At 40.0% G+C, this 72089-nt stretch overlaps 2 protein-coding genes across 2 annotated transcripts; both read left to right on the forward strand.

The window, feature by feature from the left end:
- Window positions 1-44223: 44223 nt before the first annotated feature.
- On the forward strand, window positions 44224-45306 carry LOC110888128. The gene is made up of 2 exons (XM_022135668.1): window positions 44224-45010; window positions 45116-45306. The coding sequence occupies exons 1-2, from the start codon at window positions 44224-44226 to the stop codon at window positions 45304-45306; spliced, it is 978 nt and encodes a 325-aa protein (XP_021991360.1).
- Window positions 45307-47255: 1949 nt separating this feature from the next.
- On the forward strand, window positions 47256-48146 carry LOC110888127. Its single transcript, XM_022135666.1, has one exon. The coding sequence runs from the start codon at window positions 47256-47258 to the stop codon at window positions 48144-48146; it is 891 nt and encodes a 296-aa protein (XP_021991358.1).
- The last annotated feature ends 23943 nt before the right edge of the window (window positions 48147-72089 follow it).

Here is a 72089-nt window from a genome sequence, read left to right on the forward strand (position 1 = left end):
AGAGAGGACGGATGTGAACTAATGACCCAGTCGGGCCCAGTACTGGATAGGAGTACGTGGGAAAGGGCAGTCATGTACATCAGGAGCCGTCTTGTTCGGAATTAAGATATTAACAATATTACTTGCATTGTCAGTGAACTGTTTTACATACAACCAGTAACAAACGTTTTCTAAAACTGTGAACTCGCCAGCTTTGTCTGATACACTTGTTACATGCTCGCAGGTTGTTAGGTATCTTGGATTTGGGGAACTTGCTGTCTGGAGTAGCTGGAGTGGTCATGGGTCGACTGGAAGGATTATGTGATTGATTTCATGAGACCATACTTTGGTTATGAAACAATTTAACTTGGTTTACTATTTGCTTCCGCTGAACTTATTGATTTTCATTTTAACTTGTTGAGTATATTTTTATTAATAATGGGGATTTTATTTATAACTTGTATGGGTTCAATGTAATTGGTGGCTCGTTATTGGTACGTCACACGCCTATCAGGGACACTCCCTAGGTGGTATTTTGAGGGTGTGACAGTTTGGTATCAGAGCCATTGGTTATAGTGAACTTGGTTTTGAAAAGGGAAAAACGTTTTTTTTTTATAAAACCAGACTATAACCGAACAGTTCTGAAAACGTGAATACGACCATGACACTCAGCTCCAGATTGCAAGGTTCGTCTCTCGTATACTCATTGTATTGCTTAACTAGTTAACACTTACATATGATATTGCATGGGATTGCACGTTAGCACAACAGTATGAATTCATGTATTACTCGCATGTGTTATGTGACCGATATGGTGGTATTTCCCTAAACCTTCATGACTTACGCTTCGTGATGCTCATTGTTTGCTACTCGAGATTGAGGAACCATTTGACATGAGTTAAGAGGAGGTGAGGTGAACATGCAAATCACAATATTATTGTGGGTGCACACATAATAATAATGTGGGGTGCATGCGAGTCCCAGTGATGCCTAACAAGTGAAAAAGGGGTTCTGCTCGCTAATTGATCAATGTGAAACAAACGAACCTATAGGGGCCGTAGCAGCAATTGTCCCCTACTCAAACTCAAACGTGAATTTCTCATTTATCATTGGATTCTTTCGAAACTCGATGCTGTCGAGTGTTACCTGAACACCCATCAGAACACCTAGCGAACTGTGTAGAATGTTAGGTTCTTTTACGAACGTCCCTGAGTTGGATGTCCCAGCGTCGAATGATTGATCGATACCTTTCTTACTCCTCCTCGTTTGCTGAAACCCACGTATTGACGCCTTAGATCCCGAAGTGCGATCACTTCTACAACACCCTCGTAACATATCGCGTATTACTAAGCCAACTTGCAAGAACGATGGACTTCAGCAATTGAACGACCCTAGTTACCAACGGTGAGCACCAGCGAATTGGCTTCAATCGAGTCCTTAATCCTTGTCAGCGACCCATGGGAGCCAACTCTTACGAATCAATCGAGGCATAAGTGGTGATAATCGACCTTAGTGTGGTATGCGTAACTGCTAGTACAGTGAGTAGCGCTTTAGGACACGGCTCAGAATTTGAAAAGATGGAATATGATGGTGAAGAATCATAGGGCTTTGTTTCGAGCAACGACATTGGGGATAGCAGTCACAACGACAACAGGGTGCTCGCAACCCTAGCCTACAGTAAGGATATAAAGGTGCCTACAACATGGATTGGCTGTGGTTAGTTCAAGAGGACAACGATCAAGAGAACAACGACAGTACTTGGAATCCTAGTAATGGAAACAGCAACACCAGAAATGATGCTCTTGGAAGGGGCACTTAGAATTGGCGTGGGTGACGTCAGGACCTTAACGACATGGTAGCTAGTATGAGTAGCAATATGTTTCGTCTCTGTTCCGTTTACCCTGATGCCCTTAAGGGTTTGAACCTGTTGTGAAATCGGCCGGTGGCTAGACATTGGAGACCTCATATGATCGTTGGGATGCAAACATGACCTTGTGGGACAAGTGTTCGGCATCGACCTTTCTTCTGTTAATCTTGATAGATGTACCTTGTGAGGAGACGATTCTGCATATCCCTCTCCTCTGTGGAGGATGGTTATCTGTTCTAACGCGCCAGAGTGGCACAACGGTTAGCGTCATTTCTGCAAGAAAAGCCAGGAGTGGCTACGGAAGGATTACCCCGCAATGTTAACGTTCGATACTGGTGTCAAGACTAAGGAAAGGATGATCGAGGATCCACCAGTTATTCGTGATTTCTCCCTAAGTGTTACCAGAAGAACTGTCAGGTTTATCTACACATCGTCAGGTGGGATATCAGATCCGTACTATGCCAGACGTAGCCTTGTTGCTAGTACATCTTATTATCTTACACCAGGAAGGTTGCAGGAACTGCCTAATCAACTTCAGGAATTATTGGACTTGAGTTTCACTGGATCTAGTTTTCGCTATAAGGAGCCCTCGCGATACCCATGAAGAGAAGCCTCTCCGTATGAGTACTGATTATTGGGAACTCAACAAGGTGGCAATCGGGAACCGTTCGCATCGACCACGTATAGACAACCCGTCGACTGGCTGCAAGAAACAAGCTTCCATTCGAAGATTCGCTAGCAAACGAATAATTGCCAGGAGGAAATCCAAGGGGTGAATGCTCTTAAGAACAACATGTCGAATGTAATGCAGCCATTTCAACGTTATACACCTTGACCATTGAGTTAACCAACACACCAGCACTTCAGGGAATCACATGAATCGACCGCATTTGTTGACAACATTCTGAATCCTGACCCGGAGAAAGGAACGCCATGGGTAGCATTGGTGTCTTATTTTAGGGCTTCTGAGGGAGGAGCCACTCTACTCTGGATTAGAGAAGTACCTTTTGGTTATATAATCAGCAAAGTGGAAATGCACGTGGATCTCGCTGAGATCCGTCTTGGTTAGAACTAACCGACACCAAAAAGTCCTTTGTGGATACAGCAACTCCTTAGTCTTACTTGATGCTATCACGGATAAATCACAGGATTTGTGAAGGTCACACCGCTTAAATATCTCTAGCACAGCAGGGTGTTGTGTTCGTGAAAGACAGTACAGGAGGACGTCATTTCAGCTTTCGAATCCCGACACTGCAATGCCCTGAGCATCGATTTACCCGAGCATACTAGTGATTTAGTGGTATATTCTTATGGTCCGAATCAGCGTCCCAGTTACACATTGATGCAACGTGAAAGGGTGATGACTTACGTGATGGAGCTACAAGGAGTAACTGCACGACACACAACTGACGGTGAAAACCATGGTTTCGGGATTTTGGGATGGAGGCAAGCTTGGACGGTACCAGATGTGTTATTTAGACCGATCTCAAGGGCCTCCCATGTACCAATGTTCGAAAGAGCTAAAGCATGCAATGGCTTCGCTGGATGGAACATACACGAGCTCTGTAGCTCGCTATCGACTCTAACTTGCTGGATCAGACTTGCCCCGCTCAACTGGAGAATTGAAGGAAGAGGATTTTCAAGTGGAACTCATGCGAGGCATGGAGAAGCCACCTTTGACAAGTTGAACGATACTCGCTACTTCATGAAGCGAATGTGGGACTCATTACACGACAACTGAAGGAAACTCGCGTTGAGCAAGCACACCAGTTCGACATTCTAGCCGACTGGGTTTTGATGGAGCGCATTAGGAATTTATAAACCTTGTACTGGTAAACGGACACGAAGTCTCATCTAGTTAGGTATGAGAAAGATGGATCGACTTGTGGAAAGTCAAGGTGTAGCATCAGCAACCAGCAACACTCGCACAAAAATAAAAACAGACTGCCATGGATTTGGTTGATAGTCTACTTACAACTCGAAACGGAGACGACATCACCTGGATACTCAATGATTGTCTTGCGCAGTCAGCATACTATCTAGCCATCAAAGAAACAGATAAGTTTCTACACTTGCAGTCATCTATCTTAAGGAAGCGGTCGCTAGGCACGGGGTGCCAACCTTCATTACCCCTAATCGCAACCAACAATTTGCATCCGATTTGTGGCAAGAGGTGCACAAATCCTTTGGCACATTTAGACATGAGCACATGATATCATCCACGGGACGGATGGACAGACTGAATGCACCATCTAAACCCTTGAAGTCACGCTTCGAGCATGTGAAACCGACATTGGCAATGGTTGGGGAAGACACCTCCCTTTAGTGGAGTTTTCGTATAACAGCAGCTACCACACCAGCATCCAAGCTGCTCCGCTCGAGGCATTGTGCGGACGCAAATGCCGATCACCCCTCTATTGGGCAGAGGTTGGTGACGACCAAATCACTAGCCCAGAGCTTGTAGTAGTTACATCCGAGAAGATTGCTCAAGTAAGACACTGAATGGCGGCAGCTCGTGGCCGTCAGAAAAGCTACGCTGTTAAGCGCAAGAAACCACTCGAGTTCCAAGATTTGGGATCGAGCACTACCTAAAGTCTTACCTTGGGATGGTGTATTTCGTTTTGGTATACGGGACGAAACTCAAACCGCGATATGTTGGACCTTTCGAAATCACTGAGAGAATTGGCAAGGTGGCCTACAGGTTGAATCTACCCGAAGAACTCAGTGGAGTTCACAACGTATTTCATGTGTCGAATCGGAAGAAGTGTCTGTCAAATGAAACCCCCACAGTTCCTTTAAAGGAGCTCACCATCGATGATCAGTTGCGATTACCGAAGAACCAGTGGAAATCTTGGACCGGGAGGTCAAGATTCTCAAACACACCAGAATACCTCTTGTTCGAGTTCGTTGGAGCTCCCGTCGTGGCCCAGAGTTCACCTAGGAAGGAGAAGACCAAATGAAACACAAATATCCCCAGTTATTGGAGAACAATGAAACCACTACTGAGGCTGAAGCTACTGCGGAATTTCGGGACGAAATTCCAAACCAACGGGGGGATGATGTGACACCCCAGGAAAACCAGGAAAACTACGCAACCTACCTAGCTTCCTCAGTAACTACGTGCTAAATTTCGGGACGAAATTTCTTTCAAGTTGGGGATAATGTGATAACTCGTATTCTAGATGTTCTTGCATTTTCAATGTGTTGTATGTACATCATGTGATCATGTATCGTGACTAATTTCAAATAGAATACTACGAGTTTGTGTGTTTGTTGCATACTTAGGTATGTTTATTAGGTATATTATTGGGGACTTGTCTTTGGTCCAAATCGTTGAAACCCAAAGAAAACCCGCCAGCACTAGAGGCCCAAACCTGTCACCCTTGCCCATTTCGTTGGCAGTTTTGCCATTTGTGTTCGGCGGCACAAGTGGATGGGCTTAAGCCCATTTCGGTCCATAGGGTAACCGACCCAAACTAATCCCTCATCATTTAAAGGTACGTATCATGCTTTTCTTAACATAAGACTCAAAGTATAACCCTACCCCTCCCAAGTGTGCGCGGCAGCAGACCCCCCCCTTCTCGAAGCATTTGTGCATTCGATAGAACCTCCGGTTAGTGCAATTGTTCTCAGTCTTTGTTGTTATATGATGTTAATTGTTGACTGATTATATACAGATTGTTATGATGATGTAGATAGAAAAGTATTATATGTTGTAGGTTATATATTTGCCTTAATTAATTACATATAATGCATGTGAGATATCTAGAATGGCAGCGAAGTGGATAGGAATCATCATATGTTGTCGGCCATTGTGTACTTATGTACATGTGAATTAGTCAGGGAACATGTGATTGATTTTATATGTACAATTTGTTAAAGTTTCACATGAGTAATTAAATGAGATATAAGTCTACTAAAGTGTTCTCATTAATCGATGGAGCAATGATTGTGTGTGATTAAATATTGATTGTTTGTGAGCATATAAAAGCATCGCCTGACATGAGTAGATAGTGGGATCCGATGTGGGTGTTGATCATGGTATTAACTTTTGATAATTGAATCGGTTGGTAACTATAACTCACGAGAATTAGGGAATTTAATTGCTTGGATCTTTTTTTTAAATGATGGGTGCTACTGATAATCGACGATGATAAACCGTAGGAAATTGAGGTTAATATTAAATGATGATAATTTCCACGTTGAGTGGTGATGTTAATTGTGAACCGGTTGATATTGATGATAATATTTGATGAATGATATCCATAAACTTGATGATGTGGTAGTGTTTAGGGAAGTAAATTGATAAAGAATATTATGATTCTGGATGCTAAGGTGAAACAGTTAGAGAATGGGTTAGATAGTAATATGGGTATTGGGCTTTGCTGGATCAGATTTCATGTAAACTAGTGGGCCGTGGGAGGTGATGGGGTTCATCTTAGGTTGAGGCCTGTTGTGTTTGGGCCGGGTAACATGAGGGGTGGTCGGGATTTCGGGGAAAACAGGGATCAAATGGATGGGTTAGTGGCACAAAATTCCTGAATAGTGACATGTATGTTGGGCCGCAACTCACGTTCGGGCCATGTATTAAAGCTGGGCCGCATAGCGGGTTACCACATTTAGTTGGGCTTGAAACTAAGTGGGCCGCACCTTAATAAAAATAGTGCATCTTGTTGTCGAGTGTGGTTAAGTCGGTAAAGCTTGTGTTGCGAAACCACTTGTGATCCGAATGCGAATGGTGTATTATGTGAACTTGTAACTTAAATGTACTATGACCAGGATGCTTGTATGACATACGTGACGTTATATGATTGGTTGTTTACTGCTTGAGCAATACGTGTGTCTAGATATGTGGATTGTAAATATATGAAACTGACTGTCTCTGATAACCATGCTAGGATTTGATTGATCAACTTGAATACGTAGATAAACATACCGAGCAAACCAAGGTGAGTTCACTACACTCGAGCATGCGTCCCAGTGGTTGGGGACAGTCAGTGGGTATCCCGTGGAGGGAAAAGTCTTTTGGGTAAAAACGGGTATATTGGTTAATATTCTCACCTATCATTCTTGTAAGTCCCTTATGTTGTTACCTGGAGGGTAACGGGTATTAGTTGGTAGCGCTACTTAGGTTTGGCACCCTCACACCGCTCCTAGAGAGGACGGATGTGAACTAATGACCCAGTCGGGCCCAGTACTGGATAGGAGTACGTGGGAAAGGGCAGTCATGTACATCAGGAGCCGTCTTGTTCGGAATTGAGATATTAACAATATTACTTGCATTGTCAGTGAACTGTTTTACATACAACCGGTAACAAACGTTTTCTAAAACTGTGAACTCGCCAGCTTTGTCTAATACACTTGTTACATGCTCGCAGGTCGTTAGGTATCTTGGATTTGGGGAACTTGCTGTCTGGAGTAGCTGGAGTGGTCATGGGTCGACTGGAAGGATTATGTGATTGATTTCATGAGACCATACTTTGGTTATGAAACAATTTAACTTGGTTTACTATTTGCTTCCGCTGAACTTATTGATTTTCATTTTAACTTGTTGAGTATATTTTTATTAATAATGGGATTTTATTTATAACTTGTATGGGTTCAATGTAATTGGTGGCTCGTTATTGGTACGTCACATGCCTATCAGGGACACTCCCTAGGTGGTATTTTGAGGGTGTGACAGAAAATGTGACAACCGGTAATTTACGCCCTTAATACGTGATTAACAGGCGTGTTACACGACATTTAATAGTGTTTACGATGCAAATTAACTTAATTAGGCCATTGGAGTGCCTAGGAATGTCTATACGACCTTACAGTGCGCGAACGGTGGTTTACAGAGAAACCTGCAGAATATTACGTGACAACGGACTGATACCGTACGAAATACTGACAACGCCAACAATCACGAATTTTATACGAATATTTTATACTTATAATTTAGATTCGCAAATTTATAGTGCTTCCGTACGACACAACACGCAAACGAGAACGAAGAACTCGGAAAACAGTAACGCACCGACAAACAACGATGAAACGGAAGCACCGGACTCGAATGTAGTCTCGATATTAACATATTATGATATATTTGGTTTCGTTTTCGAATTTTAATAACCGTATTCAAAACCGGATCGAAAAACGGATTAGAAACGGTAAACGACACAATTTACGCGCTTTTTATGCAACCGACGATCAAGACGCGACAACGACTACATACATAATTTTAATTATCTTTGGACCAAAACTTATAATTTATGGCATTACGAGGAGTTTGGGTTTTAATGACGATTTGTCTCTCGGACTGATGGTTCGTATCTCGGTCCGGCGGTCTGTAACTCGGACCGGCGGTTCTTATTATTACCCGACAGATTCCCGGTGAATACCCCCCTTCTCGGTTTACTTCCCTCTCTTTCTTTTGTTAAAGTCTTCTTGATGATGATGGTGATTTTATCACCAGAACAGGTTGGTGACGACTTCGTTTCGAGTTGGTTCGAGTCAACCCGGTTGAACCGAGTTAACTCGGTTCGGGTCCTAGTCAAACAGTCACGGTTGGTTAAGAGGTTCGGGACGGTCAACAGCTTTGGTTCGGGCCAGATTTTGGAGCGGTTCGGGTCGACTCTGTCGGACCGAGTCAACTCGGTCAAAGTCAGCCGGTCAACTCAGTTGACTCGGTCAACTCGGTTGACTCGGTAACCCAGTCAACTTTTGTTCGACGTTCAACTCGAAGAATGGTAAAGATTGACGGCGAATTAACTTGAATATATATATTTTTATTAAATTCGTGAAATGAGCTCGAACCGATTCGGATTAGTATTTAGTTTACATTTTGTCGTTTTACAAAAATACGTAGTTATTAATGATTGAGAAATTGTTGAATTTTGATAAAATGACGACAACTTGTGTTGTCGGGGCCGTCCAAAAACAGAGGAAACTCTGCCCGTTTTTCGAGAAAATCCGTAAAATAATTACGTTTCATTACAAAACGAAGCATAACCAATTGACTACAAACGATTTCTATAAAATTAAATACAAGTGTATAACATTTCGGATAACACTTTACAACATCACGACAACGACGATTTGGATATCATTTTCGACGATTCTTTTATAAAATAAATATAACTATTATATTTATTTTAAACAACACAACTTCGTTATATATTTATTCCGAATACCCGACGATTCTTTTACTAAAATAAATATAATTTATATATTTATTTTAAATATCGAACAACAATAACTCCTTTTATAAAAATAGATATAGCTTCTATACTTATTTCAAAGCATCATACGACTTGTATTCTTTTACAAAAATAAATATAATATATATTTATTTTTAAACACAACGACTCGATGATTGTTTTACAAAATAAATATAACATTTTGTATTTATTTCAAATGCCTAAACGGCAAATACCATATTTTGATAATTTTCATAGAAGACGCGATATATATTACAAGTTTATTATATATTACTTTCATACTAATATTCCTATATATCAACATACGACTTCTCAAAATGAGCCAACAAGTATAACTTCTTCACTTCTTTCAAGTTAACAACAAACCGTCAAATCGTTCGGTCAACGATTCGGTAGAGCTCGGTGACACGTAATTTAGTTACTGCGTTTAGAAAATTATAAGATATTCCCTGTTTGGAATATTGTAGAATGCACGCTAGCAAGTCAAGCCTTGGAAACGACATCACGAAGTCGTAATTAGCTAGCTTTGCACAGGAATATTCAGGTGAGTTCAAAACCCCACTTTTTCACTGTTTTACATTTTTCTAAATGTTTTCAGGGTAGAAAGACATGCACATTTTGCAAAGCATACAAGAATTACGTATTCATAAACCATTTTACAAGAAAGTTTTAACAGACACAAATGGTTTACGAAAAGCTTATGTTTTATACCGGTTTTTCAAACAAGCGTATTTTTCGAAATATGCATACACACAAATTCTAGTTTTCTAAACTACGGGAAAATACAAATACAAGAGCTTACAATGTTTACAAAATGGTATGACGGAGTACAAAAACATTCAAGTGAAACATTCAAGATCATGTCCCGAATAGGGTACCATAAGCACCATTAATCAACGTATACATTCAGACCGCGGAACAAAAGGTTAGATCTAATGGGTTTCAGGCAACCCCACTCTTGGCCTACTTCTACCAATGAGTGCTTCTGTGTCTCAGTCAAAGTTGACAAAAATACCTAGGTTTCGTGGCTTCCTATGTCATGACACATGTTAGTGGCCTTGCAAACCACTAGCGATCTCAAACATTCATAGTACTCAGTTACAGATACGTTTTACAAGTTACATTCAAACATTCATACATTCTACAAGTTACATACCATGTTTTCATTCAAGTAATCAAACATTCAAGTATCTAAACATTCAATTATTTAAATATTCAAGTATTTAAACATTCAACAATACAACAAAAACCGGTCATTCAAAAAGATTTATTTCAAATCTTTTACGAATAAACTATGAACTCGCTCAACTTTATGTTGATTTTTCGCATGTTTCTTTCTCAGGTTGCATTTCTAAGATAAGGCACAGTTGGAATAGGAGAACCATGTGGAGTCGAGTACTTAGTGGGCGTGCAATGAAGATACCAGTCCAGTCACGCCAATGCTCTGATATTTCGGGGTGTGACAGAGGGAATGCTTTATATATAAGGTGACGTTTTCTATATTCCCTTTGAACTTGTGGGCGAATGTTTGAGGTTAATTGGAGGACTGGAAGTTGGTGATAGGAAATAACAAAAACTGGTGAAACACATAGGACGATAGTAGCAATATTCATTGATTAAAGTTAGAGTGAATTCCAAGTTTTGTTGTTTATTTTTATACCAATTTCAAGCAATGTCCTTTGCCTTTAAAATTAACGAGTTTTGTACTTAAAGTTTCAAAATCTTGCACGTTATATCCGTTGATACTAACTCAATTAAATTTTTCTATTAAATCTTTTTATATGACTTGCACATGAGGGAATTTTGTCATTTTACCTTTCAGGGACTAATTATATAAATAACTTAAATAACTAACCATTTTATGAAAAAAAGTTTAACACCAAAGATTCATAAAACCCAATTTTCTTTCTCTACTCCGTCGCTCTCCTTTTGTACTTTCACCACACCACCACCACAAACTCCTTGCACCACCACTACCATGTTTCCAACATAACCACCACCACCGCCACCTATTTCCACCATAACTGTGACAAACGGCAAAATTCCGGTAATTCCGTACAACTTGGACAACTATTTCAACTATTATTTTCGCGTGTTTGACTTGATTTTAATTAATTAAAGTCTTAAAAGTCTAGGAATTACAAAATCAAAGTGAATTATGATAACAAATCCATTGCGATTGGAAATAATATCCTAGACTAACAATAAGAACGCGAATAAACGATACTTGTCAGTACTAGTCGCGGTACAGTCTGACACAATAAAAACAAGACATACAGATATGTCTACAAAAATATTATATAAAAAGCTTTGTCCAAAAATAATATGTGCCTTATTATTTAGAAAATTCCAATTAAAAACCAAATTGTCCAAGTCCGCAGAAAAATACAGCAAGCCTGCGGAAGTGTACAACATTCCGCAGAACGAAACAGTAACAGTCCGAAAACCCAAAAATACATATTATTTGGCATAAATAATATAATGGGTATTAAAAACGACACAAAATCCGCAATCGAATCTTGTTGCGTTAAGCTGCACGGCTAGTTCAGTAAACTGCCAGTCAGCAAAGCCGGTACCAGAACCTTGTCAAAAATAATAAAATTTTTAGTCCAAAAAGTTGGATTAATTCTTTGTATAATAAAACAAGTGCAAAAATAATGTTTGTTATGTATTTATCCAAACGAAACACGGTGTCTGTATTTAACCCGGTACAGGACCCGAACCGACTTTTTCACCCGAATTACAAACTAAAAATATTGGTGAACTAGTTTTACCTAGTGTCACACTACTTTAAAATATTAGAGATTAAAACCTTGTAGATATTTTTATATAAAATATGAAAGTTATAAAGACGCTTAAAGTTTATGTTTAAACAAGATTTTTTTTTTAATAAAAATTCAGCCATTACTTCTCTCCCTTAGCTGAATTTTCGAAAAATGTGGGACCCCCATCTAAGCTCACTCATCAAATTGCTTTGTAGGAACAAGGACATGCTTGATTAGTGGCATTTTCCAAGATCTAGTTAATTCTTACACTCCACCTTCTATCATAATCCCAAAAACCATAAAAAATTACCTCTCTCTCTCTCTCTCTCTCTTCAATTTTCGGCTAGAACCAAACAACCCTTACACCATCTTCTTTCATTCTCCAAACTCAAGAGTTCATGCACTTATGAATGTCCATGGATGAAACAAGCTACATGGGTGTTTAGAAAAGCTATTAGGAGTTTTTTGGTGGAACTTGAAGCCTAAAATCATCAAGATTTCTTATCATCATCTTTGTTTCCTTGCAAAATTTGTAAGAACATCATACTAATTTCACTTTTATTCTTGATTTCTTTTACAAGTTCATCATAAACCCCCATATGAAAAAACAACAAGAAACAACTAAAAATCATTATTTTTAACCATGATCTTTCTATGATTAAGAGATGAACTTGGAGAAATCTAGCCTAATAAACTTGAATCTTGGTTATTTTTACTCAAAAATATGATCTACATACATGTATGTAGGATCAACCAAGATTGATCAACAAAGTGATGAACATGAATTTTTGATGAACATGCATGTTAGTAAAATGTAAGAAACCATTTAAAACCAAGAAAATAAATTTTTGAAAAATTTCTTGAATAAAGTTTCCATTTCTGGAAAGAATCAAAATTAAGAAATATGTTGGAGGTAAACGTTTTGAATACATATATATGCTTCAAATGACCTTGTGAGACATCTAAAACAAGAGTTTTTCATAAAATCTTGTTCTACAAATTTTTGGCACAAATAAGGTATAAAGTTTCCTTTTTAGGAAAGTTAAGAACAATATCATGTTCATGCTACTTTTGTTGACAAATTTTGTTAGATATTGATACTTGATGATGTTTTGTATTGAAATAATTTAAAAACAAGTTTTGTATAAACTTGGGGAAAAATCCATATTTCAAACAAAACTATGGCAATTTTTTTTTTTAAATTTTGTTATGTTTTTAAAAGTTGTTAAACAAGAAAGTATGTAACTAAAACAAACATTTGAGGTCTTGAACATGGTTAAACAAATTTTGGACAAAGACATAAATCCATGTTTTATAAAAAGATTTCTAAATAAAAATGACGAGTATATATCTTTGAATAAAATGTGTACTTACAAAAATAATCATCAAGTATCATAAGTATATATAATTTGATGTGTACATCATATGTTAGTTCTAGTAGGAACAAATGCAAAATTGTTACACATCCATAAAAATTACAAAAATATATATATGAACTTGAAAAACGAAATAAAAAGTCCATCCTTGGACACGAAAACACAAATGGACAAATTCGGACACTATTGGACAATATGGACGTTTGGACAAACTAAAATGGCACAAACGAAACAAATGATAAAAACGGGACAAACGATACGAATAAATCAAATCGACAAGTAGTAAAACGACTATAACAAAATACGAGCCGTCACACAAGTTTATGCACTAAAATGATTCAACTATGGCATAAGTAATGATTTTTATAAAAAAATAGATTTTTTTATAAAAATACAAGTATTACCATTATTATTTTTTACTAGCCCAAAATTCTATATTCTAAAAGTAGTCCATAAATTAAAATTGGGCTAATACCTATTTCTCATAAATAAAAATTTGGGATAGGCCCACTTTTACAAAACAATGGACTAAAAATATATTTTTAGTCAAATTTGGGCTAAAGTCCACTTTACAAAGTACTTGGTCTAAAAACCCAATCTTTACAAATTATTATGGACTAGATATATTTTTAGAAAAACAATTTGGGCTAGGCCCATTCTTCCACAAATTATTTGGGTTAAGTCCACAAATATAAACTAAATTGGGCTAGGCCCACTTTATAAAATATTTTGGGCTAAGGCCCACTTCTACAAATTAATTTGGACTTGACCCATTTTTAACAAATTATTTGGGCTAGACCCATAAGCACCAAATACCCAAAATAGACTTAAATTCTAAAACATAAATTAAGCCCATTCAAACAAAAATCAAATAGAACAAATATATATACAAAGAAGTTATGTATATATATATATATATATATATATATATATATATATGAAAACACAAAAACAAAATACAAAGATAGAATATTTGTACGATAAATAAACATAAATCTAAGTGTCTAACTAGATTAGAACACTTGTAGGTCAAGAAACGAACCCCGAACAAGGAATCGAATAGAGATTTGCACGGAACGCAAATCTGTGAGTTCATGTTTCCCCTTTTACTTTGAATGTTTATAGTTTTAAACTTTCGGAGATGTATACATGTTATAAATAGTTTGATGCTTACCATGAAACTATATTGATCGCATGCGGATAGGTGTTTAAAACCATTAATGAATAAACAAGTACTGAGGAACAAACGAATAGATCTATTTGGGTTTTGGCAAGCCCCACTCTTAACGACAACGATAAGCACGATCGTTATGAGTGCCTTTGTGTCCAAACTAGTGTCGTTGACACACATGATAAATTGTCAAGGTTTGGTTGCCTCCTATTCGGCATACATATTAGTGTTCTTGCAACACACTAATGATCATACGATTTTTCATCATACTATATAAAAACGAATTTTACTACAAATGTTTTGGGGACTCATTTGATGCGAAAACAAAATAACATGAATTCACTCAACTTTTGTTGACGTTTTCAAATATAACATGTATTACAGGAGATAGATTAGTGGACGGCTTTGGAAAAATATGTTCAAGTGGTTATCAAGAACGCAAGCTTTTGTGATGTCATCTTTTTCGGTTGTTATGTTTTGAACTTTGAATAATGTAGTTAAAGTTGTTGTTTCAAATTTCAATGAATACATATGTAATGTAAATTATGGTTTCGAATCAAATGTATGGATGAACATCTTTTATGTTTCAAATATGTTGTTTACTCGATTGATTGTAACGATTGCCGCTCTCGTCACACCTCGCCATACGCTCCGCATAAACCGAAAATCCGGGTGTGACAATAACCACCACCGTTGCAACCGCACCATCACTACCCATCCACCAACCACCACATCATCCACCCATAACACATCAATTTCACAACATTTCAGATCTACATTTCAACCACATAAATCCAAAACATCACTTATGAATCTTTCCTTTAAGTTTTGTAGGATCGAATCGCGACCTGAATGAGTCGTTCGGCAGAGTTCTTAGACTACATGAAAGGCGGAAACAGACGTATAGACTCGAAACAGCTTGAATATCACTTTAACCTTCTTGTATATTGAATTAACAATGATTACAGTCACAAGAAATACCGACAGCACTTCGGTACAATATCCTGATTCCCCACCAAATGACATGATCACTAGCCTATTTATAGAGTTTCTGATTCCCCACGAAAGTGGAATGTTCATTTCGTGGGAAATCAACATTTCGTGGGAAAACAACATTTCGTGGGAAATCAACTCTGAAACTCTATTTTCCCATACAATGTGCCCTGATCTAGCATATCTAGTACTAGACTCGATACAAGACGAAGTCGACAGATGTATGCACTAACAGACTTCCCCTCAGATGTTGACGAGTCTTAAGTGTCGAGTCTTCAACGTCTTCAGTCTTTATCAGTCTTCGGGCTTTTCCTGCTCTTGACTCGCTCTATCTTCTCCTGAATATCAGCACCAACAGATAACTTCCCAAACTCTCTCTAACAGACTCCTCCTCAAAGCATGCTTGGATCATAGACTGACTTTTACAGAATCAGGATCGCAACCTGGCTTGCTACTCTCAATCAGAATCCAGGCTTTCCTGCAAATCCTCTACCCAAAACATAAGTTTCATAAAAATAAGATACAACAAATTATGACATTACTAATGACCACTAGAAAACATATCATCCATTTTCAGAACACTTTTCTTTCTATAGACTCCTTTTTTTTACTTAAAAACTTTTCAATCACATTCTCCCAAACCTGTTCATCATGTTCAGCACTCGGAATTTTGAAAATCAGCTCTTCAATATCAGTTGCCTAAAATCTTTTTGAATTTTTTTAAAATTTATGTTAAAACATACCGAAAATCTTTTTGGAATTTTGTGAAATAACCAAAATGAAATGCAGTAAAGAAATATTTACATACAATATTCTTGTGAGTTTGTATAAGAGGATCATATCAGTTTATGAGACAAATCACCAACCCCGTTAAGCTTCATTTCATTTTAAGTTCTAAACAATTCACCTAGATTGTCAGTATACTGATCCACTTAAATTTTCACACAAAGTTCAACTGTTTCGAGATACGAAATTAGTGTTTTAGAGACTTAAACTTATTCGCGTGTCCCACCTCAGAATATACTCCCGTATCCAGATCCTAATATTCAGTCTTACAGGTGAGTATACCTAGATGATATCTGTAAGGGGTTAGATGCGAAACCGTGAGAGCTCAGGTCAGAACTTCCGTTCAGCAGAGAGATGACAGCTCGACTTTTGGTGGGTCCCCTTTAGAGGATCTTTTTTACAACATCAATGACTATCAATTTTATTAATTTGCTGAGGGTGGCGCTGTATTTCAAGCATTTGCAGAAAGTATTATGCGGGGACTAGGTCAGAATTTCCATTCAGCAGAAGTCCCGGGATAATACCCCAGATATCACTAAGCATAAAGACCTAGTATCTCAGAAAGAGGGGTCATTCAAACAAGATTTCGGGGGTTACCCATATATCCGAGAGATGTTACCCACGAATTAAGCAAGTTTGAAATTTAGGTTTATATCTCGTCACAATCTATTAAATGTGCAAAAACCTACTGACACATCATCAGTGAGACCGTTTATTACTATTTAACTTTCCAATTCTTTAGCATGCCATGATCGTCCACTGATGTACTATCATTTCCTCTTTTATACAAGAAAACTCATTTTTTTTGAATTTATCATGTTTTTGGCTTCTCATTTTTTTGAATTTATCATGTTTTTGGCTTTTTCAAATTTTCTAATGTATTTGGATTTTCTGTGAAATTTATACTCCCCCTAAAATGCAATCACATTTAAAGAAATTTGAAAAACAAACTGTACAAACAAATTGACAACTAATATCAAATCACTTCAAATCGCCATCCACTCGGCATAAACAATCAGAACTCCCCCTCACAACAAACTATTTTCCCATTGTGATTTCAAAACACTTAAGTTTGTTTTAATCAAATGGTTTTTCCGGAAAATTAGTTTTGTTGATTTTCAAACCATTTGTAGGTTAGGGGATAAACTCATCATTTGTTCTCCAAAATACCACTTGTAAGTATGATCCAATCAAGTTCAACTTAATGACCTTGATTAACCACTTGTCAATGAAAACCTCTTTCAACCACTTAGAGGTTCACTTACCAACCATAATCACTTGTAAATCAAAATATAACAGTTTAAAGATATCACCTGTAGATTTACCAAACAAACATTTCAAGAATGATGCCGATTCCTGCTCCACTCTTACCAACCTGGGAGCTCCGGTAAGTCAGGTGTTTACTCAAACATAATGTCCACCCAAGCCTGACCAGCCTTGGGTGATTTTGGAACACATCTATCCCACCAACATTTTAATTTGAACAACTCTTTAGCACCTTTTACCTTCCTGTCAACCATCTTACCGAAAATATGTTTGACTTTCCCGTTGAAAGCCTTCTCAACATCAAATTCTCCTTTATCAGTGAAGAATTGATTTGAGATCTCAACCTTCCCAACTTTTGACAACAAATTTTCCTTTGACAATGACGGAAAATTTTCATCGTTCATTTCTGGAACGGAAACCACAATCATTTTCTCAACTAATGACTCCTCTGATTTTATGGAATCAGATTCATTGTCAGAATTACTTTCGGATTTAACCACCCACTTTTGCTTGTTCATATCACCTTTTCTTTTGTAAAAACGTTTTGAACTTTCACCCTTTTCAGAACTAGAATTTTCAAACAATTTACCATTTTTCAACGATTGCTCTTTCTTATCAACACAAGTCTTTTTCAAATCAGTGTTAGAAGAAACTCCCTGTTTAGTATAGTTGTTCTTGGGGCAATTCCAAGCTATGTGTCCAACTTCTTGGCATTTGAAACAGGTTCTTCTGTCAACTCTTTGAGCAAACTTTCTCACATTCTTCTTCACTTCAGCAAGAAACTCCTGGTTTGACTGCTTCCAGAATGGTTTCTTCTGTTCATTCTCTGAACTTCCTCCTGAAACAAATTTTGTTTTTGGTTTATAAGTTTTTTGATTTTTATAATTTTCTGATGAAATGAAACCAAGACCTTTCTTTTTGAGATTACCATTATGGTTTGGTTTCTTTTGAAAACCATAACCATAACCGTAACCCATTTTCTTGTTTACTCTTTGTTTAATCCTTGAAGTGTAAGGTTTAGGTTTTGCAGAAAGATTTAAATCTTTTATTTCAGAAATATTAATTTATGTTAATTTGAAAACCTTTTTGATCATTTCAGTTTTAACACTTCTTATTGGGAATTCATTTTCAGAATATAATTTGTCTGAATCATTCAAAATATAAGCCAAATTGATTGATTCATCATTCAAATTAGATTTTGATAATAAAAATTCCTTGTTGTAAACCCTCTTATCCGGTGAACTCGGACTCTTCTCAGACGAACTCGAACTATCTGACTTAGACTCCACTTTGACTCTTCATCCATATTCAACACCTGATCGACAACTCTCTTAACTAACTCAGACTCATGATCAGTGTCAGATGCTGTGAATGTGACATCAATATTGTCTGGTAATTCATCAATGATTTCAGACTTTAACTTGATGTTTAGAGCCTTGTCTACTCGTTCCTCATTTGGTTTCCTGGGAGAATAACTATCAAAAATAGGAGGCGGACATCTGTTATACTTGACACTTGGTTTCTTACCAGTATCAGTATATTCAGTCTTTTCTTTCTTGAAAGCCTCAAGATCTGCAACAGTAGGATATACACGATCAATCAAATAATCACAAGTAGTATAACTCAACAATAATCGTTTAATCCTTTCACTCTCAATCTTCTCAAGTTCCAACTCCTTCTTCAGCTTAGCACAATCTTCAATGTACTCATTGATGACGCTCTGCTTTGTCATTAAAGTTGCACTCATTTTGTCATTTGCTTTTTCAATTTCTGAATTCGTTCTTTTCAAACTATCAACTGTCCTGTTCAGTACATCGTACGACTCCTTCACATACTTCACATCAGACAGTAAATCTTCTTTCATCTTCTCTAATTCAACAATCTTTTTGTCTTTTTCTTCACAAGTTTTGCAAAATTCTGAACATTTCAAACATGGTTTTTCAACTTCAACCACTTTTTCAACTATCTTCTCAACCTCGACAATCTTTTCAATTTCAACAAGTTTCTCAATTTCAACAACTTTCTCTATCTCTACAATCTTTTCTACTTCGACAATCTTCTCCACTTCGACAAAATTTTCAACTTCAACTATTTTCTCTACCACTTTCTCTACTTCAACAATTTTTTCGATAGCATTCTCATTCACTGCTTCATCTTTTGTTTTTCCAGCTTCTATCTTTGCCTTTTCATCAGCAAGTAATTTTGCTGCTTCCAGCTCTCTCTTCAATCTATCAATCTTCTTTTGATTCAGCATCTCAACTTTATCTGCATAGAAAAAATTAAAGCTGTCAGGATCAATGCTTTTTCTGCATTTGTTAAGATATTCTTCCTCATCATCAGTATCAACATCACTTCCTAGATCTGGAAATATTGGAATTCTTTTCTGACTAGCTTTATCTTCCAGAACTCGGGCAACTAGAGCTGAATCAGGTATGTATTTGTCCCAACTAAAACCCTCCGCAACCTTTTCATCGTCCTGATGAATGATTAAAGCTTTCTTCTTTCCGTTGTCATTGACATGAGACGAGGATGGTTGTTGTTTAATCTGATGAAAAATTGATTTATGATAATAATTGTTCTTTTCTTGACTCCCAGTTGATTCTTGATTTTTACACTCCCGTTTAAAATGACCCTTTCCTTTACATCAGAAACATGTTACTTTAGATTTGTCAAAGCCCAATGGAGAGGTAGCCATTCCTCGAAACTCATCTCTGCTAGTAATCTGTTGAAACTTTTCTGCTCTCCTCACAACACTTTCTAAACACCACTTCACATCCATCAACTCAAGTTCTACTGCATCGATATGCTCGTAATCTTCTTTTGTGAGCATCGGATTACCAATTCTTCCTGCAACTAAGCTTTCGTATGACTCTAACATAGCTACAAGAGATTCCATATGTTGCTTAGCCAGCTCTGGAGAAAGATGTTGACCATTTTGAATGTTCAAAGTAACATTGCACTGCAGATTTGTAGAATTTTGCTTCTAAGGACTTGGTGTGTTGCTGTTAGGATCAAAGCTTGAAAATGATGAAGTATATCCACCACTTTGAGTTGTCGTACTGACATTTGGACTGGAAGAACCATCAGCGCTAAAAGCTGTACTAGTCTTTGGACTTTGACTGGGGGTAGCCTCAAACTTGTTCCCTCAATAGTACAAACTGACATCTTGTTTAGCACTTCGGTACAAGTTTCTGATTCCCCACCAAATGACATGATCACTAGCCTATTTATAGAGTTTCTGATTCCCCACGAAAGTGCAATGTTCATTTCGTGGGAAATCAACATTTCGTGGGAAAACAACATTTCGTGGGAAATCAACTCTAAAACTCTATTTTCCCGTACAATGTGCCATGATCTAACATATCTAGTACTAGACTCGATAAAGACGAAGTCGACAGATGTATGCACTAACAAGTTTAACACCCAAAACCCTATCCATCTTCGCCAAAACCATCTGATTCAGAACCGTCAGTCGGTCAATAGCCCCCACTTGCCCCGCCTCGTCGAGCTTCCTGGCGTACATCGACTTCGTGTTTGAATCAGGTCCTCCGCTATCGTTCCAAGTCCTCCGTTGCTAGATCCTTTTTGTTCATTTCAAACCGTTATGATCTTCACTGTTTGAATGATTTTAAACATTCAGGTAGAAAGAGAGGGAAGTTAAGAGAGAGAGGGAAGTTAACAGAGAGAGAAGAGTAAAGTTGTTTTAAAGAGAGAGATAGTATAGATTTATTTTATATATCTTTTTAAATATTTTACATAATAGTCCCTCGATGTTAAATATTTGTACAATAGTCTGTGTAATGGTGAAAAGACAAATATGCCTTGATGTGTAACTCACATGACAAGATTTAACAGAAAAATCTAATTGGTTTAGGGCTAAAGGACACGTGCTTGGAACATTACATACAAAACTCATCAATTTTAAAGATAAAGGACAACGTCTAAAATTGGGTATAAAGATAAAGGACAAAACTTGCAATTCACTTTTAAAGTTAATGGTTATGTTGGTTGTCATTTGACGAGGCTGTTTAGCTGCTTATATAGGTGAAATACATGGGTAGATAGTAGGGATTGTTTGTTATCGGGAAAATTACACGTTTTGTCTTTTAACTTAATATGATTTTTCTAGCGGTGTCCATTGATGCGAAAACATACAACTTTTGTACATACTGTTTCAAAATCCTGCATGTTATGTTCTTTAGCCCTAACCCAGTTATATTTTCTTGTTAAATCTGGTCACCCAAGGGTCTTTTAGTCTTTTTACCCAATAAGTTAATATTATTTAGAAAATAAAACAAAATAAAATAAATTTAAAACATAATATATATATATATATATATATATATATATATATATATATATATATATATATATATATATATATATATATATATATATATATATATATATATATATATATATATATATATATATATATATATATATATATATATATATATATATATATATCCACAACTCTATCTACCACTCTCTCTCAGTACCGCCATAGCCTGCCACCACCCATCTTAGATCTCGCCAGCAAACTCTAGGGCTTTGATGAAGATGCAGGTGATTTGCATTGGGTTTGGGGATGAAATTAAGGTTTGAAATTACTTGTAATCATGTACGTTATGGTGGAGATTGATGGGTGGCGCTGGTTGTAGATGATGAAGGTGGGTGGGATGGGGAGAATGGGTTTTATATAATAAAAAAAGAAAAAAGGTTATTTGTATATCTGGATGTGAAAGACGACAATACCCATATATAGGGGCCACATGACCATATTCAACAAGAAATATTAATTGGGTTAGGACTAGAGGATGTAAAGTGTAAGATTTTGAAACGTCAAGTACAAAACTAATCAATTTTCACGCGAAAGGACAACGTCTAAAAAATGGTATTAAGATAAAGGACAAAACGTGTAATTTTTTTTATTATGATATGAGATGGTAGAATTTTGTTATTTTAAGTTGTTTCAAATAATTTGTGCTACACTGCTACATGATTAATGAGAGGGGTTCCTTGCATGGGCTCCACATCTGTTAATTTGGATTCTTGATTTAGGATTCATGTTATGCTTTGGTTCTTTATAGTTCTCGTGGAATTTACTTTGAAAGTAAATGAATTTTGAAGGACAGGCGATGGCTAAAACCAGGGTGAAAGTAGCACATCAGTGGTCGTGGCATGATAGTTTCAAGACATGAAAGGACAACGAAATGCGGTACTGGTAATGGCCGCTCTAAATAAGATCGGTATAGCTACACATCAGCTCCAGGACGTGCCACTTCAGGCATCATCGACTGCCATTTGAATTTTGGAGCCGCACCCAATTGAAGCTAAACTTCCATGGCAATCACCTCTCCTTAAAAGAATTTTAGGACTACATGACTACAACTAGCTATATCCACACGTCAAAAGCACTTGTAATACAAAAACACTGATAGTTTGATAAGCTTTTCACTTGATAAGATATATTTATAACTCTCCAACATTTCCTTTATAACTCTCGCCCCAAGAACCAAAGATGGCAAGGATATAGATCATTTTACATTGTATATTCTCATAAGGAAAGGAGGATGCAAATCTCTACGGCTCATACTTTTTGGATAATGATTGCAAGAGATATGAATTCGCCATGGCGGGAAGGAATGAGCTTAAGGATCACATATGCTCAATAGACATTGTCGAGTGTTATTTCAATCTGTTCAGACGCAACAAGGAAGAATCAATAGCATAATCATCAATATGAAGTCTTGAAGTTATATATGTAAAACAGATTGAATTCCTGAATAAGAATTGTACACGGGATGTGATCCAGCAGGTCATAGGAAGCTACTTAAGAGACAAATATATTCATTGGCTTTACTCTTGCAAGCTTGAGCAAATTATTATCCAGCAAGATCATTGAATGGTTCCACTGCTTTTAATTTAGTTAGCGAAAGATAGTCATCAACTTAGCTGGAGGCTTTAACTCCAAAAGGTTTAAAACAATGTAACTTTTTGACTTAAAATTAACAATATATTACAACAAAGTATATCAAACCACACAAAGAATAACAAACAAACAGAAAGTACATGAGAAAACACTCAACAATCATGTAGAATAGTGAATCAAGGGCCTTGAAATCTAACGAATTTTCTTCTGATCTAGCTGAGATTGTCCATTGTCTACTTTTTAGATGGAGGTGGAGCGAAGAAAGGAATGCTTGGAAGAGTTGTTGGAAGGTTTGGGATGGTAGGCATAGAAGGCAATGGGGGAAAGGATACTTTGGGCATATTAGGGAATGTAGGGATTGTGGGAAAAGTGGGCATCTGTGGTTGTGGGAGTGTGGGGATGGTCGGTATTTGTGGTTGTGGGAGTGTCGGGATGGTGGGCATCTGTGGTTGTGGAAGTGTTGGAATGGAGGGTATTTGTGGTTGTGGCACTGTTGGATTAGCTTGCAGCAAATTACGTGAAGCATAACACATCTCATTGGTTGTGACGGAAAATAGTGCAAGCACAAAGACGTAAAGGTAGCAGGTAGAAGCCATTGTAGGATGATTGCAAACTGTTAAGGCTCTGGAACTTGATGAAATTGTGAGTGAGAATGTCTTAGAGGGCTGTATATATATAGAGCATGCACTGAATGGTGGTCCCAATAAATAAATAAAAGCAAATAAGAAAAAGTCACTGGGTTTGTTAAGACTACAATTGGTTTGTTGGAAACTGATATCTGGGATTATTATTAGGTTCTTAGGTCTAAGTTGTTAAACAATCTCCAAACAACAAGAATCCGTTTATCAATACTCCTATATTTAGGTAAGCTATATTTGCAGATAATTTGACCCAAACGCAATCTCAAATGCTTTCTTCATGCTCTGCCGGCTAATGTAAATATGTTGTAAATATATGTGTATAAATCTGAATAGGCAGATAGAAAGAAAATAATCATGCTTAAAAGACTGATTGAGTGTTAAAGATTAAGTACTATTATTATAACGCTTTCACTAGACTTTGGATAACACCTGGAAGACACAATTACGATATTGTCTAATTAATATTCCTACACAAGGTCATAAGGACAACATCCTATTTCAGCTTGGATTGTAACTTGGTGGTACAGCCATCGATTTGTGATGGGAGTTTTGGACATTTCATACATGGTAGCCGATTTTTTCAAGGAATTGAATAAAATTAAGGATAGTAAAAATCTTTTTCTAAGAACATGAAAGAACTTTAGAAGGTAAATGGGCAAAAAGCTAGCAAAAAGCTAGCAAAAAGCTTTTTCTAATTAAGCATAGTGAAAATCTTTTTCTAAGAACATGAAAGAACTATGGAAGGTAAATGGACAAAAAGCTATTGGCGTTGGCGTAGGCAGATAAAACACCTTCCCTTTTTTTTGAACTTGACAAAAACTAATACACTTTCTTTTTTGTTTCATAAAAGTCACTCCACTTTTTTTTTTTTTTTTGCATATAAAAACCAACATACGTTATTTTTTATCTTATAAATGTTCGTAAATAACTTTTTGTATATAAAAGTACCTCCACATGTTAAATTTGAACAAAACTGTGAATATTATTTTTACTTATTAATATCACCTTAGAAAAGAATTGAGATGAATTAATATTTTAAATTGGATATATGACAAACAAAACTATCTTCAATTTTCAATATAATAAAATTTACGATTGTGGATGACATAACTCAAAATATAATAAAATAATTAATACATAAAATGGTATGTATAAATCTAAAATCATTAAAAAGTATAACATAATTTTTCATGTTTTCCTTATTTCATCCGATTATAATTAAGACATTTTTGTTAAAATTTAATATTTTAAGTGACTTGTATCATACAAGAGTAAAAAGTATGTTGTTTTTTTATGTAGAAAATGTGGTTAGGGGAATTTTTTTGGGAAAAAAAGAAAGCATGTTGGTTTTATATGTGCAAAAAAAGTGGAGAGACTTTTATAAAATAAAAAAGAAAGTATGTTGGTTTTTAAAGCGTAAAAAAGTGTAAGGACTTTTATGAGAAAAAAATAGGAAATATGTTAGTTTTAATGACATTTGCTCTTTCAATTTTCCAAAGCTAGGTTAATTAACATATCGGGCACTCAAGATTGTAAGAAGACCCATTAGTTTTTTTGAAATTTGTGGTTCTATATACTGGTTTACCTATATATATATATATATATATAGGGTTAAGATTTAGAGAAAACGAGGGAAAGTATGAGAACGGTGAGAACGGATGTGGGTCGTCAGAGCAAAAGAATCTATGGACTAGATGACGCGGTGGCGTTTTCGTAAATAACATCACTTTTATTAGTGTGGCGCGCTTCATTAAGGGGTAAAAGGGTCTTTTACCGCTCAAATTCAAAACGGCAAAAAAAAAAATGATAACACGCCATTCAAAAAAATAAAACGCCATTAAATACAAAACGCCAAATATTAGTGATAAAACGCGTTGGAGATTACAGGAAGAGGAAACAACACAGTAACTGAAATTCAGTTATTAACATTTATTAGAAGAAATTCTCTCCTAAATTACGCGCCAAAAACATCATTATATAAACGACGTTAAACATCGCTTCCATAATCATTTCAATCTAACCTTCAGCAAAAACACATCTTTTACCAAAAACGCCAAGTTTAACCAAAACGCCAAAAATGACAACCATCCTTTGGTGGAGATACACTCTGGTAATCAGACGATTCGTACTACGTGTTGACAACTGAAGGAGGGTGTATGTTAGGACGATCAAGGCAATTTTGAAGATGGAAGAAGAGGTACAGAGGGGTATCATATCTCTTGGCATCACTCTGGATAACGAATATCATGAAACACATAAGCTTATGAAAACATTAACAAGGAAATTTGGACCAATCAAAGCAGATGGAAAACCGGACCCTGTCATGACATCATGGCGTTTTGATGATGAAACAGACATGGCGACCGTTATATACGACAACGGAGAGCAGGAAGACTAGCTGCTTGAAAACATCATGACAAAGCAGGAGCTTGGGTTCATGGAAGAATTTCACGACGCCACTTGTTTGAACACAGACATGGACTCAAAAATGGCGTTAATGCAGGACATGTTCAAATGGAGGCTTCAGAATCTTCAGGAACAAAGAAGCCGATGAAATTGAAGGTAATGACATAATGAAGGTCTAGATGAAGACTCCGAGGAAGAAAACGACAGAAGTGATGGATACTTCTCGGATAAAGTACCTTCTGACGAGAAGTTTTAATATTTTTGGTTAGTTTTCTTCTATGTAAGCTTTTTTTCTTAAGATAATTAAATGCTATATTTCTCTATTTAATTGCAAAACGCCAAAAAAAATACTACAAAAAGTTATTGCTTACAAATTACAAAAAATAATAAAAAATATTTTTCCTGCTTAATATTTTATCTGTTATTGTATTTTGTCATCTTGGTCTGCATAACACCATTTAAAAAAATGCCAAGATGGGACGTCTATCACCCTAGAAACTGATAAAGCTGAACGAAACAGTAAATACACACCGAAACTAAAAAGACGGTTACTTTATTACTATCATTTATTATAATAAAAATCCAGTCTAAACTATGCGCCAAAAAACTCCTATAAGAGAGGGGTCTCTACACAATGAATTGATCACATCCAGAAAAACAAACGCCATGTTCCCTAGAAACCACTCATTTTAAAACGCCAAAAAGTTATTTAAAGAAACCACAGATGTCAAATCTTTCGATGAATGGATTCTTCTCTGAGATGGGTATCTCTATAATCTTTTGCTGAATGAGATGGATAAATATTCAAGAAAAAGAGACTGATGACAGTGATATGTCATCATGTGAGCTTTGTTCTTGATGACTATATGCATGGCATAAAGGGATCAACACAAGTGTAAAATGCTATTTTGGACTCCATTATTATAAATAACATTCACGCAAGAGTTGATCTTCAATGATATGCCACCAAACAAGAATATCACACCAAAAAACAGGATGCCACTAAGAAGCTTCGTCTAAAAAAGACGGGGTTTATGTAGGAAAGTTGGCATCTAGCTAAGGTATTCAAAGGTTCAAAACGCCAAAACAAATTCAAGAAGAAGAGGCTGATGACAGTGAAGATTTGGATGAGAATTTAGATTACCACTTTTAGTTTTTTTTCTTTTTCATTTTCTATTGTTTTGTTATATAATTATCTGTTGTTTGTTATCTAATTCTCCACTAATAAAATACATTATTATATAAAACGCCAAAAACTACAAACACCAAAACACTAATAGTATGAAAACTGTGAGAACGAGTGCTGGCAAAGAACCTTGTCAATGTATTAAACGCCAAAAAAATTGACTAAACGCCATAAAAAAACATTTGGTCTTGTTGTAATCTTATGAAAATATTAATGACTCGTAGGGAATTATTATATAACGCCACAAAACGCCAAGAAATTGACCAGGGAAACGCTATAATGCCAAAAAATTATCTATGTGACACAAAAAACAAATAATTCAATGTGAGAGATCTAAGAAAAAATAAAACGCCAATTTGTTAATGAATATAATTAACGCCAAAATAATCTTAGACGCCAAAAAATGAAGCAGCATGTGACGCCAGACAAAAAAACCCCTCACGCCCTCATCATATCCCACGCCACTTGTTGGGCCAGGATGCGTGCTCACACTTTAGGGCGTTTTCTCCTGATCCCGTACATATATATATATATATGTATATATATATATATGTATATATATATATATATGTATATATATATATATGTATATATATATATATATATATATATATATATATGTATATATATATAGGGTCAGGATTTAGGGAAAACGGTGGAAAGTGTGAGAACAGTAAGAACGCTTATGGATCGTCAGATCAAAACAATCTATGGACTAGATTGGCCCAGTGGCGTTTTCGTAAATAACATCAATTTTATTACGTGGACGCGCTTCAATAAGGGTAAAAAGTATTTTGACATCTCTACACAAAACGCCAAACTCATGAATAAAACGCCATTAAATTCACCGGCTTAAAATACAAAGCACAGATCATCCTAATCTAAACGCCATTAAATATAAAACGCCAAACTTTTTTTAAACGATAAAGCTGAACAAATAGTAACTGAAACGACGGAACTTAATTACTAGCATTTATTACACACACCAAACCCAAAATGCCATGTTTTACTATATACCATTCATTTTAGAAACGTCAAAAGACCCAAACATCAAAGATTCCAAAATCGACGTTTCTTTGAGATACACTATTTTTCAATAAAACGCCAAAAAGTTAAAAAATCAAAAATGGCAAACATCGTTTCTTGTAGGGTTGTAAACGAACCGACCGAACACGAACAAGGCCTTGTTTGTGTTCATTCCTTCGTTAAGGAAATAAACGTGTTCACGAACGGTTCATGAACACTTACCGAATGAGATTTTATGTTCGTGTTCGTTAATTAAGGAAATGAGCGTGTTCGCGAACGGTTCACGAACACAAATAAATTTGGCGAACGCGACGAAGGATAAAGATAGATGGCCCAGAGAGTAGCACTCGAACTTGAATCCCTTATTATGGAACGGAGATCGATCATATTCGCCGATGTAATAATGAGAAATGAAAAGGAATTATGCATAGAGAAGGTGGAAGTGGGTTTCTAGTTTAATTGTTAGGGTAATAAAATAAATAAAAGTTTAAGTACAAATAAAATATAAGAAAGTACAAAGATCTTCAATTAAAACATAAACAAATGAACATAAACGAATGTTCACGAACACCTTACCGAACGTTCACGAACACAATCGAACGAACGAGACCTCTGTTCATGTTCGTTCATTTAACTAATCAAACAGAATTTCTTGTTCATGTTCGTTCGTTTATTAAACGGATGAACATGAACGAACTTCCTGATGAACGGTTCACGAACTGTTCGCTGAACGTTCAGTTCGTTGACAGCCCTAGTTTCTTGGATATTCAATATTGTTCTACGCGAATTTGTGGTTCCAAACGGCAGCAAAAAAGCTACTTCAAGAACAAAAAACAAATGAATCATACCAAAGTAAAACCGCCACCAATGAAGATGTTCCAAGAAGAAAGAGACCGGTGACAGTGAAGATTTGGAAGATGAATTGTTTCTTTTTTTAATTTTCTTTTTCTATTTCAGCTAAGAACAAAATACATTGTTTCTCTAAAAAATATAATAAAACGCCACACAAACAAATGCTTGTGAAACACCATCATGCCACAAAACCCCCAAAACTCCCAAACTATAACAAAATCACTTTGGACAAGTATTATTAAAAACTCCAAAAAATTATAAAACAAGGTACAAGAGAATAGAACAAAGTGCCATCTTATCTAAACCACATTAAAAATACAAAACGCTAAAATCTCAAAACGGTAGCTACAAACAGTAACTACAAACAGTAAACTGAAACGATAAGCAGATGAAGCTGAACAAACAGTAACTTCAAAAACAGTAAACTAAAGTGACGGAAAATTGATTATTAACATTTATTATATTAAAAGCCACTACATGGGAAATTGAATTTATTTTTATCTTTTTAAAACGCCAAAATTACTTGTTGAATTTATTTATCATTTCAAAACGCCATAATTACCTGTCACTTTATAGACTACATCCTACATGCGCGGGAAAAAAATTCCTTATAAAATTAGAACATGTAAACAAGACTTAAACTCTCTACACATTATCTAAAACGCCACATATTGTCTAAAATGTCATAAAACTTAAAGAATGGCCAAGGTTATTGCATGGAGGTTTGAAAGGTCAAAGAGACGTTTCATCTTAAAGTTCTCTGATAGGAGAAGGGTGAATGTCAAGACAATCAAAGCCATACTTAGTATGGATGAAGGGTTCAGAGGGATATTCTAGCCCTTAGGGTTCCAACGAGGTAGGCATTGGATATTCTCCCTCTAACTTGGCGTGAATAAAATGGTTTGTGCTAACATGAATGAGCGTAACGGTTTGATGAGGAACACTCTGTTTGGCTGTTGTCAACAAGGGAAAACGTAGTACAACTGACGTCGCTTAATAAGTGACAAGTCACATTCCACCGGTTAGCTATCAGAATTCCCAAGGCATTAGCAGCCCCGTCGGCTTCGGTGCAAACTCTATACCGTTCCAATCCAAGGAGTTTTGAACTAACTAAAACTTAATTGAATCTATGCTATTCCACAGGTCTTGGTACCAGTTGCACTCACCTAGAAGCTCCTGCCATATTAACGGCCACTCCTCCTGATGAAGCGATAAGCCGACCGCTATATATCGAAACTCACAATTACCATTTCCCCGAACATCTTGAATGTGCGTTAGATTTGGATGGAAGCAACGTGGTATGAACTGTTGGTAGTGCTTGAATATGTTAAACTTGTCACACCCTGACTTTTGCGAAAGCGTGATTATGGTGTGACTTTCTTAATACCATTGCATTCAATCATAACAACACTATATGATTAAACTATTAGATGTTCATCCATAAATTAAGTTTGAAAATATCACAACATATTTGTCTGAAACGTAGACTCCAAATTTAAATTACAAACCACAACATGTTTTAAAGAGTTCGCGAAGACTCGACAAAAGACCTTAAATAAAACCGAGTTTAGAACCATGTATCTCGTCCAGGATTAAGATACATCTCCTAAACCCTAATGACTTCGGATGACATCTTTTTATTCATAACGCAGCTTGGAACATCCAAACACCCGCCAGATCCACTTAATTCCCTGAAATACATGTAGTTTGAAAACATCAACAAAAGTTGAGCGAGTTCATGTGTTTGTGTATATGAATGTATAAAACCTTTGTGAACAGTGTATGTATGTATGTTTGTAAATCCCGGTATGAAAGCTAAACAAGAAAACAGATCGATTAATGGTTTGCAAGGCCATTAACATGCGTGCAACAGCGTAGGAAGGCTCAAACCTAACAAATTTGTACCGGGCCTCCGGCTGTAAGACATAGTCACCTCATGGGCCACCCTGGTCCTCATGGGTGTGGGCTCGCTACACCCAAATAGATCTATCACTCATGCCCCTCGGTCCTAATACGAGGATTAATGGTCTTAAGAGTGCGCCTACCCATTCACATGATCTACTGTACTTTCCATAGCTAACCATACCAATTGTATTTGTTTGTAAGCATTTTGTAATCATTGAAACATGTACTTTCCTTTTTGTATATGATACAACTTTGTGACAATCGTAAAAATCATATTTTCATTTCTTGTGTCCAAAATATCATTTACCAAAAATATATTTATAAATGTATCTTCCAGAAGATTTTGTAAGTTACATTCTTTCGTTCGGTTTTACAATATTATGTGTGTAACTTGTATATTTATTCCTTGAGATTTTTGGTAATATTTTGGATTGTAATTTCTTGGTATTTTGTTAAGTTATGTTATTTCAAGTCCTAAAATAATATAACTAGTACACAAAGTATACAAATAATCACACACATGTGTCTTCTAAATATATATCTTTCCAATACATATTTAGTTATTTTTATTTACGAAAACCAACCTCCAATATTTGTATTTTTATAACAAAAATCACGGCAAACTCTTATATGAAAAACCATGGTTAAAATATACTTGTAAATACTTGTTTAAAATATTTTTCTAAGTATTTAATTTTTACAAAAATTTTGCCATAGTTTCCCCTTAAAAATGGAGGTTTCCATGCTTTCAAAGCATATCATTTTCTTTTTAAATCATCCCAACAATTAGCAATTCAATCAACACTTACCAAGTGCCAAAATCATACAATTTACACAACAACATGAACTTGAACTTTTATAAAAACTTGTAGTAACTTACTAGTGTGTTTAGTAAGCTTAGTTACCCTTTAAAGTTTGGTTTTTTATTTGTAAACCCCTTTCTTGCAAGATTTAGTCTTTTACAACTTACAAGATGATTTTGCTAAAAATCATTCTTTTGAATTTTTCTTGTTAACAATGTATTTCTACACTTGATATACCACTAAAAACATGGTTAGTTTCTTTAAAATCCATGATTATGTAAATCTTGCAAACGAACTTGTTTTCTTGAGAAAACTATGTTGGAAATCACTTTTATACAAGACTTCTAACATGTTTCATACTTCATCATACCCAAAATCATCCTTATTTTCAAGTTCATGTGAAACATAAAGTGTGATCATCTTGTTCTTTCACAAGATCATCACTTCAACTTGCTAGATCATGTGTTTAATCATAATCTAGTAAGTTCCATATGATGTTTAACATCATAAACGCAAGAATCGATCATCAAGTATCACACATATACTAAAACAACATATATTCTTATGTTAGTGAGCTTTATGTTAGAGATTATCTTCTTGATCATTAGTGTTCTTCATGTTTAGCAACATATATTATCTTTTAACCAACATTATAAGAAGTAACAAGAGATTATAAGAGCCTTACTACTAGCACAAGGCTAGGGATGAAACTCAAGAAGATGAAGATGATGAATGTGGTGGATAAAAGCAAATGAAAAAGGTCCTTCAATCTCCAAGAGCTCCAAACTTCTTAGTTAAGCTCCTAGCACCTTATGATCACTTGGGAATGGGTGAAGATGAGATGAAAGTGGTGGTGGTGTGTGGCCTTGTTCTCGGCCGAGAGTGAGAGCAAGAGAGGGAGAGAGAGTGGTGTGTGGAGTGTGTGAAGTTTATGAGCTCAAGATCCTCTCATACCTTTCTTATACCCATTTTACTACATAATCTCTTGGGAAATATGTCCTAATCAAGGAAACATGATCCAATAAAATATTAAAACAAATCAAGGGTGGGGGCCACCCTTGAAACCGTAAACATGAGGGGGGGGGTTGGTTAGGTTTCAATGGTTAGTTATGTTAACTAGTTAGATTTCAAGTATATGTTTAGTGTTATAAGTTGTTATGTGATAATAAGATGTGTTATGATGTTCGGGGATCATAACTAGTTTGGAAACATTAAAACAATTCTTCTAGTGTGATTTTGATGTTTCGGGTAATGTCCGGTTGTTCGGTTGGATACTTGTTTGTTAATGTGCTAAACTTGCATTTTAGTGTGCTTTATGTACCCTTTTGTGACACTTTTAATTCCCGACACTTAGGAAAGCATTCAGGACCATTTAGTCATATTTTTGCATGATACTAGGTTGTTAAAATGCTGATTTTTGCTGTATTTTGCAGAATTCTGCACTTTATATGGGTTTTAGGCACTTTCCGACACTTAACTATTACTTAGAACGGCAGTTTTGTGATCCTCACTTTCCTACACACTATACTAGTGTAATACTTGGTTTCTGGCTTATTCTGTGTCTCATTGCACTGTCTGTCTATGTGCTGAGTTCTTTCAGCATTTTTCTGAGTTATCCGCTAACTGCGCTAACTGCGCTAACTGTGCTTTGTGCATAATTTATGTCAATATGGTTTGCATGTAATAATGATGTGACATTATGCAATATGTGATGCACATGTAAGTATGATGCAGTAATCAGAAAGTAGTTAATTGTAATTCAGCACAGTCATTAGGCACTAATCATAGTTAATTAATTGTACGGATACCTGGATTTTTGATAGTTGTCACATTCCCCCCCCTGTTAAGAAAATTTCGTCCCGAAATTTAAGCTCTGCTACTAACTGCAGGGGAGGTAGGGAACAAATGCGGGTATTTTGCTTTCATGCGGTCCTCACGCTCCTAAGTGAAATCTGGGCCGTGACGCGTGTTCCATCGAACCTTGACGAGTTTAACACTACTCCTACGAGTCTTGTTAACCTTCCAATCAGTAACCTCAACAGGTTCTTCAGTAAAGTGGAGTGTGTCGTCAATGTGAACTTCATCGGCAGGAATGACAACTGTTTCTTGAGTTGGACTATTTTTCAGATTAGATACATGAAATGTATCATGAACACCATTCGGTTCCGCGGGTAGATCCAACTTGTAAGCTACAAGACCAATCCTCTCCAGGATTTTGAACGGTCCAATATATCGTGGGTTTAACTTTCCACGCTTCTTAAAGCGTGCTACACCTTTCCAAGGTGAGACTTTTAGTAAAACCATATCTCCCAGTTCAAACTCCAAAGGTTTCCCTCTTTGGTTCGCATAGCTCTTTTGTCGATCACGAGCCGCCTTGATGCGCTCTCGTATCTGTATAATCTTATCTGTCGTCTCTTGAACCAATTCGGGACCAACAAGCTGTCTATCACCCGCATCTAGCCAGCATAACGGTGATCGACACTTGCGTCCGTAGAGTGCTTCAAACGGTGCATCATTGATGCTTGTATGGTAGCTGTTGTTATACGAGAACTCAACCTGTCACACCCCAACTGATGGCGGAATCATCGGGGCATGGCACTGAGCGAAACAATTGTCCAGAAGTTTCCATTAACAATTATCATTACTATTCAATTTATATCATACGTCCCATACCGTACCTTAAATAGCAAACAAATTATTACAGATAACACCAAGTCAAATATTTTGCTCCGACAACTCAGATTTAAATATAAAAATTGTTCAAATGCTTCTAGAGACTCGATCTGCAAGATCTACAGACAACTATGCTCTAGACGCTTTTTCTAAGCTCGCCTTCCTAGCAGATAAGCATCCTAATTGCCTGTCACATACGTTAAAATAAAGTCAATACATAAAATGTAAAGGCGAGCATACAAGTTTGATAATAGCATAATAGAGTTCGAAATAGTTTACGCATAACCAGCACGTACACAGCGGAAAACGAAGCATGTGAAGATACCAATGACTGCGGGTTGACTGCCCGAGGCAGTTTGCAATACATGATTACCACCGTAATCCATGCAAGTAATTGTCCTTAACAACCCCCGTGTGAACGGGTGCTGAGTCCAAACTATAGTACTATCATCGTTAAGGCAGGTAGACAACATTCCACGTGTAAACATAAAAACATGCATTCATTTAGTCACGTAATACATGCGGTAACGGTTAGCGTTTAGAGTAATTGAGTAGTGTGTTCATTTGTGATTTAGAATAAGTAATGTATGTAACACCCAAAAGTGGTAAAGCAAAAAGGGTTTGAGTATACTCACAGTGATTGATGGATTGAAGGGAGCACTTGAGAGTAGGGTTAGCCTGAATAGTTCGTTAGCACCACGATAAGCAACGCGTAAAACAGAAAACAAGTGTTGGAGGATCGGACAACTTGGTCGATCGGATGGTAGTCCGATCGAACGGCTTGGCCGTTCGGTTGGCACTCCGTTCGGACAACCTATCCAGTCGGTCGGTAGGCCGATCGGATGGCTGTTCGAGTGGATTGTTTCTTCCTCTGAGAAGGATGTGTTTGTGTATGATGGTTGACCTTTTGAGGTTTTCATTGTAGTATTTGAAAACATTGAAGTATCTTTACCTTTCAGGTCGGTCGATCGAACGGTTGTCCGTTGGGCCGGCTGCCCGATCGATTAGGTACTTCAGTAGCTAAGTGCTTAGCAGGGTGTCATCTGATCGGACAGCTGTTCGATCGGGTGGCACTCCTGGTGCATTGAATACGTTGAAAATCGACTAAGTGTTGAAGTATAGTATCTCATGACCCGAAGAGTAATTTAAATCGGATGGCTTGACCGATCGAATCAGCTGTTCATTCAATACTAGACTCCATGAAATTGTTTAAGTGTGGGACCATATGCTAGCCGATCGGCTGGCCTGGTTGACAGGCTGACTGTCCGATCGGTCAGCATCCTGACCTAATCAGCCTGTTCGTCTAACACTTGGCTATTCTGATTGTTTGTCGTTATATTGAGGTGTTTTGACAACAAGTTGAACCATAGAACCCTCGTTCTTACTTGTTTATCCTGCTCGGACAGGAATCACCCAAATCCGGCCGGTGAACTGTTCGGAACAGAGTTTAATGTTCAACCCGAAATCGGTGAACCTCGTGGATAGAATCCAGATCTTGAGTCATGCAACCACCGGAATGATTGCAAGTCGGCACAAGTTTCGTCTCTACCAGTTTTGAAGGCATTGAGTGTAAAAGAGTTGAAAGATAGTTGGAAAACCATCTTTCAATCCTTTTCACCGTGCAAATGTTTAGATCTATGAAGGATCTTTGTTTGTTTATGTGGAAATCGGCTAGATCCAAGTGATTCTTGGTGGATTGAAGCCAAACATGAAATTCTTCAAGAACAACATGATAACATCATCCTAGAACACTTAAATCTTGATGATTTCACGGTTAGAAATCAAGATTTGAAAGATAGAAAGGTGTAGGAGTGCGTGTAGATCAAGAAAGTACAAGATTTAGGACGAAAACTTACCGGAATCGAGAGAAATCTGAGAAAAAGGAGAAGAGCACGAGCTAGTCGGTCAGAGCTTTCCAAAATTGGTAAAGATGACAATGACAGGAGTATTTATAGGCTTCCAAAAGAGGAAAGGGCTGGCCGATCGGCCAGGCATCCCGATCGGACAGCCTGTCCGATCGGACAGCAGTCCGATCGGCTGGGCTGTTCGATTGGCTGAGAGCCTGATCGTTCAGCTGCCTAATTCGAGTGTTCGATGCGACGATTTTTGATATTTCGATTTCGATTGCGATTGATGAAAATACGATAGAGTTCCCTATTCAAATTACTTTTAATCCCAACCACTATATCTAACATACAATCATCTATATCTCGCGCTATCTCTTCTCCACCAATTATTAAGATTCGATTTCGATTGAGTTCGATTGAGCTTCGATTTTTGAGTCGAGTTTCGATTGATTATCACACACAACGTAAAGTAGACACGCACAAGTAACACATAAGGCACACACACACGTATATTAATACCAGAGTTCGCGTAATTCGAGTCTCGAGTTCGATGATGATTAGATTAGTTTGATTATTGATTAATTGACTTTATCGCATTGTTACTTCCTATTATTCACAGTCGTAAAGCGGTTCGCGTCGATAAATAAACTTCGATTAATTCGATTTTAGCATATACTCCACACAATACAACTAATGTAATCGTAAACACAAAATAGACTAACTATGGTCAAAGGTGTCAGTCTTGACTTTGACTTTGACTTTGACATTCGGTAACACGGGGTGTTACAGCCTCCCCTTGTTTAGGGAATTTCGTCCCGAAATTAGGCTGACAGCTGCACAACATCGTGAATCACGTTGAGAACTTTCTCTCTCTAGACTTTCATTTGAACAACTGCGGGTACTTTTCCTTCATGTCGCTTTCGAGTTCCCAAGTGAACTCTGCGCCTCGTTTGCCTTCCCATCGAACTTTCACAATAGGAATGCACGAGCGTCTGAGTTGCTTGGTTTGGCGATCCATGATTTCGACAAGCTTCTCCACGAAGTGTAGCGTTTCGTTTATTTGAAGGTCGTCGAGAGGTACAATTAGATCATGCTCAGCCAGGCATTTTTGGAGGTTTTAAACATGGAGAGTCGGGTGGACGTTACTAAGTTCCTCCGACAGTTCGAGTCGGTAGGCGACTTTTCCGATCCTTTCCAGAATCTTAAAAGGTCCAACGTATCGAGGCGCTAGTTTCCCTTTCTTGCCGAATCTGACCACACCCTTCCAAGGTGATACCTTTAGGAGTACGTAGTCGCCAACGTCAAATTCAAGGGGCTTGCTTTGTTTATCGGCATAACTTTTCTGTCTATCCAGAGCTTTCAGCAAGTTGTCTCGGATTTGGAGGACTTTGTCAGTCGTTTCTTGTAATAGCTCAGGACCGGTTAATTGCGAGTGACCGATCTCGTGCCACACAATAGGCGATCGACATCTTCTTCCATATAGGGCCTCGAATGGTGCCATCTAGATGCTGGTATGATAACTGTTATTGTACGAGAATTCGACTAACGACAGGTATTTATTCAAATTACCACCGAAGTCCATGACACACGTGCGAAGCATGTCTTAAAGAGTGCGGATCGTTCTTTCAGTCTGTCCGTCGATTTGAGGATGGAATGCGGTACTTAAGTTAAGTGACGTACCGAGAGCTGCTTGACACGTTTCCCACAATCGCGATGTAAACCGAGCGTCACGATCAGAGATGATGTCACGAGGCGTACCATGATTACAAATGATCTCGTCGGTGTAGATTCGGGCTAATCGTTCTACCTTTTAGTCTTCCCGTATTGGCAAAAAGTGGGCTGATTTGGTCAAACGATCAACGACAACCCAAATGCTGTCGTGACCTGATGACGTGGGTGGAAGCTTTGTTATGAAATCCATAGCTATACTCTCCCGCTTCCATATAGGAATTGGCGGTTGTTCAAGTAAGCCAGAGGGTCTTTGATGTTCAGCCTTGACCCTTGCACAAGTCAGGCATCTTCCGACATAGAGAGCGATATCCCTCTTCATACCCAGCCACCAGTACTTGTAGCGAAGATCCTGGTACATTTTATCGGCACCGGGATGAATAGAATACCGAGATTTGTGGGCTTCGTCCATTAGAATCTTTCGCAATTCGGTCCGCTTAGGGATCCAAATTCGGTCCAGAAAATAGAAGACCCCATTCGATTTGCTTACAAGCTGAGCTCCATCGTGATAGATTCTCTCCTTCTTCAAGGTACATTCATTAAAGCAAGCATGTTGGGCTTCGCGGATGAGGGTTTCGAGATCGTGTTGGGCTTGGGTGTTAAGAATGCTGAGCAAATAACTCCGTCTGCTGAGCGCGTCGGCAACGACATTTGCCTTGCCTGTGTGATAACGAATCTCACATTCGTAATCGCTGAGGAGTTCTACCCATCGGCGTTGACGCATGTTAAGTTCTTTTTGTTCAAAGATGTGTTGTAAACTCATGTGATCAGTGAAGATCATACACTTGGTACCATACAGGTAGTGTCGCCAAATCTTTAATGCAAAGACAACCGCGCCTAGCTCGAGATCATGGGTTGTATAATTCTTCTCATGGATTTTGAGCTGTCGAGAAGCGTAAGCTATAACCTTGTCCCGTTGCATGAGAACATAACCAAGCCCAAGGTTGGAAGCATCACAATAGACAATGAAACCATTGTTCCCATCGGGCAATGTGAGAACAGGAGCATTGCAAAGCTTGTGCTTGAGGGTTAGGAAAGCAGACTCTTGTTCAGTTCCCCAAACAAAAGGCTTGTCTTTATGCGTAAGAGCGGTAAGCGGCACAAAGATCTTTGAGAATCCTTCGATAAATCTTCGATAATAGCCCGCTAATCCGAGAAAAGAACGGACTTCAGACGGGTTCTTTGGCGTAATCCAGCTCTTAACTGCTTCAATCTTCGCAGGATCGACATGGATACCCTGACTATTCACGATGTGACCCAGAAACTGAATCTCCTCCAGCCAGAATTCACACTTAGAGAACTTGGCATAGAGTCGATTCCCTTGGAGTAACTCGAGAACCAAACGTAGATGTTGCGCGTGTTCGGCTTTCGACTTGGAATAGATCAAGACATCGTCGATGAATACGATGACAAAACGGCCGAGATAAGGCTTACACACGCGATTCATCAGATCCATGAAAACCGCGGGTGCGTTGGTTAAACCAGAAGGCATAACAACGAACTCATAGTGGCCATAACGAGTGCGAAAAGCGGTTTTAGGTATATCTTCTTCCTGAATACGCAATTGATGATAGCCTGAGCGTAGATCGATATTCGAGAAGCACTTAGCACCTTGTAGTTGATCAAATAAATCGTAGATGCGAGGTAGGAGGTAATGGTTCTTGATGGTTAACTTATTCAATTCCCGGTAGTCGATACACATCCTGAACGACCTATCTTTCTTTTTGACGAAAAGGACTGGTGCGCCCTAAGGAGAGGTGCTCGGGCGAATAAAACCTTTTTCAAGTAACTCCTGGAGTTGGTTTGAGAGTTCCCGCATTTCGGATGGCGCGAGTCGATAAGGGGCTTTGGCTACGGGGTTAGCACCAGGAATGAGGTCGATACGGAAGTTGATATCCTGACTTGGCGGTAGTCCAGGAAGATCATCAGGGAACACCTGAGGAAATTCACGGACCACGGGAACGTCTTCAACTTTGGCCTTCCTTTTCTTTTCCTTCTCCGCTACTACAATATTGGCCAAGAAAGCTCTGTATTCCTTGCGGAGATACTTGCTAGCTTGGACACACGACATGAGCTTGAGACCTTTCGAAGCAGTTTCACCGTACACACATAACAAATCACCATTCGCGAGCGAGAATCGAATCATCTTATCGAAGCACACAACTTCGGCATGGTTTTCGCGAAGAAAGTCGATGCCTACTGATGTATTGTAAAATACATCGATATTCGCGTCGGTTTTAGTCGTTAGTTGTCCGTTTTTAGTGTCGGTTTTAGATAGATTGTACATACTTTTGATTTAATTGTGTTTCCAGGTCTTTACAGCCAAAAGGAGCGAAAACGAGTCAAAATCTGGAAAGGCGGAAGGCTGGAACGGAAATCGAGGAGTCAGGAGCTGAAACGAAGTGAAAATGCAGTTCTGGAGCTTCCAGGCGGGCCGCGTAAGCTTATAAGGATCTTCCAGGCGGGCCGCATTAACTTAAAAAGAAAATTTAGAATTGTTTAAGTACTAGCGGCCCGCATCAACTTATCCTATACTTTCAAGCGGGCCGCGAGAGTTATCATTAAGAATTTCCGGTTTTGAGCTTGTGAAGCGGGCCGCGTAGACTTACCAGAATATCTCATGCGGGCCGCGTTAACTGTTAAAACGTGCGCTCCAATCAACAGCTAACGGCTAGTAGGGTTTTTGAAAGTTATATAAGGTTATCATCATCCTCAGCCGGGAAGGAACGAACTTGGGGACGAATTTGGAGTTCTGGAGGCAGAAATCAGAGGCTGTTGAAGGTTTGAAAGCTTGAGGATTGCAAGGAATCATCGGGTATACTTTAGAAGTGTTCGAGAGTGAAGACCACGGGTTTTATTATCCTAATCTTTCGTTCTTTGTTCGTTTATTTGTGTAACTTGATGAATTCAGAACTTAGTATGACTTTATTTACGTTTTTGATTATGATTTCCGGCTAAAAACCGTAAACTACCTAGGCTAATGACTATGGCATAATAAAGTTTGGATTTTTATTTGATTTTTGTCGTGGTTGTGGATCTTTCTTGTATTGTAAATGCTATGGGAATTTAACTTGGTGCGTATGTGTGCTTGTGATTGTTTGATTATTGTTTATTGCTTCGTTCGATTCTTGGTGACGTCTTTATCACGGAATAGAGTCGGGCTAGGGTTTTAGGTTTTGGTGAGTGTCTATATCACATAATAAATCTCTAATCCTTTAGGGTGAAAACGCGTAAGTAACCTTAGAAACAATATTCGGTAATTTGATAAAATCAAGTGTGCTGCTAAACTCGTCGCTGTGAGGCTCGAGGGTATTAATAGGTCTCGGTTTGGTTATAAGTCCTTAACATTCCATTGTCTATTAAACCAAGATTAAAACCCGTAGTTGCTTTAGACGTTCGCGCGACAAGGTAGAGCGTCTTATATAGGCACTTTCAAGAAACTAGAGGACTGAAAGGAAAATCTAGAAAACCGGTGAGCATAACATCCTAGGTAGTGCCACAAGAATCGCCTTGAGAGTGTTTGAGGGGCTTAGTGGTGTCTTAATAGGTTTAACATTTAAAGATCCCGGTTCCACACCACAAAACTATCAAATAGGAATCCATCCTGAGTTTAGCCTGCGTCTAGCCTAGGTAGTCTTCATCACCACTAGTCAAAACCTTCGTTCAAGTTCGTGTCTAGTCTTCTAGCATTGTTTTTTTTATTTTATTTAGGATTTTTAGAAACCCCCCCCCCCAAATTAATAAACAATTTAGTATGTCGTGTCAGTCTTAGTCTAGATAGAGTCGTAGCGTAATCAGTAGAGTCTCATGGGTTCGATACTCGGACTTGCTTTAGCTTTACTACATTGATCGGTTCACTTGCCGGTTGTGTGGTTTAGGGTTTAGATCGAGTCTTAGTTTTATAAATTTAAAGCTTAGAGAGTCTAGAATTAGGGTAATTGTAGTTGTTTTAGTTAACCCACATTTAGCACATCAAGTTTTTGGCGCCGTTGCCGGGGACTCTTGGCGATTACGTTGATTACTTTGTTTGGACTTACTTGACATATTACGTGCTAGTTGGTTATTTTGTCTGAGTCGTAGGAGTCTTAGTAGTCTAGTGTCTTTTATTGTTAGTCGAGTCGTTTAGTAGAGTCCTCTTACTTGTTTGTTCTCGGTTTTTGCAGTGGATGCCCCATACGCGCTCGCAGGGACCGCCGTTGTTTCCGTTTACACTCAAGTCTTCCGTCTCGTCTTCTACGTCCGAGGTACGTGCTTCTAGCTCTACTTCGTCTTCACATTCCACCCCCGCGTTCGATTTTACACCAAAGTCTTCCCCCACAATTCCCCGCCACCCACCCGTCCACCTAGTCCACCACCCGTAGCTCACATGGCCCGTAGGACAGTTTATGATCAGGCGACCACCGGTTTCGTCGGTGGTAATTCCCCCATCACCCTTCCAGACATCCCGAATGATCGGTCTTGGCAGATTCCATCATACATTATGACAGCCATCACAAATTCTTGCCAGTTCCATGGTCGTGACGACGAGGATGCCCCCGCCCATATCAATCGCATCACTCGTCTCTGCAGCACCTTCTCCATCGAGGATGTCAATCTTGATGCTAGATATCTTCAAGTTTTTCCGTTCTCACTCGCTGGACGCGCAACCGTCTGGTTCGATTCCCAGCCCGCTGGCACCTTCACTACTTGGGCAGGTCTTCGCGATGCATTCTTAGCCAAGTATTTTCCGCCAGCCAAGGCGTCTCGCCTTCGTGACCAGATTCACTCATTTCGTATGGAGCCGGACGAGCCGTATCACTTAGCTTGGGAGCGTTTTCAGACCCTGATATCCCGTTGTTCTCAGGATGGTCTATCCGATTGGGCGTTAGTAGAGAAATTCTACAATGGTCTTACTCCTGAGATTAGAGCTCGCTTCGATACTTCAGCAGGAGGTCAGCTTATGGGAAAGAAGACGGTGGCTGAGTGTAATGATTTGTTTGAGAGCTTTGCCCACTCCGATATGGACTACAGCACTACCAGCAGGACTTCCATTCCTGTGCGTACCACCTCGGCCGGTCGAGGGGTAAACCAAGTTAGCTTGGATCCATCGGTAGCTGCTGTAGTCGAGAATTTGAGGCAGGAGATGAGGCAGGAGTTGAACGAGATAAAGAAGAAAGTGGATAGGTGTGAGGTTTGCTGAGGAGTTCATGATACTATCGATTGTCCTACCCTTACCCTTGAGCAGGTGGAGTACATAGCCGGTCAATCTAGGGGTCCCACAAATCCGTTCAAAAATTCTAATTCCAGCTGGCGCGGTAGTGGTAATTCGAGTGGTTATCGTTTGTCTGGAAATCCTCCTGGATTTCCATCTGGCCAGTATCAGAGTAGAGGGCCCGGTATTTACACGAGTACTAGTTCAGGGCAGTTTAGTGAGTCAGGTTCGAGTGGGCAGTGTGCGAGTGGGGGAGCGACTCAGGAGAGTCAGGGTAGTGGGAAGGCTTCTGAGGGTAGTATGAGCAAGTTAGAGGAGATGTTCGCTCAGATGATGACGCAGACTCAGGCATTCGTCAAAAATCAGGAGCAGACTAATAAAAATAATGAACTTCAGCTCAAGAATCAGCAGGCCGCCATTCTTGATCTTCAGAGAACAGTGGGTGGGCTTGCTAAGCAGTTGCAGGAGCACCCGCCGGGTCAGTTTTCGGGAAACACTTTCACGAATCCCGTGAATCAGTCAGCGAAGGCGATTACGACCCGTAGTGGGAAGAGTTTGGGAGAGATTGTGAGAGAGAGAGAGAGTTGAGGAGGAGAAAGAGGATGAAGTCGATGAGGAGATCGAGATGGAGGCTCTAGGCAAGGTGCACACGAGGCTAGCCCCAGCAAGTACCGCACACGCCGAGGAGTCGCCAGTGGAGAAGAGAGTAGAGAAGCAGCCGACGAAGGTTCGGCCGACACCGGTGATTGATTATTCTCGTCTTCCGTACCCCGCCCGTGCCTTGCAGCAGAAACATGCTCAGGAATACGGGAAATTCCTCGAGATGTTTACACAGTTGAAAATCAATCTTCCGTTCATCGAGGCGCTTCAGTCTATGCCTAAGTATGCGAAATTTCTCAAAGATCTTTTGAAGCGTAAGGAGAGAATCGGTGAGCTTTCGAATATCCCGTTGACAGGAGGTTGTTCCGCGGTAGTCTTAAATAAGCTACTAGAGAAATTGACCGACCCTGGTACTTTCACGATTCCATGTTTCTTCGGGGGAGCCGTTACCCCTGCTCACGCCTTAGCCGATTTAGGGGCCAACATCAATCTGATGCCGTTTTCGTTGTATGAGCGACTTGGTCTAGGAGAGCTTACACCCACACGCATGTCATTGTCCTTGGCTGACCGATCAGTCAAGTATCCTCGTGGGATAGTAGAGAATTTGTTGGTGAAGGTTGATAAGTTTGTGTTTCCAGTGGATTTCGTTGTGCTCGACATGGAGGCCGATGAGAGAGTTCCTATTATTCTGGGCCGTCCATTCCTTCGAACCGCAAAGGCGATCATCGACGTCTTTAATGGTAAGATTTCTCTTCGTGCGGGTGACGAGATTGTCACATTTGAGATCGATAGAGCGATGCAGCATCCTGGAGGTTGAGATGATGATATCGGGCCGTGTCATTCCGTTTACTTTCTCAATTCATTCATATCTTGCGTCGACACGTGTCTTGAGTACATCAGTGGAGCTGATTTAGTAGGCGAGGGAGTTGTTGACGAGCATGATGAGGAGGAGGTTGAAGAAGTAGAGGAGGAGCAGTTGGATGAGAGTGATGAGTTGAGTGTTCCTGAGCCGTTAGAGCTCGATGCGATTAGTGATGAGAGTACTCCTGTAGAGATTCCACCGCCTTTAGAACTTAAGGTTCTTCCATCACATCACATCTCGAGTTGACAGAGGAGGAGAAAGTGAGGTTGATTGATGTGCTTAGAAAGCACAGTGATGCGATTTCCTGGAGGTTATCCGATATCAAAGGCATCAGCCCTACTTTTTGCACGCATCGCATTCTGATGGAGGATGTTTATAAGCCTGTAGTGCAGCCGCAACGTCGCTTGAATCCGAACATGCAGGAGGTAGTGAAGAAAGAGGTGATGAAGCTGTTAGAGTCTGGTTTGATTTATCCTATTCCTGATTCAGCTTGGGTGAGTCCTACGCAGGTCGTCCCGAAGAAAGGGGGGATGACGGTTGTTCTAAATTCGAAGAATGAGCTTATTCCGTCTCGTACTGTTACGGGTTGGCGTGTGTGCATTGACTATCGAAAGTTAAATGACGCCACTCGTAAGGATCATTTTCCGCTCCCATTCATTGATCAGATGCTTGAGCGTCTTGCGGGTCAGCAGTTCTATTGCTTTCTCGACGGGTTTTCGGGTTATTTCCAGATTCCTATTGCACCAGAGGATCAGGAGAAAACCACTTTTACATGTCCATACGACACATATGCGTACCGACGCATGCCATTTGGGTTATGTAACGCTCCTGCTACATTCCAGCGTTGTATGATCGCGATCTTCCAGGATATGGTCGAGAGTTCGATGGAGGTTTTTATGGACGATTTCTCAGTATACGGTAGTTCTTTCGATCAGTGTTTGATGAATCTGGAGAAGATGTTGAAAAGATGTGTGGAGACGAAGCTGATGTTGAATTGGGAGAAGTGTCACTTCATGGTGACTGAGGGGATTGTGCTAGGGCATAAGATTTCGAGAGCTGGTATTGAGGTTGATAGGGCGAAGATAGATACGAATAGCCAGCTCCCTCCGCCGACTAGTGTCAAGTCGGTTCGTAGTTTTCTTGGTCATGCGGGATTTTATAGGCGCTTTATTAGGGATTTTTCCAAAATCACTCGCCCCATGACGCGATTGCTGGAAAAGGACGTTCCTTTCATCTTTGACGAGGAGTGCCTTCGATCGTTCGAGTTTCTGAAGGAGAAGTTAGTGAGTGCACCGATCCTCGTGTCGCCTGATTGGAGCTTACCATTCGAGCTGATGTGCGATGCGAGTGACTACGCAGTTGGTGCGGTGTTAGGGCAGAGACGGGAGAAGCATTTTCACCCGATTTACTACGCGAGTAAAACGTTGAATGATGCCCAGGAGAATTACACCACCATAGAGAAGGAGTTGTTAGCAGTGGTGTTCGCGTTCGATAAATTCCGATCATATCTCGTTCTTTCGAAAACCGTCGTGTTTACTGATCATTCTGCTCTGCGTTACTTGTTTCAGAAGAAGGACGCGAAGCCGCGCCTTATACGATGGATTCTGCTTCTTTCCAAGTTCGACATTGAAATTAAGGATAAGAAAGGGGCAGAGAATGTGGCGGCGGACCACTTGTCCCGCTTAGAGGATCGGAAGAGAGAGGAGATTCGTGAGGAGGCGATAGGAGATAGATTCCCTCACGAGTCTATTGATGCTGTTACGGCAGGGGCCGTGGATTTACCGTGGTTTAGCGATCTAGCCAATTATTTGGCTAACGGGTTCGTGATTGAGGGTACGCATCGCCAGCAAAGGAGGAAGCTTATGAATGATGCGCGGAAGTAAATTTGGGACGATCCCTATCTTTTCAAGATAGGCAGTGATCGAGTTTTGAGGAGATGTGTGAGTAGAGAGGACGGCTTGGATATTATTCGCCATGTCCATGAGGGATTGAGTGGAGGACACCATGGTGCGCATGTGACTGCGCAGAAGGTGTTTGATTGTGGTTTCTATTGGCCGACAGTAGTATATGATGCGGCCGAGTTTGTGAGAAAATGTGACCGATGCCAGCGGACCGGCAACATCTCATCCAAGGATGAGATGCCCTAGAATCCTATTCAAGTGTTGGAAGTCTTTGACGTTCGGGGCATCGATTTCATGGGGCCATTTCCATCTTTGAGTGGGAATCGGTACATCCTCGTTGCGATAGACTATGTTTCGAAGTGGGTGGAAGCTCAAGCTTTGCCCACAAACGGCGCATGTGTGGTGGTGAGATTCTTGAAGAAGTTGTTCACGCGATTCGGTACTCCTAAGGCAATTATTAGTGATCGCGATACGCATTTTTGCAATGCGGTGATGGAGAAGGCGTTCGAGAGGTATGGAGTTACGCACCGCTTGTCTACCACGTACCATCAGCAAACAAGCGGTCAATGGGAGAACGCGAATCGAGGAGTGAAGAGGATTTTCGAGAAGACGGTAGGTAAGAGTCGGAAGGATTGGTCCGACAAGTTGGACGATGCGTTATGGGCTTTCCGCACCGCCTACAAGACGCCATTAGGGACGACAACGTTTATGATCGTTTATGGGAAAGCGTGCCATTTACCGGTCGAGTTAGAGCATCGGGCTCTTTGGGCGCTCAAAACGGTGAATTTAGATTTGACCGAGGCCGCTAGGAGACGATTTTTCCAAATTCATGAGTTGGAGGCGCTTCGTGACGCCGCGTATGATCGTTCTGGGAGTATCAAGGAAAAGTCGAAAGCTTTGCATGATAGAAGGTTGCGGAAGTTGAAGGAGTTTAAAGTGGGCGATCAAGTGCTTTTGTTTAATTCGAGGTTGAAGTTGATTGCCGGAAAGTTGAAGTCGAGATGGTCCGGGCCGTATGTCGTGAAGGAGGTTTTCCCGTACGGTACCGTCGAGTTGTTTGATGAAGCGAGTTCGAATGCGTGGAAGGTGAATGGGCATAGGTTGAAGCACTACATAGGGGGTCCCATCGACACCGCCGAAGAGGAAACCGGTCCTCTTTCGGACCCGCCTAGCACCACCACGTAGGTTCTTGAGTGAAAACTCAAGTGTAGAGTTTGTACATTGAGTCGTTGTCCGTGTCGTGTCTTTAGTTAGTGTTTTAGGTGTTTTTGCGTCGTTTGTCGTCGTGTCGTATTTGTGTCCGTTTCGTGTTTTATCAAGTATTTTGCAGGTACATCATCTCTCACGTGGCCGAAGTCGACTACCGAGCAGCCTCCCAGGATGTCAGGTGAGGGGTCATCTTCAGGAGTAAAGCGCAAGAGGCGCAGTACGAGAGCCCAGGCGGCAGTTCAGGAGCAGTCGGTTGCTCCAGTACTTAGGGAGATCACGTATAGGGATAACAGGACTCCGCATGGTCAGAGTAATAGGTTGGGGGATAGCCCGTTATTACGGTTTACGTTTGGGTCAGCTGAGTATTTGAAGTATGATCCAATTAAGAAGCTGAATCTGCTAGAATTTCGAAGGATTGACTGGGATCTAGTGAGACAGCTGGGACAGGTTGAAAGGTTGGAGCAGTTGTTGGGTTCGAAGTTTAGGATGGCGTTAGAATGTGGCACACCACAGTATTACCAGCTCACTTTGGAGTTTCATTCCACGTTTTATTATAGACATCCAGGGGGTTTTGATGAGCCGGATGTGGTTTCGTTTGTGCTGGGTAAGAGGATTTTCAATATGACACTGCCACAATTCGCTGAGGCAACTGGATTTTATTCGTGTCAGGAGGTTGAGTCGGATGAGTTTAGGGGTTTGTTGAGATATGTAGTGAAGGAGGAAACGGAGTTTTGTGTGATAGCAGGGGATTTGCAGAGATTTTGGGCGACTATTGCTACCACACCATATTCGAGCAATATGGTAGCATCTGATATTCGAGATCCGCTTTATAGGTTTGTACACAAGATATTGGCGGCGACATTGATTGGTAGGTACGAGGGGGATAAGGTGAACCAGCATAGCCTGTTCTGTCTGATGTGTATGGTTGAGAGGAGGCCAGCGAATCTGGCAAGTATTTCGGCGTGGTTTTTAGCAAGGCCGAAGAAGGGAGGTAAAAACGCGAGGTTATATGGTGGGCCATACATTACGATGTTAGCGGCCAATTTAGGTGTGTTTGCTGATTTTCCGCCTGATCTGATGCGTACAGGACCAGCTCCATCATTGATGGAGCTGAAGAGTCTACAGTTGGCAAGGATAGTGATAGTGGCTACGCCACCGGCATGGGAGGCCGTGACTGAGGGGCAGCAGGTGCCACCTCCACCAGGTTCAGCCGCCGCAGAGGCGATGCAGGGTGCAATTCCACAGCGTATTCGGGCGCCACTGCAAAGGCATCAGTTGCCGGCACGTGAGCGCCCTATTATGCAGCCGCGGCCAGAGCCGTTGACATTGGGGGGTTTGTATGATAGAGTGGATCAGGTGAGGCAGGAGATGCGTGCGGGTTTACAGGTTATTTATGATCACTTCCACTTGCAACCACCAACATTTTGGCAGTCACAGCAGGAGAGTGCAGCTGGTGGGCAGGAGGAGCCTGCAGAGGGACAGCAGGGTGGTGCAGGAGGAGCGTGAGGATATGCAGCGGTGCTTATGGAGCTTATATATCTTTTGTTTTATTTTATGCTGTTTTTGATCCTCATATCTCGGTCTGTACTGATATTATACACTGGATGGTAGGGTTTTGGGTTGGTTGATACTTGTATGGTTTTGTGATGATATATATTATTTTGGTTTGGTATGGTTTGAGTGTTAGGTTGATTTTGGTGCCGCTTCCGTTTGCGTGTCCGAGTTAGTACAGTTTGCTGAGCGCGTTTTGGATTGGAGGGCATGTGTGGTATCGACTGGCATACTGAGAGTCTCACATATTTATTTAGCTAAGTCGTTCCACTTGTACACTTGTATATTTATTTATTTATTTTGTTTTTAGGTTTTAGGAGTCATGTTTTCATCCTTGCATTAGGGACAATGCAATATTTAAGTGTGGGGATGGGACATTTGAGTCGTGAGTCGTTTAGTTAGTTAGTGAGTCTTGAGTCATAAAAAGTCGAAAAATACAAAAAAATTAAAAAATTTCAAAAATCCAAAAAAAAAAAAAAATTGAAAATGTCTTTTGAAAATAAGAAGTTTGCAAAATAAAAACGGAAAATGATAGAAAAGTCGAGTTTTTGTTCGGGTGAAAATAATAATAATATGAGATAATTTAATTGAGCTTGTGTCTAGTTTGGGATATGCGGGTAGGCTGGGTTCGGTTTTGAGTTCCTTTGATCTTAATATACTTAATGTCGGTCTACTAGTGGGTTCTCATCTAGGAAAAGTGGGGAAGTTGAAACTGCCAAAAATAACATAAGGGGCACCGTTATAAGTTAAAACCGTTAGAGTTTGTGATCATATGAAAAAAAAATAGAATAAACAGTGAGCTAGAAACTAAATGAAAGTAGCCACTTCTATGTAGTCTGTGGTTGGGGATAGCGACTCTACAGCCGAATTACCGCTAGGGTGTGTGAAATCGACCGTGCAAAGGAATAAAAAGAAAAAAATAATAAAAAGTACCGAAACTAAGTAGTCTGTGGTTGGGGATAGCGACTCTACAGCCGGATTGCCTCTTGGTTTGGGAAGGCACCGTCTAGACTCACGAGCGAGAGAAAAAAAAATTCTGATTGTGAACTCTCTTGGTTTTGATATAAAACGGTTGGGAATTGGTCTATGATCGTTCTTTTTGTCCTATAAGTTTGAGGTGGGATTAGATGGGTATGCGATTTTTAGTGTGAGACCCTAGGTGGATTGACCCATATTTGAACCTAAATTGCATAATAAGGGCTCGGAACCGGGTTTGGGTTTAAGAGGATGGAAATACTTGCAATCGCAACTAACACATGTCTCGGTTTTAATGAATGAACATAAGCTTTTGGCCCGAACGACTATCTTGACTATGATTCTGTTTGCATAATTCTTTTTCGAGGACGAAAAAAGAGTAAGTGTGGGGATATTTGATGTATTGTAAAATACGTCGGTATTCGCGTCGGTTTTAGTCGTTAGTTGTCTGTTTTTAGTGTCGGTTTTAGATAGATTGTACATACTTTTGATTTAATTGTGTTTCCAGGTCTTTACAGCCAAAAGGAGCGAAAACGAGTCAAAATCTGGAAAGGCGGAAGGCTGGAACGGAAATCGAGGAGTCAGGAGCTGAAACGAAGCGAAAATGCAGTTCTGGAGCTTCCAAGCGGGCCGCGTAAGCTTATAAGGATCTTCCAGGCGGGCCGCATTAACTTAAAAAGAAAATTTAGAATTGTTTAAGTACAAGCGGCCCGCATCAACTTATCCTATTCTTTCAAGCGGGCCGCGAGAGTTATCATTAAGAATTTCCGGTTTTGAGCTTGTGAAGCGGGCCGCATAGACTTACCAGAATATCTCATGCGGGCCGCGTTAACTGTTAAAACGTGCGCTCCAATCAACAGCTAACGGCTAGTAGGGTTTTTGAAAGTTATATAAGGTTATCATCATCCTCAGCCGGGAAGGAACGAACTTAGGGACGAATTTGGAGTTCTGGAGGCAGAAATCAGAGGCTGTTGAAGGTTTGAAAGCTTGAGGATTGCAAGGAATCATCGGGTATACTTTAGAAGTGTTCGAGAGTGAAGACCACGGGTTTTATTATCCTAATCTTTCGTTCTTTGTTCGTTTATTTGTGTAACTTGATGAATTCAGAACTTAGTATGACTTTATTTACGTTTTTGATTATGATTTCCGGCTAAAAACCGTAAACTACCTAGGCTAATGACTATGGCATAATAAAGTTTGGATTTTTATTTGATTTTTGTCGTGGTTGTGGATCTTTCTTGTATTGTAAACGCTATGGGAATTTAACTTGGTGCGTATGTGTGCTTGTGATTGTTTGATTATTGTTTATTGCTTCGTTCGATTCTTGGTGACGGTCTTTATCACGGAATAGAGTCGGGCTAGGGTTTTAGGTTTTGGTAAGTGTCTATATCACATAATAAATCTCTAATCCTTTAGGGTGAAAACGCGTAAGTAACCTTAGAAACAATATTCGGTAATTTGATAATGTCACACCCCCAAAATCCACCTGCGGAGTACTACCGCTTGGAGGCGTGACTGACCAGGATCCAGCCACCAATCATATTGAACAAGCACATAAATAGTTATAAAAATCTAACCAATACGATTGGTGTTCAAACAAAACAAAGTTTAAGTTGTAAGCGGAAGCATAAGTCTTAAAGTTAAAACATAAGTTCAAATGTTTTCAAGTTTAACATGGCACGCAACAATCCATGTCCCACAACGACTCTCCTCCATGCAAGCTCCAGCTGAGTACCTATGGTCCTACAAAGCATGTAGTAACGAGTCAACAACTAGTTGAGTGAGTTCACGGTTGGGTGTTCGTTTTAAGTTGTTTCGAAAACAGTTTCCTTTATCTGGCATCCTGCCGTGGGGGTTACCCCATAGTTGAAAACGTGACTTGTTTATTCCCGATTACTCTGGCATTCCAGCCGTGGGGGCTACCCCGTGTTAGTTATCTGGCATTTCGGCCGTGGGGGCTACCCCATGTATACACTAGACTCGTTACCATATCGACTGCTGACTGTAGTCATGTTTATGTGCCCTGAAACTGTCAATGTCTATCATCATTGACGTGCCCCAGATCCATTAGTTCACGCCCGTCCTCTGCGGCACGGTGTGAGGTTTGTCAGACCTAAATAGCGCTATCTAACTAATGATCCGCTCGCCATTGGCCCGACGATTAAGTCGATATAAAAGGAGGGACTTCGTGATAGAGTTTTAGTCTAGTACGAGTTGTTTGTCCGTGAGGACGAGGAATTACATTCCTGAACCATTGCTGTCCTACCCAAGGAGGACGAGGAATCCACGTTCCTTAACCCCATTCCCAACCAAGGGAATCCCATGCTTTGTAGAGGGTGTGAACTCACCTTGGTTTGCTCGGCAGTAACACAGAAAGGTCAATCAAGTTGCAAGTGGTCAACTATGTCCTAACATAGATACCATTTATATCAGATTCAAACCAAGCAGTGCACGTATGTTCTACACGTATTGTACACAGGTAGTGGTTATGGCATACAAGTCCAACTTAGCAGTTCATCAATGGTTTACAGTTAACAATTATGTACAACCCAAAGTCTAAGTGTAAGGCCCAAGAGTTGGGCTCGTAATAACAGGCCGGTCCGAAACAGTGCACGTATACACAATTAATCATACACAGAAGTCCATGCATTCGGCCCACTAAGTTAGGCCCAAAACCATGTAAGTGTAGTTCGTGGTCTCTAGTCGAGACTAGAGGTCTCGAGTCGTAATTGGACTCGCAACCAAGGTCTCGGGTCATGTTGTTTTGTATGCTGATCAAGTGTGGTCTCGAGTCGAGACTAGGAGTTCTCGACTCGCAACGGGGGTCGCAATCATGCGGTCTCGGCTTGTCATGCTATGGTCTCGAGTCGAAACCAGGGGTCTCGACTCCCCAGCAGTTGCTGATTCTGCACAGTTGTACTATCCAATAGAATTTCAATTCCATGCACCCTAATGTTTACTATCCACTTAAACATGTTTTCTTGTCTAAAATCTTACTAATTCGGATCAAACATGGCAGAATTCAAATATTCATAACACATTCAACAAGTTCTTCATACATTCATCATGTTCATCAAATATTCATAGCACAAACAACCCTTTTATGCATATTTTTTGGACAAGGTTATAGTGTTTAAACTAGATACCAACTCATTTTTCAAGCAAGACATATACAAAGTTACTAAGCAAACATGAAATCAACCATTCCATTATACATTATCATCATCCGAAACATTGTACATAACAACACATAATCATTTAAACCATGGTTTTTCATTTACAAATCAAGTATGGTGATCTTTATAGCATAAACACTTAACCGAAACATTACCCTTTCATCATGGATTAAACAACAACCAAGCAACCACATATCATCATGCAACTTCACTACATATCACAATACACAATCATAAAACACTAACCGGTTATGTTCTCTAAGTGTGAGGGTATGAAGGATCGATGAGTGCACTTCCGAATGGTGATCCCAAGCTCGATCCGAGAGTCCAAGTGTTGCCGGTTTGAATCCGAGAATGAGGGAAGAAGGTTTGTGATTCTAGGGTTTTAGTGAGAGGGAAAATAGGAGAGTGTGTGTGAGAGTGAGTGTGTTGTTTGTCCAAGAAAATGGCAAGGTTAGCTCACACTAAGGATTATATACTAGTGAGCTAAGGAGGTGCACCCTAATGGGTTTCGGTGTGATTAAACGGCCCAACCGGCCCAACTGTTACTGTTCACTCGAGACCGCATGGTCTCGAGTCGGGTTCTTGTTGTCTCGGTTCATATACATACACGCATACATACAATTACGACGCATAAACGTAACACGTAATCACGTAGGATGTTCACATATATCACTAGAATAACAAGTTATTTAGTCACAAGGTGTTTCAAGCAAGTTACATCAAGATACAACGAAAGGTTCTAAGTTTCGAGTTGTCACATCATCCCCAAGTTGAAAGAAATTTTGTCCCGAAATTTGGTAAGCACTCACTGAGGAAGCTAGTTAAGTTGTATGGTTTTCCCGGTTTTCCTGGGGTGTCACATCCTCCCCCCGTTGATCTGGAATTTCGTCCCGAAATTCCATAGCTTCAGCCTCAATAGTGGTCGTACTGTTTGCAAACAGTTGGGGATACTTTTGTTTCATCTGATCTTCGCGCTCCCAGGTGAACTCTGGGCCGCGACGTGAGTTCCAACGAACTCGAACGAGAGGTATTCTAGTGCTCTTGAGGACCTTAACATCCTGGTCCGTGATTTCAACTGGTTCCTCGACGAATCGTAACTGCTCGTCGACAGTGAGTTCTGGGTCTCATCTGACAGACACTTCTTCAGATTCGACACGTGAAAAACATTGTGAACTGCACCGAGTTCTGCTGGTAAGTTTAGTCTGTAGGCCACCTTGCCTATTTTCTCAATGATTTCGAAAGGTCCAACGTATCGTGGGTTAAGTTTGCCTCGTTTTCCAAAACGAACCACACCCTTCCAGGGTGAAACTTTGAGTAATACCCGCTCCCCAACCTGGAGCTCAAGTGGTTTCCTGCCCTTATCGGGGTAGGCCTTCTGACGGTCTCGAGCGGCCGCCATGCGTTGTCGTATTTGAGCAATCCGCTCAGTAGTGTCCACCACATGTTCTGCACCAGTGATTTGACTATCCCCCACCTCTGCCCAACAAAGAGGTGACCGGCATTTACGTCCGTACAATGCCTCAAATGGAGCAGCTTTAATGCTGGTGTGGTAGCTGTTATTGTACGAGAATTCCACAAGTGGCAGGTGCTTTTCCCAGCTGTTGCCGAAGTCGATTACACATGCACGAAGCATGTCTTCTAGGGTCTGAATAGTGCGGTCGGACTGCCCGTCCGTCTGTGGGTGATATGCTGTGCTCATATCTAAACGTGAGCCAAAGGACTTGTGAATTGCTTGCCACAGCTCTGAAGTAAAACGTGCATCTCGATCAGAGATGATAGAGGTGGGCACCCCGTGCCTCGAAACAACTTCCTTGAGGTATATCTCTGCTAGAGTGGAGAATTTATCCGTTTCCTTAATCGCCAAGAAGTGTGCGGATTTTGTGAGTCGATCCACGATCACCCAAATAGTATCGTTTCCGTGCTGAGATCTAGGTAGGCCAGTAACGAAATCCATGGAAATTTGCTCCCATTTCCATTGTGGTATCTCTGGTTGTTGAAGTAGGCCTGAGGGTTTCTGGTATTCTGTCTTGACTCGCGCACAAGTCAAACACTTGCTGACGTAAGTTGCTATGTGGGCCTTCATGCTAGGCCACCAATACGTAGTTTTGATATCGTGGTACATCTTATCTGAGCCAGGGTGTACCGAGTAGCGAGATTTGTGTGCTTCGTCCATCACAAGTTCTCGTAGGTTGCCATAGAGTGGGACCCAAATGCGTCCTGTTACGTAGTAAGCACCGTCTTCCTTCTGTTCTAAGCGTTGTCTTAACCCGCGTAGGGCTTCAGCCCTGACGTTTTCTGGTTTCAGTGCTTCTATCTGAGCAGCTCGTATTTGAGAAGGGAGACTAGAATGTATAGTGAGTTGTAAAGCTCTCACGCGCTTAGGCGCAGTGTCCTTTCGACTGAGGGCGTCAGCCACAACATTGGCCTTGCCCGGGTGATACCTGATGGAGCACTCGTAGTCATTCAGTAGTTCGACCCATCGTCGTTGCCGCATATTCAGTTCCTTCTGTTTGAATATGTGCTCTAGGCTCCTGTGGTCGGCGTAGATGGCGCACTTGGTACCGTACAGGTAATGCCGCCATAACTTGAGTGCGAAAACAACAGCTCCCAGCTCCAAATCGTGTGTAGTGTAGTTCTTCTCATAAACTTTGAGTTGTCATGAGGCGTAGGCTATGACTTTATCTCGTTGCATCAACACACAACCAAGACCTTGAATTGATGCATCACAGTAAACCACAAAATCGTCTGTGCCCTCTGGCAGTGAAAGGATAGGTGCACTACAAAGTCTATCCTTCAGGTGCTGAAAAGCTAACTCTTGTGCATTTCCCCAGCGATAAACAACGCCTTTCTGCGTTAGCGAGGTGAGAGGCTGTGCGATCTTAGAAAAATCCTTAATGAACCTCCTGTAGTAACCTGCCAATCCCAAGAATTGGCGAATTTCCTTTGGTGTGCGAGGTGCAGGCCAGTTCTTAATAGAGTCTACCTTGGATGGATCAACGTGAATCCCATCCTTGTTTACCACGTGGCCTCGGAAATGGACCTCACGAAGCCAGAAGTCGCATTTCGAGAATTTCGCGTAAAGCTGTTCTGTTCGTAGGAGTTCCAGAATAAGTCGTAGATGCTGTTCGTGCTCCTCCTGACTCTTAGAATAGATCAGGATGTCGTCGATGAAGACTATAACGAACTTGTCCAGATAAGGCTTGCACACTCGGTTCATCAAGTCCATAAAAACTGCGGGTGCGTTTGTCAGCCCAAACGGCATGACCAAAAACTCATAGTGCCCATAATGAGTTCTAAAGGCTGTCTTAGAGACATCCTCTTCTCGAACTCTCAGCTGGTGATATCCCGATCTCAAATCGATCTTTGAATAGTAGCTCGACCCCTGCAACTGGTCGAACAAGTCGTCAATACGCGGTAGAGGATAACGGTTCTTCACAGTCACCTTGTTGAGTTCACGATAGTCGATACACATTCTGAAGGTACCGTCCTTCTTCTTCACAAATAGCACTGGAGCTCCCCAGGGCGATGAGCTAGGACGAATAAAACCCTTATCCAAGAGTTCTTGTAGTTGCGTAGAGAGTTCTTCCAACTCAGATGGAGCTAAACGATAAGGTGCACGAGCTACAGGCGCAGCTCCAGGAGCTAGTTCAATCTGAAACTCGACTTGGCGATGGGGTGGAAGACCAGGTAATTCCTCAGGGAATACCTCAGGATAGTCACGTACAACTGGAAAATCTTCTAGCTTCTTCTCTTTCTCCGAGGTGTCAGTAACTAGAGCCAAAACCGCAGTGTGGCCCTTTCGTAAGCACTTCTGGGCCTTAAGGAGAGAGATGATGTTCTCAACAGCACTTCTCTTGTCGCCACGAATCATGAGTGGTTCACTACCGGAACTAGGAATACGAACGATCTTCTCGTTGCAAAGAATCTCTGCTCGGTGTTGGGATAACCAATCCATCCCAATGACAACGTCGAAACTACCCAAGACGATAGGAATAAGGTCAATAGAGAAGGTCTGGTTAGCAAGAGCAAGTTTGCAACCTTTGACTACGTGCGAGGCCTCCAAACTCTTACCATTAGCTAGCTCTACAGTGTGCTTGTTGCTCAGGGGTGTTGGAATACGCTTAAGCATTTGACTAACTTCTAGTGACACATAGCTAGTATCGGCACCCGAATCAAATAAAACTGTAACATAAAAGTCGTCGAGAAGGAACTTACCCGTCACCACGTTGGGGTCATTCCTTGCTTCACCTTGGCCAATCACGAACAGTCGCCCCCTGGCACCATTGTTGTTGTTGTGGTTCCCATTGTTACCATTCCCCTGATTGTTGTTGTTGTTGTTGTTCTGGTTCAGTTGGGGACAATCTTTCTTGAAGTGGCCTTCAGCTCCACACTGAAAGCACCCTTTGTTGTTACCCTGTTGCTGCCGCTGGTTCTGTTGAGCTTGCTGACGATTCTGATTGGCGGGGTATAAGCTTCTGCAATCCTTTGCAGCATGACCAGGCTTGTTGCACCGATGACAGTTGCCCCTGGTGCATGGCCCACTGTGGTGTAGGTTGCAGCGATTGCATTTGGGGTGATTCCCCTTGTACCCACCATGACTTTGACCACCAGACGATTGCTGACTGGGGCTCTTGTGGTCGTCAGTCTTTCTCTGCTGAGACTGAGATTGCACAGAAGTTGAACCCTTGCTTGAAGTTCCATCCCATTTCCGTTTGTTGTCACTAGAGGTACCAGAAGTAGTTGCAGCACCTATGTGTTGGTGCACTTGTGTCTGTACTTTGTCTGTATTTTGTAATGTTATAAACGATGTCTTTTGTTAGTCTTGTTTACGTCTTGTGTTTGATTTGTATATGTGTTGGAATGTATGTTTGACCAAGTCAACCATCCTCCTGGTTTGACTTGGCCAAATAGTCAACACTTAGTGTGTAAGATTGTTATGCTTCGAAGGATGTCATCGAAGGATGGTTTGTATCCTTCGATGACCTCGAAAGACAAACCTTCGATGGATTCATATGGACCTCGAAGGATACATCATCCTTCGAGGTATGTCTGGATCCTTCGGAATCTTTCGGTAGATATTCTGGTCGATAGATGATCCTTCGACCAGAACTCCTTATCCTTCGAGCATATTATCTGTTTATGGTATATATATACCATGTTATGGTTCAGTTCACAGTAAGTCTTTCAAGTGTTGTTGATAGTGCATGTGAGTGAACCAAGGTCTTGTAGAGAGCATTTCAGTTTGGTCAAGGGCTGTAACCGTGTCCACTGAAATACAAGAGAAAACTTTGATATATTGCGTGTCTACTCTTTCTCTTTGTAACTTGTGCTTTCATCTAAACTATCGGTTTGCATTCTAGCTTGGATTCCGCACTTGCTAGAGTGTTAAACATAACAAGGATAAGGTTTAACCTCAACCTCCGAGGGACCTACAAGTGGTATCAGAGCCGTGGCTCTTTTCCTTGTTAAAAACCGGGTTTGTACAAGACATTGGAAGTGTTTGGACAAAACTCACTTGGTTTAGCACCCGTTTTTAGTGTGTTTCTTGCATTTTTAGCCTTAAAAACGTGTTCTAAACTAACCGGGTGTGTTAAGGGAAGGTTTGGGTAACTTAAAAATCTTGTTCTAAAAGGTTTGCTAATTTCCGGCCAATATTCCGGCTAAACTCCGGTACCGGTTTCTGGATAAGAAGCTTCCTTTTTGGGCAAAATTTTGAAAGTCAAATCTGAAGTTGGTGAAAAGTTGAAGTCAGAACATCCCTTCTGCCGAAAGTTATCCACCAACCACCTCACCTTTTCACCAACCTGTCAACTTTGTGTCATTTGTGTCAGATCTCATCGAAAGATATCCTTCGAAGTCGAAAGATCATCTTTCGATCAAGGAGGTTCGACAGATACCCATCCTTCGAACATCTTTCGAAGTCAGTGAGTAATCTTTCGAGCCAAGGAATCTTTTCGAAAGATACATCGTTCGAGCTACTGTTACATTTCGAAAGATAAGGATCCTTCGTGTAGGAGAATCTTTCGAAGTTATTGTTCGAAACTCAACAGTGATCTTTCGAACACTGTTGATCCTTCGAACAAGTGTTTATCCTTCGATCCTTATTTGTTTAAGATTAACAGTTGTGTTTTTCAGGTCTTTCGATCCTTGATCTTTCGGCTGTTTGTTCCTCCTCAACATTTTAACATAGTTTGTGAAAATTAATTTTTCAAATTTTAAATCAGTTTTCACATAATATATTAATTTTTATAAAATGGGAACAAACGGTCAGTGGGACCCATCCGCGTGGACTACAACAACTTTGACTCCACAATCATCAGCCACGCAATCATCAGCCACGCAATCTGCGTCAGAGTTCAACAAAACTGCATGGATGCAGGCTATTGCTCCACCTCAAGCTGCAATGACAACTGCAAATCAATGGGCATTGGTCACAAATCAAAGCAGCAGCATTCAAGCAATGATGCAGAACGACAGTGAAACTGGTACAAGCACAAAACCGCCAAAGCTAAATCACATCAATGATTGGGGATGGTGGAAAGAAAGGCTGAGAACTTATGTTCAGGGGCAAGGTTAAGATTTATGGATGTGTTTCTTCACTCCATTTGAAAATGAGTTGGAAGTTGCAGGATCTAATCCAGAAACTTACAGCACTATGTCTGATGATGATAAGAAGAAATTTGAGTTGGAAAAGAAAGCATTCATGATTCTCACGCAAGCTCTTCACAGAGACATATACCACCAGTTTGTTTACTGCACGACTACTAAAAGCTTGTGGGATATGCTCACATTACGATGTGAAGGAAATGCTCAGTCTAGGAAGATCAAGCAAGAATTGCTGAAGAAAGAGTTTGAAGGTTTCACGTGTATGGAGAACGAGGGTTTGGCAGAATTATCTACAAGATTCCATCATCTGTTGAGTGAAAGGTTTGCCTTCAGAGTCACTGCCACTCCACAAGAAATGGTGAAGAGATTTGCTGATGGCTTACCAGCAAAATGGAGCGGTTATCTTGAGATTCTCAAAGAAAACGGTGTTCTGGACACGATCACCGTTTATGAGCTAATTCAGAAATTGGAAAACAAAGATGTAGAAGAAAAGCTAAAGGCAAAAAGAACCATAACTCCTCAGAATCCAGAGATGTATTTTGGGATTGCAGGTGGCATTAGTGGAGAAAAGCCAGCCTCTCAGCATGCTAAGCTTCAAACAGCTTTCATCTCTAACACCGGACCTTCCACAACGAATCAGTTTGATCCTTCAGCATACACGATGATGTATTCAAGACCAGATTCTTCTTCTCAACAACAACAACAACAGACAGCTCAACAATTCACACTACCGCCTTTCTTAGAACCAAGCAGAGCTCAGCAGCAACAACCGCAACAGCAAGGGTTTTATGGAAACTCTTCAAACTTTCAAGCCACTTCCAATCCGAACACAGTCAGATTAGACACTTCCAACTTTTCCAAAGTCACTGTTGAAATAGCCAAGGAGCATATGGAGATGTTGAATACCTTGGTTAGTGCTTATTGTGGATTAGTTGCAGGTCAGATTGGGAATATCAATCTAACCAATGAAGATTATCAGCAAGTGGATAAAGAAGAGTTTGAGATGATGGATATCAAATGGGCTCTTGCTAGTGCTATTCGAAGAGCAAAAGAGTTCATGGAAAGGACGGGGAGAACCAACATGGAAAGCAACAACAACACCAAGTATGGTTTTGATAAGAATGTTGTCACCTGCTTCAACTGTGGTGAAAAGGGTCATTTCAAGCGGGAATGTCAGAAGCCATCTAAGCAAGGCAATCAGAATCCTTTCAGGAATCAAAGACAGCCTCAACAACAACAGAACAACAATTCTGACAGACAAATAGTTCCCGTGGGAGGAAATACATCTGGATCCACAAACACTAATCCCCACAGAGGGTTAGTGGTTCAAGCTGATGAGATTTGCAACTGGAATCTTCAGCTTGGTGAAGGAGGAAATGGTGGAACAGCATGTTATGCTAAAGTGGTTGAAAAGGTAGTTGAACCCGTGTCTGCTGGTGAATCTTCGGAAGATGAAGATAGCTCGGGTTATAGTGGGAGCATGGATGGGGAATCACTTGATGCTGGTGATTTATCAAGTGATGCTTTAGATTTGGAGGTTGATGAGCTCTTGGCTGACGCTGAAGCATTATGCAAGAGGAGATCTATTCTTTGCCAGAAATCTGCTGGAACTTCCGAGAAGCTTTCTCAATTTTTCTCTGAAGACGGATCTTTTTCTTTTCATACAGCCTTTATGGCTCATGTAGAAGGTCAAACCACTCAGGTATGTGATTCTAACTCTGACTCTATTTCTGCATCTGTTGAATGTGCTAAATGTTTAGAATATGCAGAAAAGGAAAGTCTGTTTGAAATCACACACAAACACAATCAAGAATTGATTGTTGATCTTTTTAAAGCAACTGAAGCTAACTTGTTTTTAACCAGAAATGAAAAGGAGTTTAAAGCAACAATTGCGTCATTAAAACATGATGTTTCTGAACTACAAAAGGCTGTTTTGAGAAAACAACATGCTAACAATAATCTAATTGACACAATTGAAAAACAAATGGTAGAGTTAGCGACAGCTCGATGCGAATGTGAAACAATCAAGCAGAAATTGGAAAGCTATTCCAATTCCCGCTATGTTTTGGATCACATTATTGATGTCCAAAAGAAAAAGGGGGATGCAAAATGTATTGGTTATAAATCATGTCCTCCCCCGATGAATCACAATTACTCCAAGTTGCCTGATGACGAGGATATGCCCCGTTTTGAACCTACTGTGCCACTCGGTCTAGATGACTTTGCAGCAGGCCTCGGGTTCACAACTGGTACATCATCCTCGGGTCAATCAGAATCTGAGAATGTGACAGATTCATCATGTGTTAAGGAACAGAGTCCTCCCATTATTGAGGATGCTGATTCTTCGGATGATGAATCTGAAGAAATTGTGAAACAACAGTCTAACTCGGTTACAACAGATATTCCTATCGAGAATCACATTCTGTGTGATCCACCGGTTAAACCGAGTAAGACTGAAGAGCCAAAAACAATGAAGTCAAGTGTACCTAGCCTTGAAGGGAATAATTTGTTGTATACGCTCAAAGGAGATAGCAAAATTTACTCTGACAAAGATTTTCCAATTAAAAATGTAAATCAAGATTTAATTGAGCAAATTTTTGAAGGATGTACTGATAAGTTTTTGGGGAACAAGAATAGCAAAGTCACTGTCACTCAATGTGACCCAATTCCGTGTGAACAAATTAGAAAACAATACGGAAACCAAAAACTACCAGTTGAGCGAAAACAACAAATCAATTCTGGAAAGGGTAAGGGCCAGGTACAGGGAAAGAAGGCTCAAAACAAGAATGCTCAAGCACCAAAAGTTCAGCAGCCCAAGACTGAACAACCAAAGGTTCATCAACCTAAAGTTGAGCAGTCTAAGGCCACTCAACCTAAGGCTGCACAACCTAAAATTCAACAATCTAAGGTTGAGCAACCTAAGGTTCAAAGGGTGCAAAACAAAAGAGCTCCTGTTAAGAAAAGAGAACAGAAAGTGAACTTTGTTGGATCCAAGGGTACGGACAAACTTGAAACATTTCAAAATAAATCTAACGTTGATTTTGTAAAACAAGTTAGAATTTTAAAACGAAATGATCAGAACAATTATACCCAACACACAAATGGATGTGACTTAGGTCCAAGCACATCTAGATCACAAAGTTCAGTGTCTGGTTCTCCGTCTGGTCATCAACATGTTTCTCCGAGGTTTGTAGAGCGGAGAATGTGTTTTGAATGTGGCACAGTTGGGCACATTGTAAGATACTGTCCATACTTGCAAAAGTTGAAAGGAAAAACGAGTGCTCCCCAAGAAACCAATTACCAAAAACGACCTGTTTCCCCGAAACAAGACCCACGTGTCTTGAAAGAAAGGGAAAAGAAGTTAAAACAAAAGAATCAAAAGGTAATTGAGAAGGCCTTAAAATCAGAGGTCAAAGAAGAAAAACCTGTACAAGCAAAATCCACAACGGTAAAACCAGTAAATGCAAAAACAATTAATACAAATACTGGTAAAGGACAAACAACTTGGAAACAAAAACAGGTAATTCAGTCAGGGGGAGCACCACAGGTTCTTTTTCCTAATCATCAAGTGATTGAAATCACTTTCCTTGATGATCAAGGACGACCCAAGTCCACAAAGGCTTGGGTCCCCCTCTCAAACTGATAATTTAGTTGCATGTGCAGGCGGCTCCAGGAGGAACTATTAATAGTCTTTGGATTGTTGATAGTGGGGCTTCCAGGCACATGACGGGCGACTATCGTCTTCTTTTCGATGTGCGAAGTATAAGAGGAGGATATGTTGCGTTTGCTGGAGACAAAGGAGGGTATATCACCGGCGAGGGAATGATCTCAAATGGAATTGTGAGTTTCGACAAAATCAATTATGTGCAACAGTTGGATCACAATCTCCTGAGTGTTTCTCAGATCTGCGACAAGAAGTTCACCGTGCATTTTGATGATGCCGGTTGTTATGTGCTAAAGCCAGGATTCAAGATTCCCGCTGAATGGATTCTCTTATCAGCACCAAGAGTTAATGATTTGTATGTCCTTGATATGAGCCAAGCAATAACTCAGTCAAAACAAGTTACTTGCTTTATTTCAAAAGCCACTGAAAAGGAGACGATCTCTTGGCACAGACGGATGGGTCATATTCACATCAGAAAAATGAATCACCTTGTCAAAAACAATTTGGTGAGAGGTGTCAATGTGAAGAACTTTCAACTTCAAGATGTCTGTGTGCCGTGTCAGAAAGGGAAGCAGATCAAGAAATCACATCCATTGAAGAAAGTTAACACTGTCAACATGCCACTTGAGCGTCTGCATATGGACCTTTTTGGCCCTGTCAAACACAAGAGTGTGCATGGGGAAGTTTTCTGCTTGGTAGTTACTGATGACTATTCAAGATTTTCATGGGTTGACTTCATGGTTCACAAGAGTGAGACTCCAGAAATTCTAAAGAATTTGATCACCTTGTTGGAAAATCTTTATAATCTAAAGGTGAGGCGAATTCGAAGCGACAACGGAACCGAGTTCAAAAACAGGGTTATGGATGAATTTTGCACTGCAAAAGGAATCCTTCATGAATACAGCTCTCGGTACACACCACAACAAAATGGAGTCGCTGAAAGAAAGAACAGAACCTTAATTGAGACTGCAAGAACCATGTTGGTTGAGTCTCAGCTTCCAGTTCGATTCTGGACTGAAGCTGTTGCCTCGGCCTGCTACACGTTAAACAGGGTTCTCACAGTGAAAAGACATGGCAAAACGTGCTTCGAACTCCTACACAAGAAGACTCCTGACTTGGAATATCTAGAACCTTTTGGTGCACCATGTACCATGATTGATCCTGATGGGAAGTTTGGTGCCAAAGCTATCGAAGGTTACTTCCTTGGGTATGCTACTCCTAATCTGCGAGTATGGAACCTGACTACCAAAAGGATTGAAGAATGGGGTGAAGTAAGAGTTCAAAGATATTCTAATCCTCCGAAGCCTTCTGGAGATCCATGGATGTTCGATTATGATGGTCTTTTCGACTCATTTAATCTGCCGACATTTGATGATGACAATGCAATTGCTCAAATGTTGTCTGAAAGCGAGAATGCGACTGGCTCTCAGTTAGCTCGTCCAATCATTGTTGACTCACAAGCATCTTCTTCTGTCAACAATCTCGTTTCAAATGAGGTGTTTAATGATGCTGTCGATTACAATTTGTCATCAGAAGATGAGGAGTATGTTGATGCAAATGATGGTGAAGCACTGCGTCCGGTTCAAGGTACTTCAGAAGCAACGGATCCAGTGTCTGCGCCAATTATCCAAGAAGAAAATGCATCATCTTCTACAACTCAACAGCTTCAGAATGATATCGGGAATTTAAATATCAATAACTTGAGGTCAAATGTTGAAATTCCTCCAGTTTCTGAAACCCGAATTCATAACATTCATCCTCAGCAGAATATTATAGGTGATGTTCTCAGTGGTGTAAGGACAAGGAATCAAATCAGAAATAACGAAAATGCTGGCTTGTATGCTGAGATACGAGAATCGGGACAACAAAATGATTGGTCTTTCGCCTGCTATGTTAGCCAAGAAGAGCCTAGATCTTGGAAGGAGGCATTGAAAGATGATTCCTGGGTGGAAGCCATGCAAGAAGAACTTCAGCAGTTCGAGAAGTTGGGTGTATGGAAATTGGTTGATAGGCCCGACAACTACAAAAAGATCGGAACTCGCTGGGTGTTTAAGTGCAAAAAGGACGACCGTGGGATTGTTGTCCGAAACAAAGCAAGGTTAGTGGTTCAAGGCTTCAGTCAGATTGAAGGTATTGACTACAATGAAGTGTATGCACCTGTTGCTCGTCTGGAGGCTATTAGAATCTTTCTAGCCTACGCATCTTTCAAGAAATTCAAGGTGTACCAGATGGAGGTTAAAAGTGCCTTTCTACACGGAGTAGTCGAAGAGGAAGTATATGTCGAGCAACCACCGGGGTTTGAAGATCCATTACATCCTGACAGGGTTTTACTTCTTAACAAGGCGTTATATGGTCTTCATCAAGCACCTCGGGCTTGGTATGAAACGTTGTCTACCTACCTGCTGAGCAATGGTTTTAGACGGGGTTTGATCGACTGTACCCTCTTCATCAAAGAAAAAGGTGAAGATCTTCTGTTGGTACAAGTGTATGTCGATGACATTATCTTTGGTTCTACCGATGATAAGTTATGCAAGGAATTTGAAAAGGTGATGCAAGATTAATTCGAGATGAGTGCGATGGGTGAAATGACGTTCTTCTTGGGTTTGCAAGTTAATCAGTCCGAATCTGGAATTTTTATCCATCAAACCAAGTACGTCGGAGACATCTTGAGCCGGTTCCAGATGTCCGATTCGAAGCCAATTTCTACTCCTCTTCCGCAGAATCACGGGATTACTTCGGATGAAAAAGGGGATGCTGTAGACTCTTCCCTTTATCGTGCTATGATTGGATCCTTAATGTATCTCACCGCATCAAGACCCGACATTATGTATCCAACTTGTCTTCTCGCTAGGTATCAAGCGAATCCGAAGGTCTCTCACTATGCTGCTGTCAAAAGGATTTTCCGTTATCTGAAGGGTTACCCTGACACCGGGTTATGGTACCCTAAGGATGATAACTTCGATCTCAAAGCTTTCAGTGATTCTGATTTCGGCGGCTGCAAGAAAGATGGAAAATCAACTACAGCAGGATGTCAGTTCTTAGGCAATCGCCTAGTCACTTGGCAATGCAAGAAGCAGACATGTGTGGCTACGTCTACATGTGAAGCAGAATACATTGCTGCGTCTAGTTGCTGCTCCCAGGTTCTATGGATCCAACAACAGATGCGGGACTACGGTTTTGAATTCCTAACTACTCCTATTTATGTTGATAATGAGGCTGTCTTACAGATCACTAGAAATCCTGTACAGCACTCGAAAACGAAGCACATCGATATTAAATATCACTTCATACGTGATTGTTTTGAAAAGAGACTTATCGATGTGGTTCATATTCATACCGACCACCAACGTGCCGACCTTTTTACCAAAGCATTTGATAAATCAAGATTTGATTATTTACTTTTGGTAAACGGCATTAAGGTGAAGCAAGAGTAACCGACATCAGGAAATCGTTTTTGTAAATATTTTTCTAAAAACCAAAAATCCAAAAATATTTTTCATTTTCTTTATTTTTGAATTTTAGGGGGAGAAAGTTTCAAGAAAAATGCAAAAACATTGAAAAACCACAAAAACACAAAAATATGTCTTTAATTTATTTACTTTCTGCATTTAAGGGGGAGAAAATTCAGAAAAACACAAAAACAATAGAAAAACAAAAATGAGTTTCTTGGTAATATCAGGGAAGTGATATTACATCAGAGGTCGGTTGAAACATGTTTCTAAAAATCAAAAGGAAAAGAAAATGATAAGTAGCTCTACTAATGATGTACCGGTAGACTCACGATCATTTTAAAATATGCAGGAGATATAAACATAACAGACTGAAAACCGCGTGGGAACCGCTCATTGGCATATGGTCTTGGTACCGAAATTTCGTTTGATAGATTGCCGAGGTTCTGAGATATTCGGGGTTTATTCTGTTTATCATCTGGGTATCATGGTTGTTTCTATAAAAGACAAAGTCTAAGTTCTTCCATGATACCATACATACGTGTACATAATTCATACTGCATTCGACCTCAATAAGTGATAAACAATCACATGTCCATACAAAATAAGTGATAAAATATCACATTTATCCGGGAGTCAAGTTCGTCTCTCTGCTGTACGGAAGTACTGACCTGTTCACGGACTTGCTCCTGTGCCCTCATGCATCGAAAATCAAGTTCCTCATCAATAAATGATTCTATCACATAGGGCTTGTTTTCAAATTCAAATAAGTGACTTGTTCACATTGTATATATATACGTTAAAAACGGATGATAAATGGTATACTCCCCAGTATGATGAACTCTCGTGCATACCTTGATACGGGAATGTGTCGTGAGTGGATGAACACCGGTCGGTAAGTATAAATCATACCTTTAATGTATCTCATTGTATTATGATTACACTTGATTGTTGAGTTTAAGTGGATAACAATATCGGTAATTGTGGTAGAATACTTATCCACTTCTGTAAAAGAATTTTAAAAGGAAATGTGTTTTGACAAAAGACCGCAAGCTGATATGATTCTCTTAGCCAGAAACTCGCAAAAATATTGTTGTGTTTGTACATATTTATTTACTGCTTTATTTTTAAACAGTTTTGTCGTTTGGTGCATATCAGCACGACATTAGCGGTGATGTCGTTTGATAACATTCAAAGGATATTAAAATTGTTGCCATTTATTTTATCAAACCTCAAAATACAAAAAGATTTTCAATTTAATGTTATTTTTGATTAACTGATGTTGGTGCTCGATCCGATACCTGACAAGCCGATATACTTCATAAAACTAACCTTTGCAGAACTTCATAACGGACAACTTTTCAAAATGGTCATTTCTGAAAAACCTCCAAAAATTTGAAGGGTTTGAATTGAAAAATCCCAAAAATCCAAAGTGTTGGTGGAAATCTGATCCTTCGAGGAAGCAATGGCCCTCGAAAGATCAGATGGTCAAGAAAGTCAACGAAAGTCAATCATCTCAGTCGAAAGATGATTTGGTCAACGAAGGATTTGACCAAATTGATCTTTCGAGCTGATCAGACCTTGTTGAAAGATGGTAATGGTCGAAAGATATCTTTCAAGGATTCCAAAAATATCTGGTATCCTTCGATCCAGATCCTTCAAATATCTGGATCTTTCGAGCCAAATATGGATCCTTCGATCCAAGGGTGATCTTTCGAGACACTTTTACATCTTTCGAAAGGTCATGTATCTTTCGAGACGGTTGGACTTTCGAGACGGTTAGACTTTCGAGGTCAGGGTATAAAAGGGTCATCTTCTTCATTTGTTCATAACAGTTTCAAAAATCATCTCTCAAAAAACTCTCATCATCCCGAAACTCTGCCAAAATTTCAAGAAGTATAAAATATCAGGATTTTATATAACAAACACGGTAGGATGATCATGCTTTTCATAATAAACATTAACACAAACAAGAACATTATGAAATCTTCATTTTGATCATGTTTATTGCTCATACTTTCAGTTGTTAACCTAGGATAAAGTGTGTGTTATATACAATGTGCAAATGTTGAAATCATAGTGTTAGGATTTTTTTATGATGATCAGTTTTGTTTGAATAAAACATGAAAAGTTTTGAATCATGGTGTCTAGGGTTTTGGTTTGGATAAACAGAGTGTGTTGTTTGGGTGTTTGATCTAAATCAGTGTATGCGGGGTGGATTAGTGTCCGGTTTGGGTCTAAATGTTGATGTTTTAAATGGTTATTGATGTTGTTTGTATCTGATATAAAACCAACTTGAAATCCACTAAAAATTATCACCGGAATTAAACTTAAAACCCACCGGAAAATACGCCGTTGAACAGTGATGCCGGAGGTCAACACGAAGGATGTTGACTCTCACCTCGATAGATGTGCTGTACAACATCTTTCGATCTGAGACTCGAAAGATGTTAGATTTGTCGAAGGATCATCCTTCGATTGATCAAACCTTCGAATGATCAAGTTATCTTTCAAAATTCTTGATTCTTCGAAAGATGATCCTTCGATAAGGTTGTCATCCTTCGAGGAAAGTGACATCTTTCGAGCAATCTGTCATCCTTCGTGCCATGTTCAATCCTTCGATGGATAATTTGGATCCTTCGAGAGTTCAACACTTAGTAATTTTTCAAGAAATTGAAATTTTTCTAAGTGTGGAATTTTTTTTGACTGTTTGACTTTTTCTCATTACGTGTCAATATTTGATGTGCAGAAATGGCACCGAAAGGGAAAAAGGAACGGGCAAAGCCAACAAAGAAGGAGAAAACTGAGGTTGAATCTATGTCTGAATCTAGACATAACATGGCTGCTTATTTACAACCGTAAGGCAAGATCAGTCCGGAGTTTACTGGAATTATGGAGTACCTTCATCGTGCTCGTATCAATTATGCTATCACAACACAGCACATTGCCTATCAGTCGCACATCAAGGAGTTTTGGAGTTCAGCTGTGATTGAAACGGTGGAGAATAAGGAAGTGATCAGGGCATCAGTTGCTGAAAAACCCGTGGTTATTACAGAAAACACTATCAGAGAACGTCTACAGCTTGGAGATCAACCAGAAGATCCTACTTCTATAGATTTACAATGTCAGCGGGGGTTACTGATGAGGCTGCGGTACAGCGACAATGTTCTTGCAAATCAGATCAACAAGAAGTATATGCCGCTTCGATACAAGCTCTTGTTGCATATTCTTATTCATTGCCTGAGCAACAAGCGTTCTGGATATGATCTGTCGCCGATCGATTTAACTGGATTGTTTACGGCCTTGATTCTGAACAAGCCGTTCAATATATCTCGCTATATCTTCGACAATCTGAAGGAAAACGCTCGAAGGCCACTTCCGTCAGCAACACAGCGAACATCTACCAAATTCTGGCTATATCCCAGATTTCTGCAGATGATGATTGATGATCAGATTCCTGATCTTCCAAAGGCTGAAGCAGATGTTCTACCTGTTAATCCAATGAATGAGCGTACTCTGCTGATATTCAAGTCTATGTCCGCCTATAAGGAATCGGACCCAATTAGGAAACTTATTGGTCATCTTGATATTCCTGACTACGAGGCACCGCAGAACAACAGATGGCGTCGAGACGCGAGCGATTCTGATAATGAAGAGCCAAAGTTAATCGCTTTGGCTGATACGCAGCTCGGGGCTAAACATGGAATCAAAGCAACAAGGAAGTCTGCTGGCAGTTCTAGTGCTGCAGCACGTGTTGAAGTTGACGTTAATGTTGCTGCTGAAGAAGTTCAGGGAGAGTTTGTCGACCCTGATGCTCATGTTGGTACTGGTGGTGCTGTAGTTGTTGAAATAGGCGGTAGTGCAGGTGGTGCTGGTGGTGTTGCTAGTCAGTCTGGTACTATTGCGACTGACAAAGGCAAAGGAAAGGTAGATGAGCCGAGGAGACAAGCGGATGATAGTAGTTCGTCTTCTGAAGAGGAAGGAGGTTCTGGTGACGATGGTTCGTCTTCTGAGGATGATAATCCTCCTCCAGGATAGAAAAAGGTCTATGATAGTCGCGGGAATCCTCGTTTTGAGCGAATAGAGAAGACGGTTAGAACTGGAGAATCTGACAGGGATGAGGATTATATCCTTACTTCTCCGGGTTTTGTTAGAAAGAGGAAAGCAAAAAGACAGGGTGTTCGTTCATCAAAGAAAACTGCTGGTGATTCCTCTATTCCAGTTTCTATTCAGCCTTCATCTGCTCCTGAGCAACAGCTTCCTCCTGTTAGTGATCAACTGACTGCATCAGAGATGCTGGAGCTGATGTCTTCTCCTCAGAGGTCCTCTGGGACGCGCACGGTGACTGTTGATCAACAGCCGCCTGCAACTCCCGCCTCAGGTACACATGCCCGACCTACTCTTGTTATTACTGGTCCTACAGGTGCTTCTGGTCAGGCTGGTCAGTCTGGCTCCTCAGGACCTGAGCCTTCGCGACCGAATCTGGCAGAGACTT

Source organism: Helianthus annuus, chromosome 11 (assembly GCF_002127325.2).
Source record: "Helianthus annuus cultivar XRQ/B chromosome 11, HanXRQr2.0-SUNRISE, whole genome shotgun sequence".
Classification (NCBI taxonomy): Eukaryota; Viridiplantae; Streptophyta; class Magnoliopsida; order Asterales; family Asteraceae; genus Helianthus; species Helianthus annuus.

Coding starts and splice junctions, on each gene's coding strand:
- LOC110888128 (XM_022135668.1), top strand. CDS start 44,224: ATGGAGGCTCTAGGCAAGGTGCACACGAGGCTAGCCCCAGCAAGTACC. Junction 45,011..45,115: donor AGCGATGCAGCATCCTGGAG/GTTGAGATGATG, acceptor CTGATTTAGTAG/GCGAGGGAGTTGTTGACGAG.
- LOC110888127 (XM_022135666.1), top strand. CDS start 47,256: ATGGGGCCATTTCCATCTTTGAGTGGGAATCGGTACATCCTCGTTGCG.